Below are 65,004 nucleotides of genomic sequence, written 5' to 3'. Positions count from 1 at the left end.
GCGCAGCTCCACCAGGCCTCAAGGATTCCCTGTGGTCTGAGTGCCACGGACAAGGAGCGTCTCCAGTTTAAAACCTGCTCGCAAGGGATGGAGCCACTGTGAGAGCTGGGAGGAACCCGATTCTGTGGCCGTTTCAGATGCTGGGACGGTCAGAGAAGATGCTGGTGTTTCACGTAGCTGGAGAAATAAAGAGATGCTTGAAAACACGAACACGGAACCGTCTATAGTTCTTATTCCATTAAAAGTGTCAACCTTGACTCTATAAAGGTAGCCAATAAAATGAAAAGAATCTAATAGAACTAGAAATTTGAAAGTAAAATTTAAAACTTGACTGGGCCTGATGTGGAAAATTTCAGCACAACTGAAAGGAGGCTCAATGAATTGAAACAGAGCTTAGGGAATGATTTGAGGACCATTCAGTTAGAAACTATAAGAGAAGGGTCTTGAGAGGTGGAGGGCTGTTTGATTAGATTTCCTGAAAGAAAGCATGGGGAGAAGGAACAATATATGAAGTTAGAATGGCTTAAATTTTTCCAGAATCGTCTTAAAATTCCAATCCTTACATCCAGGAATCCCAGTGGATCCCAGGCAAGATGAATTAGGAAAATGGCATTTTCTCTTACAAGATTGTTAAAGAATCCAGAGACAAAGCCAGTTGCCTTCAAAGGAGATACCACAGTGACATCGAAGTCCAGAGACTGAAAAGCCATCAGTGGCTGAGAGGGTGTCATTACTAGCCTAGAAGCCTGCGCCCACAGACGCTGTCTTTCAGGAGTGAGGGGCGGGGTTCCCCTGGTGATCCAGGGGCCAAGACCACGCTTCCCAGTGTGGGGGCCGGCTGCAATCCCTGGTCAGGGAACTAGACCTCGTATGCCACAACGGAGAGATCCCACGTGCAGCCAGGGCGGTATTTTTTAAAGCCCAAAACTTGGTGGCTTATGTACACAGCTCGGTTGCCTTGTCATGTCCGAGTCTTTGCGACCACACGGACTGTATGTAATAGCCTGCTAGGCTCCTCTGTCCATGGGGTTCTCCAGGCAAGAGTACTGGAGCGCCATTTCCCCTCCAAGGGAACTTCTCGGCCCAGGGATTGAACCCACGGCCCCTGCATTGGCAGGTGGGTTCTTTACCACGAAGCAAGCAACACGTTCTCTCGCCATTTCTGTGGGTTAGGAACTGCTGGCGGCCTGAAAGTGCATGAGTCTGCGGCAGAGGCGGTCCTCAGGGCTGCAGTCTTCTGCGATGCTGAGTGACCGGGGAGGACTCGCTCCCGAGACGGCGTGTCTGCACGCTGTCAGCGGGCCTCCCTTTCTCGTCTGCTGTGGCAGTAAGCCTAATGAGGATGAGGGTGCTGACCTTTCGGGGAGTGGAGTAGAGCCCAAATGTCACGACTGCGGAAATGGGGGGGCGGAGCCGAGGCACTCTCAAGTATAATTGTTCACAAGGTGGGAAAAGACGCCAACTGTATTTATTTCACTAAGTCTGTAAGTTACAATAACGGAGAACCAGGTAAGGTAATAGCTAATGGTATACCTTTCCCAAAAAAAGGGAGGGGCAGGGAAATGAAGGAGAAAAGGGAAAAGAAATTCAAATCTAGAAGAAACAGTGTAAAACTCAGAAAACACATAAGATTGAAGAAATATATTACTGTTCATGGTATATGTGAATAGATTGGTGAGTTATCAGATTGGGTTTTAGAAATTCAGATAGGAGCTGTTTTAAGAGACACACCTGAAATATAATGATACCAAAACAATAAAAAGAGAAAAACCCAAGCAGTTGTATTAATCTAAAACAAAATAGATTTTAAGGCAAGAGATGTTAATAACATTGAAGAGAGTAACAATCTCAAAAAGTTTAATTTACCAGGAAGACACAGCAACCCTAAACTGTAAAATACAGCTCACAAAGATATGCAGACATCTGACCAAGGAGGACACACAGACAGCGGATAAGCGTGTGACAAAACGTTCAACATGATCAGCCATGAGGAAAATGCAAATTAAAACTACAGGGAGAATGGGTGCACCCCAACCAGAGTGGCTGATGTGGAAAGCTGGAAGCGCTGCAAGCTGGCGAGAATGGGAAACGGCCACTCCCTCGTTACTGGCCGGTGTGTGCAGTGATGCACCCACTCGAGAATAACTTGGTCATTCCTTTCGAAGCTAGAATCACCACATGTGATGGCTGATTTCACATGTCAGCTTGACTGGAGTGTGGTTCCCAGTCCTTGGGTTACAACACAGAGGTTGCTGTGAAGGCATGTTTTAGACGTGACTGACTTCTACATCAGTGACCTCTGAGTTAACCAGACTGTCCTCCATAACGTGGGTGGGCCTCGTCCAATCAGCCGAAGGCCTTCAGAGAAAAGACCGCAGTGCCCCCAAAGGAAGGGGGTCTGCCTGCAGGCTGCCTCTGCACTCAGGCTGCTACACCGGGTCTTCCTGGGTTCCAGCCTGCTGACGAGCTTTGCAGACTTCAGACTTGCTGGCTCCCACAACTGCGTGAGCAGTGCTTTACAATAAATGTCTGCTTCTCCCCCTCTCCTTCTCTCCCTCCCCAAATATATATTCCTACTGGCTCCCTTTCGTTTCTCTGGGGCACCCTGACTAATACATCATATGCACAGCGATGGCATTCCTGGGTGCTTTTCCCAGGGGAACAAAGGCTTGTTTTCACGCAGGAACATGTACGAGATGACTCACAGCGGCTTCACTGCTCATCGCTCCCAGCTAGACACGGCTCAGATGTCCTTCCTTCTGCGGGTGTCTGTTCGGACACTGGTCCAACCGCACCACAGGATGCAAGTCAGCAACAAGAAGGAAGGGACTGCTGGGAACGCAGCAACGTGGGTGAGCCTCGGGGAAGAGATGCTGGCCGGGGAGAACCAAAGTCAAGAGGACACGTGACGCGTGACCCACCCCTGTGCCAACCGGGGAACAACAGGGCGGAGCAGGGCGGCTGGGGCGCCGGGAGCTGGCGCAGGGCTCCCTCGGGGACAGCTCAGCTGGGTTTCCTAATTGTCACGGTGGTTACACAGGGCTCCACACGGGATAAAGCTGCAGAGAGCTGCACACGCACGCCCGTGCAGGTGGAACCAGTGAGATGAAGTGAGCCCCTCGGATGGCGCCGCTGTCGGTCTCCCGGCTTTGCTACTGTCGTTCAGCTGCCGGGTCGTGTCTGCCTCTTTGCGACCCCAGGAACGGGAGCACGCCAGGCCTCCCCGTCCCTCACTGTTTCCTGGAGTTTGCCCAAGTTCATGTCCACTGAGTCTGTGATGCCATCCAACCATCTCACCCTCTGCTGCCCTCCTCTCTCTCCTTTTGCTATCGTACCATATGTTTATATGCACATGTATGAAACACATATGTATGTTATACACGTATGTACAGCAAGACTTGTCAGAACTGTAAAGAAATGTCAGCAAACTCATCATCACAGTGAGAACATGTCTCTTGACTAGTGACAGTAGGTTTGGACGCTATTGGTAATGGTGATGTAGTGCACAAATCCAATGCACTCACTCGCCGGAGAACACACAATCTTCTCCAGCACACGAGGAACATTTCTATCTCTTTGTGACCACACGCTGGGCCCAAAACCCAGTCCAACAGATACCAGAAGGCTGCTTGCAAGCCAGCTACACGATGAAACCACGATGCAGGCACCTCAGACAGAAGCCCAGGAGCTTCCCCAGTGGTCCAGTGGCTGAGACTCCAGGCTCCCAATTCAGGAGGCCCGCGTTCAATCCCTGGTCAGGGAACTAGGTCCCACGTGCCGCAATGTAGACCCAGTGCAGCCAAATAAATAATTTTTTTTTAAAGCCCAGACTTCTGGGTTTTAAGACACACACACTTCCTCAGAAAAACAAACCCAAAACAAAGCAAAAGCAAAAACAACCAAAAGAAAAAAAAAGGGAAAAAGGAAAAACATGAAAAAAGAAATTAAAAAAACCCACCCATATCCAAGCAATTCGTGTGTCAGGTAAGAAATGGCAATGAAACTGGAAAAAAAAAAAAAGACAAAACAGCATGCAGCGAGAGCAGAGACCAGAGGGAAACGTGCACAGACAGTCAGACAGTCACATTAGGAGAGAAGAAACGTGCACAGTCAGACAGTCACATTAGGAGAGAAGAAACGTGCACAGTCAGACAGTCACATTGCTGCTGCTAAGTCATTCAGTCGTGTCCGACTCTGTGCGACCCCATAGACGGCAGCCCACCAGGCTCCGCCGTCCCTGGGATTCTCCAGGCAAGAACACTGGAGTGGGGTGCCAGTTCCTTCTCCAGTGCATGAAAGTGAAAAGTGAAAGTGAAGTCGCTCAGTCGTGTCCGACCCTCAGCGACCCCATGGACTGCAGCCTTCCAGGCTCCTCCGTCCATGGGATTTTCCAGGCAAGAACACTGGAGTGGGGTGCCACTGCCTTCTCCAACACTCACATTAGGAGAGAAGAAATGTGCACAGTCAGACACTCACATTAGGAGAGAAGAAAGGCGTGTAAAGCATGAATTAAGCATTGAACTTCAGGTTCTGGAAGAAGCAAGAGCCGATACAAAGAATACAGAAGAAACTATGACAGGTCAGTTTAAGACATTTTTGCTGAGTGCATATATGTGCCTGACAGGGCTTCCCAGGTAGCACTAGCGGTAAAGAGCCCGCCGGCCACTGCAGAGGCCTAACAGACACGCGTTTGACCCCCGGGTGGGGAAGATGCCCTGGAGGAGAGCATGGCAACCCACCACAGTATTCTTGCCTGGAGAATCCCATGGACAGAGGAGCCTGGTGGCTAATGGGGTCACAGAGTCGGGCATGACTGAAGCGACTTAGCACACACGTGCTTGGACCTGACCCCTCTCTCGATGCTGGGTAACAGCTGCTGCTGCTGAGTCGCTTCAGTCGTGTCCGACTCTGTGTGACCCCATAGACAGCAGCCCACCAGGCTCCCCCGTCCCTGGGATTCTCCAGGCAAGAACACTGCAATGGGTTGCCATTCTGAGTATAAATAATAATGATTAGAGGAGGAATTCGTGAAATAGAAAACAAACATCCAAGGACCTCCCTGGCAGTCTCGGGGTCAAGACTTGGTGCTTGCAGTGTGGGTTTGCCCCCTGGCTGGGGAACCGTGCTCTCACATGCATTATATGAAACATCAACAAAGGGGCAAAAACTTGACTGAGAAAACTCACAAAGTGCAGAAACATCTGGCTGGATTAGTGAAGAATAAAAGACATAAACCAAACAAAATGTTGTTAGGAATTAAAAAAAAAAACACAGAAATAACAACAAATGCCGCAGAAATAAAGCAGACAGTAACAGGAAATTTTAAACAAGATCACACGAATCCACTAGCCGTGGATAAACACCTCATGGCAGACCCAAAAGGCGCAAAGGATAGAGCAGAAAACGGACACGTCAGACTAGTCAAGAGCTTCCGTGATTTCACCGCAAAGAGCTCATGGCCAGAGTGTACATAAAAGCCGTGCAAATTAGCAAGGAAAAGACAACCATCCCCGGACAACTAAAGATTCAAACGGATGCTTCACGGCACTCAGGAAAGACTCGGCTTCTCTAGTAACTGATGAAACAGCACGAAAAGCTCAAAGAGGTTTCTTTCTCGCCAGCGTCTCAAAAACCTGAGAGTTGCAGGGGGGCTTCCCTGGAGAGACCTGGCGGCTGAATGCTTACGAATCCGCCCTGCAATGCTGGGGACGTAGGTTTGATCCCTGGTCTGGGAACAAAGACCCCTCCTGCCTTGGGGCAACTAAGCACATGGACAGCAGCTCCTGAAGCCCGCTCGCTTCAACCAGAGCCCATGAGCCACAATGGAAGACCCCCATGACCGTGACGGTCTCACATGCTGCAACTGAGATCCGACGCAGCCAAATAAACAGTGTTTTTTTAAAAAATCCAAGAGTTGCAGAATACCAACCAAAACAGTGGCGTGTGCCCTTGAGATCACCAGGTGGCGCCGCCTTGCTGTAAACCGGGCGTGTTGGCGGGTGACGTTGAACGCACGTGCGCTCTGGTCCCCGGCCCCTAAACTCTTCCCCAGGGAAAGGCTCGTGTGCAAGTGTGTGTAGCAGCAATCTTAGTGAAAGCAGCCTGACGCCAGGACCACGAACACACTCAGTATGAAATGTGAGGTTTGCAACACTCGTACCTGAAGACAGTGCTTCACGCGTTAGCGTTAGGAATCTCAAAACTCCAAAGGCAGTGGAAGAAGCTAATTCCAGAAGAGCATTCCAGCACATCAAAAAAAAAAAAAGCAGGAAAAACAGCACAATAGATTATTTAGAGATGCGTCGAGGGGCGGCAAGCTATAAACAAAAGCAAGGGAGTCACCAGTACAAAGGTCGGGGCAGGTCAGGCGGTCAGGGCTCTGTGACCGCCAGCCACCCCCGAACAGGACTCCTCCAGAGGCCCGGGGGCTGCACCTGCCATGTGCCTGCGTCGCCTTGCGAGGCACCCCTCCCCGGACAGGCAGCGGGTCCTCCCCACACAGCGCCGTTGCTCACTGTGCACACAGTCTGGGGCGCCTGGTCTTCAGAAGGGTCCCGGCAAACATCCGCTGAGTGACTTCTCGAGCACAGTGAGTGGCGAGGAGTTTCAGCCACAGGATGTGGTGGCTTCCCACGAGGAGATGGAGGCAGGGGCAGTGGAGGCCTTGACCTCTGGGACCCCCTCCCTGGGAGGTCTGGGTCCTGCGAGGGGGGCAGGTTGCAGGCCCTCCCCCATGGCCTCTCCTGGCACCTCACTGCAACCACATTCCTCTGCCTGGAGCCAGGGCCAAGCATGTGGAGAACATCTGGAGCCCCACCTCTGCCGGGGTTCCCGGAGGAGGCCGGAGCCGCCTCCCGCCCGGTGGGCCCATGCCAGGGCCTCCTTGTCGTCTGCCCCCCAGCCCGCCTTCCAGAGTCCAGTGGTCGTGGTCAAAGGACGTCTCTGGGCCAAGAGGCGGTCCCGCCCGGCCCCTGTGGGGGAGAATTCACTCCCGTTCCCATCTCGCCGTGGCTGTTCCATGCCCCACTTCCTCCCATCAGCTCTCTCCAGGCTGGTCTGGGCCCTTGGCATGAGCACGGGGGCCAGGCCTGCGTCCCCGCAGCCCCCTCCACTCGGGCCTCGAGGGCTGGGGGGGCCAGGGCAGGCTGGCACACCAGTGTCTGCCAGGCTCCCTCTGGGCCGCCTTTGTCTCTTCCTTTTCAGCCTGAACTGCCAGCCTCTCCCTCCTCTGAACCTTCCGGGGTGGAAGAAGAAAGGGCCTGGGGTGGGAGGGGTGGGGGGAGCTGGCGGGAATCCGGGGCCTGGAGCCCTGAGCCGGCCGCACCCAGTGACTCTCTGCTGGCCCCAGCCAGGAAGGTTTGGGGAGGCCAAGCGAGGCCCCGGGGCTCCCACCCTTCCCGCCGGGTCCTGAGCTGGAAACAAGGCTGCATTGCTGGGCCTGAGACACCAGACCCTCAGCCTGGGCAGCCGGCCCAGTGAGCCTGATTGTCCCGTCCGGTTCCAGCCGGCTGTGCCACTGCCCAGACCCTGTGCCCATCAAAGGCTGTCCTTCTGGGTCCTCTCCCCGCCCACCCCTGTTTCTGGCACTCCGGGGTGGTCTTGCCACATAGTTCTCTGCTGTGGGAATTCCCATTTTGCGCAAAGTGGGGGTGGCCCTTGGCCAGGGTAAGGGGTGATTCTTGGCCAGGGTGGCATGCAGGGTGGCATAGGGATTCAAAGCATAGCAACCAGACGTGTCGTGGGGCGCAGGGGCAGAGCTGGGGCTTCGGCCAGTTGAGCACCTGTCCACCCCAGTGTGCCCACCGGCCGGCCTGCAGCCCCTCTCCCCCTCCCCCCAGCGGGATGAGGCCTCCTGTGTAGAGGCCCCTCCTCCCAGTCCAGGCTTCTGGGCCCCTGGGCGAGGGCCCTGCGCTGGGTGGGATCAGTGGCGGGGCCCCGGGCCCCTGAGCAGGGCCCCCTGTCTCCGTGGGACTGTGGGCCCCCTGCTCTGCTCTCTGCCTGCACCCTTACCAGTCTCCTTGGAACCGTGTGAAGTAGGTCTGGCTTCCCTCTGCTTGGCCCTCAACTCTCAGCTCTCAGCACCTCCAGGGCAGGCAGGCCCAGCCTGGGTCGTGCTGGGGCTTGACTGGCACGGTGCCCTGCCATGAGCCCAGGACTGAGTGGGCACCGCAGGCAGGTTGGTCCTCCCCTAGAGGGACCCAGCCGAAAGCCCCCGTGGTTCCTGTAGCTGTTAGTGCCTCCTCCTTCAGGATCAGGCCAGGGGAGAGCCGGCTCTCCAGAAGCACGACCCTCCAAACAAGCGTGCCCAGGAGGACCCCAGGCCAAGGCCGGAGAGGGCAGGGCGTTCTCTGGGTCCTGCAGGAGTGCCCAGCGGCCTAGCGTGGCTGGCAGGCTCTTAGAGGTTGGGGTGGGGGTCCGGTCAGGAGGGATGACTCTAGGGCAGAGCAGACAGGAAGGGGAAAGGGGGCAGCGAGCAGGGTTCCTGGGCTGCGGCCGGGGCGCCGAGAGGGGCGGCGCGGGTGACTCAGCAACCGAGACTCACCTGCGCTCTGGGCGGGCTGGAGGTGGGCGGGCCGTCCCGCCGTGGGCGTGGCCTCCGCTGACCGCTCCCCGCCCCGGGTGCCAACCCCACGGTCCCCCGACCTCGCTCAGCCTCCCGGCTCCCCGCCGCCGCGCCGTGCACGCCAGGCCCGCCTGCGCATCCATGGCCGGGAAGGCGCTGTCGCTGCTGCCGCCGCTGCTGCTGGCCGCCGCCGGCCTCGCCGGCCTCCTGCTGCTGTGCGTCCCCACCCGCGACATCCGGGAGCCGCCCGCCCTCAAGGTGCACGCTCGAGCTCCCGGGCGGCCCGGCGCAGTCCGCGGAGGCTCGGACCGAGCCGGGCCCGGCTGCGCCCGCGTGCCAGCCGGGACTCCGGGCGCTCCTCAGCCGTCCCGGCGGGGTGGGGTCCGGGCCCCTCAGCCGCGCTCCGGCCCCGGCCCAGGGCGCTGCAGCGGCGCTTCCGGGGGACGCGGTGCCGGAGGCCGAAGCGCCAGGATCTCTGCTCGCTGCCCCCGCCGCGGAGCCGTCTCGGAGCGGCCAACGGGGAGTCTCTCCGCACCCCCAGGGCGCCCAGGACGTGGCCGGGCCCGCGCCCCCAGCACACTCGGCCTCCCTCGGGGTTTGGCCCAGATGGGGTGCGACGGGCGCTGGGCCAAGGGACCCCTCCCCACCCTCGCCGCCGGCTCTCTCGGTGCGGGGGCAGCCCTGGCCGGTCCTAAAAAAAAGTTGGAAGGACTGGGCCTGGTTCCCCACCCGCCCCCGCCAGCCTGGACCTCCGGGAGCCTGGGCTCCGTTAACCCTCTACTGCGCTGAGGGCCAGTCTGGTGCCCGGGGGGACAGCGGGTGCTTGGGCGCCAGGCGCCGGGAATGCAGATGCAGGATGAAGGTGCTGTTGCCAGGGGAGACCCCCGGCTGGGGCGGGGCGGGGCGGGCGATGGCGGTTCTGCTCCTGGAGTTCCAGGGACCCCAGCAGGCTCCCCTTGCTGGAATGCAGGCCCCCAGGGCAGGTGCGGGGAAAGTGGCTCTGGCAAGCTGGGTGCTGGCATCTTCCAACCTGCAGGAAAGGCCCCTGTGGCGTTCCAGCAGCTCTGCAGGACAGTGCCCCCCTGGCCCTGCCCTTGAGGCCCAGGGACGGGGCCTCTGCTCATTGGCCAGTGGTCAGCCTTGGTCCTGGCTTCCCTGGGGCTTCTATTTCACATCCTCAGCTGGGGCAGAGGTCAGAGAGGTGGGATGGAGGGTGGGAAGGAAGGGCCAATCTGAGGGGCTCTTCTTGCTGCAGCCTGAGGACCTCAGGCCCCCGGCCAGGGCTCCCAGGGTGGCCCCCGACCCCTGACTCTGACCACACCCCTCGGGAGGCTCCTGCAGTCAGCGGGGGCGCGGCCGATGGCCCTCCACCTCCACCCCATCTCTGCCCACCAAGCTGTGTCCCCGCGGTTGTCCTCAGCCTTCTCGGAGCCTCAGAACTTCATTCTGAAGCTTCCAGTCTAGACACAGGGTGGGCCAGATAGCTGAGAGAGCCACAGGGCATGGCTTCACGCCCCGCCCCACCCCTAAGGCTGACCCCCGCCCCACCCACAGTATGGCATCGTCCTGGACGCAGGCTCTTCCCACACGGCCATGTTCATCTACAAGTGGCCAGCGGACAAAGAGAACGACACAGGGATCGTGGGCCAGCACAGCTCCTGCGACGTGCGAGGTGAGAGTCCCCTGAGCGCTGGGTGCCCCCGACCTACATGCCCACTCACTGTGGGGCCTCGGGAGCCCTCCCTGGTCTCAGCTTCTGCAGACTCGAGCCAGCAGACCCCTCTGCTTGGCGCCAGGGGGCCACTCTGGGCAGGAGCTGCAGGAGCCCCCCCAGAGGGAGGCTGCGTCCCTGGGCCTCGGAAGGGCTGTGGACAGTTCCTAGAAAAGAAGCCCCAGGGAACATCTGGAAGGTTTGGGCCTTGCCTGGCCCAAGATTGGCTCTACATCCCAGGCAGAGCAGGAAGGGTCCCGAGGAGCTGGTGGGCACACCCAGGCAGGCCCCTGGGGAGGCTGGGCTGGGTGGGCACCCCCAGTGCTTTGTCCGAGCACCTGTGTGCATACCCGCTGGGCAGGTGGCGGCTCGCAGACCGTGGGTGGCCACAGGCAGCCCTTTTATCTCTGAGCCGGCGTCTCTGATCATTTAAGCTGGGAGATTTGGTCTAAGCAGCTGCCTGGCTTGGGAGCACAAACGCCCCCAGTCCTGCCGGCCTGTGGACCACCTAGAGGTGCCCACCAGGCCCCTCCTGCTGCTCCCTCCAGGTGGGGGCATCTCTAGCTATGCTGACAACCCCTCTGGAGCCGGGCAGAGCCTTGTGGAATGCCTGAACCAGGCACTTCGGGACGTGCCCGAGGAGAGACACGCGGGCACGCCACTCTACCTGGGAGCCACAGCGGGCATGCGCCTGCTCAAGTGAGTGTCCTGCCCTGTCCGCTGACCTCCTGGCCCTGGGGGCCACGGCAGCCTGAGCCCGGGGTGGGCCCTGCACACCCCCCGCTGCAGCCCAGGGCTGGGGCCCCTCAGCTGGCTGGGCAGGCGCTGAGCAGCCCAGGAGCAGGATCACAGCCACCTGGGGAGGACTCTGAAGCCCTCCCTGTTCACAGCCTGACCAGTCCAGAGGCTTCAGCCAGCGTGCTCGCTGCTGTGACGCAGACGCTGACCCAGTACCCCTTTGACTTCCGCGGTGCCCGCATCCTCTCAGGCCAGGATGAGGGCGTGTTTGGCTGGGTGACCGCCAACTACTTGCTGGAAAACTTCATCAAGGTGGGCCCGGCGGCCAGCCCGATGAGCCGGGGGTTTGGGCACCCACCCGCTGGCTGACCCCAACCTCTACTTCCCACAGTACGGCTGGGTGGGCCAGTGGTTCCGGCCAAGGAAGGGGACGCTGGGGGCCATGGACCTGGGGGGCGCCTCCACACAGATCACCTTCGAGACGGCCAGCCCCACAGAGGATCCGGCCAGTGAGGTTCAGCTCCGGCTCTACGGCCAGCGGTACCGAGTGTATACTCACAGCTTCCTCTGCTACGGTCGGGACCAGGTCCTGCGAAGGCTGCTAGCCAGTGCGCTCCAGGTATCCTCTACTGAGCTGCCCTGGAAGTAGGGCTCAGGGAAGATGGGGTCCAAGGGCCCAGAGCAGAGCCTGAAGGGTGGCCAGAGCGGGCTTCTCCAGGAACCGAAGTCGTGCTTGGATCAGCTGGAAGGACAGGTGGGCGAGAGTCCAGCATGAGCAAAGACTCGAGGCTGGGGGTGGACCTGGTGAGTAAGGAGGGCTGGGGCCAGCTCTCAGAGGACCTGGACTGCCTGGCCAAGCGCTTTGGGTTTTGTCCAGCAAGCGACGGGGAGCCATGGATAGCTCATGCATTCAGAAGAAACTCTGTCCTCTGAGGAGGCCCTCCCAGGGTCCTAGGGCGGGGGTGGCCGGTAACGCTCGGAGCGGGACTGACACGCACCCTTGTCATTCCCCAGACCCACGGCTCCCACCCCTGCTGGCCGCAGGGCTATTCCACTCACGTGATGCTCCGGGAAGTCTTCGAGTCGCCCTGCACCGCCGCCCAGCGGCCCCGGACCTTCAACAGGAGCACCAGGGTCAGCCTGGCGGGCAGCAGCGACCCCACCCTCTGCCGCGGCCTCGTCTCCCAGCTCTTTAACGCCTCCTCCTGCCGCTTCTCCAGATGCTCCTTCAGTGGGGTCTTCCAGCCCCCTGTGGCCGGGAAGTTTATCGTGAGTCCAGAGGACAGGAAAGGGGTGGGGGTGCCGTGCCCTGAGGTGCCTGGGGTCTGGTCACAGTGTGACTGTACCCACGTTTCAGGCCTTCTCTGCTTTCTTCTACACGATGGACTTCCTGAGAACGGTGATGGGGCTGCCTGTAGCAACTCTGCAGCAGCTAGAGGTGGCTGTGGTCACCGTCTGCAACCAGACGTGGAGTGAGGTGAGGCCTGCGCCCCCATTCCACCAGGGCTGTGTGGGGTGGGGCTGGGTTTCTGCCAGCCAGCGTCAGGCCTCCCGATCTTTCTTTTGCTCTGTGAGTAGAGGGGTGTGGGGATACACTGCCAATCAGACTTGAAAAGTGGCCAGGCTACAGCCAGGAGCCCAGCAGTCAGATGAGATGGGACTGAAGAAGCCTCTCTGAAGCCTGACCCTAGATCCAGGATCTGCAGGGTGGAGGGGACAGGCAGTGCAAAGGCCCCGGGGCAGCAGGGAGTGTGGAGTGAACAGGGCAGGGAAGAGCGTGGCTGGGAGAGTGTGGGAGAGAGCAGACGACCCGGGGAGAAGTCGAAGGACCCGGGGAGGCTCAGCAGGAAGAACAGGCAGGGCTTGGGGGAGTCAGGAGTGGAAAACAGCTGTGCTGGTCCCAGGTGGAGTAAGATGGAGGGGTCTGGACCCGCGGAGGAGGGGGTGATTCCTGAGAAACCCTGGCGTGTCTGTGAGGCTCCTCCTGCCCTCTCTGTGCCTAGTCCCGAGCAGACTTGGGGAGGTGCGGAAGTGGGCTCAGGAGGCAAGCCCAGGGCCCGGGGCCAAGCCGGGAGCTCCTGCTCCCCTGATCTCTCCAAGCCCACTGCAGCCCCCCTCCCTGGAGGCCACGCCGCTGTCCCCTGGCCGGCAACCTCACAGGCACCCGGCGGCTGCCATCCAGAGGTCACGCTGCTCCTCCCCAAGGGAGGGCCCCGCCCGCTTCTTTCTGGGACCTGCAGCCCCGCGCTGCGTTTCTGTGTCTGGTGGGGCAGAGACCTCCGGGTGGTCGCTGGCCCTAGAGTCTCCCACGTGCATTCCAGCTGCAGGCTCGGGCGCCGGACGACCGGGCCCGCCTGCCCGATTACTGTGCGGGGGCGATGTTCGTGCAGCAGCTGCTGACCCGCGGATACGGCTTCGACGAGCGCTCCTTCGGAGGCGTGACCTTCCAGAAGAAGGTGGGAACCCGGGAGCAGAGGGGCGGGGCCGCCCGGGCCTGGGTGCGGAGGGGCGGGGCCGCCCTGGCTGCGCAGAAGCTCAGGCCGCACCTGTGGCCCGCAGGCCGGGGACACTGCGGTCGGCTGGGCGCTTGGCTACATGCTGAACCTGACCAACCTGATCCCCGCTGACCCTCCTGGGCTGCGCAAAGGCACGGACTTCAGCTCCTGGGTCGTCCTCCTCCTGCTCTTCGCCGCCATGCTCCTGGCCGCGTTTGCCCTACTGCTGCACCAGGCGCGCGCCACCAAGTCGGCGCGCACCATCTAGGGGTCCCCAGCGCCAAGCCTCCCCGTCTCTATATCCCCGCATCCCTCCCCGACCCCGCCACCAACATCTCTGTCCCTAATGCAGCGCAGGATCAAGACTCAGTGCCCACGCCGACATCTGGCTGGGACGGGCAAAGGGAAGCGAACCCAGCCCCAACCCCCCAACACCAGCCTTGGTCTCACCTCCAGGCCTCCTGCTCCCCCTCTTACTGAGGGTGGGGGTCCTCAGCCTGTGAAAGCAGAGTCGGGTCTCCGGGAGTGGAGTTCTGAGGGCCCCCTCCCACCCCAGGACTGGGTATTGGGGGAGGGTCATGGTCACAGCCCAGGGCCTACTTGTACACATTTTTTAATATTGAATAAAAGGATTTTCGTAGAGCAGTGGAGAGAATGTCCACGGGGCAGGGCCTCTCTGTCGCCTCCCTCCCCACCCCAGCTGCGTTGGCTGCACAGGCTGTGCTCTGGTCCTAGGGGAGGACCCTGGCTCTTCCTACTTCCTTCCTCTCTGGGCTCAGGCTAGGGGAGCACAGACCCTGGTCCCTTGCTGCACCACCGTGGCCTGGAGTAGCTGTCAGCTGGCTGCTCTAAAACAGAGTCCCTGAGACTCCTGCCAGACTGGAGCCTGGGCCCTGGTCTCAGGTTGGCCGGGGTGGGGTGGGGATGGCAGACGAGGGAGTGAGTGGGCCCAGTGATGGCCTAAGTTGCAGGCAGTGCTCAAGGGGGCTTCCCCGGCGGCTCAGTGGTAAAGAATCCGCCTGCAATGCAGGAGGTGCAGGAGACATGGGTTCAGTCCCTTGGCTGGGAGGATTCCCTGGAGAAGGAAAAGGCAACCCACTCCAGTATTCGTGCCTGGGAAAACCCCATGAACATGACTGGGCACGCAGGCCTCGCCGGCGGTGCTCAAGACACTGAGGGAGGTGGGGGGAAGGAGGGGGCAAACCTCCCACAGGAGGCGGGTGGTGTGGGGGGGAGCCAGGGCCAGGAGGGACGCAGGGCCCCACTGCTCAGGAGGATGAGCCTCGCAGAGAGCCTGGCTCTGGCCAAGCCGCACAATCCACACAGACTCCACCTGCCGCTCGGGCAGCCCCTCCCCAGGCCCTGTCTCCCTGCATCTCTCCACCCCCCTCCCCCACGTTCTGGGAAGTGAGCTCTGACACTATTTCTGTCTAATCAGTGCCTCGTAGGGGACGGGGGCGGTCCTTGTTCTGCTTACACACACACTGCACACACCGCCCCCCCCCCACGCACACCCCACACACACCCCACACACACGTCTGCCAGATTCTGAGCATTTCACAAACCTGCGGGCCACCAGCCCCGTCTTCGGAGTTCCGAGACTCCAAGGGGCGAGAGGCGCACCGAAGGCGGAGGGGGCGGGGGAAAGCCGCCCTCATCTCTCAGGGACGGGAGCCGGGGAGGTTTCCAGGTGGGACGCGGAGGCTGCGCTCCCAGGAGGCAGTAGGTGGGGTTAGGGGGTGCACCCCAGTGCGTGCCGTCCTGGGGCATCCCGGAGCCACCTGGGCACCGTGGACAGCTCCCAGCTGGCTTTCAGCAGCAGTTCCAGGTCACTCTTGCCCCCTGGTGGCCTCACCGGGAGCGGCCGGGCTAGTCCTGCGCGCCTGTCTGTGCCTTTGCCGCGTGTCTGAATGCCCGGTCGGCCTCCGGGCACACCTGCGCGTCCCCGTGCGCCTGCCCTGCTCTGTGCGCCTAATGTGCCTCCAGACCCAGGCGGATCCTCCGCTCCAGGAGGGGGGCTGGGGGTGGGTGGCAGTTATCAGCCCGAGAGGGACCGGCTGGGGAAGGGCATCCCAGGGAACCCAGCCCCAACCAGTGCCCCGCCTGGAGAAGGTCCAGGTCGCAGAGGTCGCAGAGGCGGAGGCGCCCCGAGGGCTGGCGGCGGGGTCGAGCGGGGGCTCGGAATCGGAGGGGGGCGCAGCCTGACGGCGGTCCCGCCTCCGCAGGTGCGGCGCGCAGGCGCACTCCGACTCGGCGCCCGCGCCGCCCCCGCCGGCTCCTCTGCCGCAGCGCCGCCGCCGCCGCCTGTCTCCCTCGGCGCCCGCCTCCGGCCTCCGCCCCCTCGCCGCCGCCGCGTCCCCTGGCGCCCCGACCCCGCGCCCGGCCCCGGGCCGCGCGGTGCCATGCTGCCCCGGCCGCGGCGCTGAAGGATGGCGACGCCCGTGCCCCCGCCCTCCCCGCGGCACCTGCGGCTGCTGCGGCTGCTGCTGTCCGGCCTCGTCCTCGGCGCGGCCTTGCGCGGCGCGGCCGGCGGCCGCTCCGGTGAGCGACGCGCTGGGCCGCCGGCTGCGGGGCGCCCCGGGGTCGGGGGTCGCCGGGTGGGGCTTGGGCCGCGCGGCGCCGCGCTCACCCTCCCCGCCGCCGCCGCCGCCCTGGTCTGGGCCCGCGGGGCCTCGCAGGCCCCGGCGGCCCAGCCCGCGAGCCGCCGCGCCGGCCTCGCCTGGCCCTGCCCGGGTCAACAGTCCCTGGCGGGAAGGGCGCGGCGCCGCACCGCCGAGGAACTCCGCTGGACCGGGCTTCTCCGGGCTCCTTGGCGGCGAACGTGAAGCCCATCCGCGCCTTGTCTTTGTCTGGGTTCGTGAGCCGGTGGGTCGGTGTCGCAGGCGGGCTGTCTCGGAGCGGGCCGCGGCCTGGAGCCGGTCCCACGGGCGTTTCTCTGTGCGCGCGGCTCCGGTGCCTGCTGGCCTTCTTGCCGGTGGCCGTCCTGGAGTTGGAGCCGCAGTGCTGGCCTGTCCCTGCCGCTCCGGCGGTGGACATGCACCTTGCTTTGCTGCCGTGGTGGCGTCTGAAGTTTCCCGGGCGTCTGACAGCTCGTCTCAGGCTCCGGGGCTTGCTCGGGCCTCGCTGAGGGCAGGAGGAGCTCACAGTCTCTGCTTCCTCACTCACCCTCTGCCCTGCGGGGCCCCTCCGTTCCGTCTTCTGTGCCTGGCAGTGGGGGCACCCCCCCCCCCCCGGGGCAGATCATGCAGAGAGGGATGAGCCCAGGGTCCTGGGAGACCCTGCCACCTTCCCAGATGGCACTGAGGCTCCAGACTTCTGCAGGAACCCAGAATCCTGCTCGCACCCTCAGGTGGCAGGACCAGGGGGCTTTGTACCCAGGCCCCATTTTTCCTAGCAGCTCCACAGGAGAGGTGCTGCCTTTAGCCCACTTCACAGATGAGAAAACTGAGGCACAGAAGTGCTGTGACCAGTATGCAATGCGGCTGGGACGCTAACTTGCGCGGTGTGGTCTGCATGTAGCCTCAAGAGGCCAGAGCAGGGCAGGCTTCTTCCTGGGCACAGCACCCCTGGTCAGGGGCCTGGCCTGACCAGAGGAGGCTCCCAAGGAGGCCTGAGGGCCAGGGCATGGCTGGCCCGGGATGGTGGAGGCTGCCTGCTGGCGGCCTGGCTCCAGGGCGTACAGCATGGGGCCCCCGAAGAGACCGGGAGGCCGGGTGCTGCCCCAGCGGCTTGTCAGCTCTGTGCTCGCCCAGATGCGGGGCAGCGTGCCAGCCACTGTCCAGGTGTCGTTGTCCTGGGGCCTCGTTTGTGCTCTGATTAGAGCGGGGACCTTCCCAGGGTCAATGGGGAGCACCCGCATCTTCCCGGGGCAGGGGACAGGGAGTGAAGGGAGACCCCTGGAGCCCAGAACCGAGAGCCGGCTCTGGACCGCAGGCCCCTTGCCCTGGTCAGTGTACCCCGAGTTCTCAGCACCAGGGGCTGGGACTGCCTGGCTCCCCGGGAGCCCAGCTGTGGGTGGGGTCTAGACAGACCTGCTGGCCCAGGCTTAATGTTTAACTAGCCCCAGCCTTGGGTCCACCGCGCTGACACTGGTGCCTGCCGACCCAACTTGTGCAGGAGGTGGGATCCCTGGGAGGGGAGCCCCAGCCCACTTGCCCACCTGCTGTAGAAGCTGCTGGAACTTCCTCCAAGGGATACCTACAGCCAACGGGCTGTGAGTATCGTTACCAGGGAAACCAAGTCAGGCCAGCTGAAGTCTGGAGGACAGCCTGGGATGTCACCCTCCTGTGGGTGGGGGGGGCTGGGCCAAGGGGACCAGTCCTGGTCGTCCAAGATACCCCCAGCCCCACCTCCCCAGGCATGATTGACGGTCCTGTTGGGTCTCTCTGTGGCTCCCCAGGCTCTGCTGCTGAGTGACTGGGGCCAGTGTCCCAGGCCTTGAGACTCCCCAGCGTGGCGGTGCCTCACCTTTCTGCATCCAGAGAGGAGACTGAGGCTGAGAGGGCCACCGCCCTCCAGTGCCCAGCATCAGGGTGGGAGCCACGGCTGTGTGTGCAGGACGCTGAGGTCTGGGCCCCCAATTAGAAGCGGCCTCCCTGCTGCAGTCCCAGGCCCCCCCGTCCCTGGCAGCGGCGGCTACAGGAGTGCCCCACCTGGTTTCTGTTTGCGAGGCCAGTGAGCCCGGCAGACCCCATCCCAGGTTTCCCCACCCCAGCAGCCCCTCTCTGTGACAGGACGGGCTAGAAGGTAGATGTGGGGGGGAGCGACTGGATCTGGGCCGTCTCCCAGCCGGGCTTTCTAGGGCTGTAGGATGTCGTGATGGGCTTTGAGTGGTGGCTCTGAGTGGCAGCCCTGAGGGGATGAGACAGACCAGGGCCCCACCCTCTGTGGCTCCCAGGCTGGGTGAGAGGCTTGCTCTGGGTCAGCTTGAGGCCAGAAGCAGGGCTTGGAGGGCTGCCCGATCCTGCCCAGGAGAGCTCTACGCTCTCAGGACAAGGGACAGTTTCCGTGCAGAAAGCTGGCCTGGGCCTGGGCACTGGACTCTGGGGAATGGGTGGGGCGAGGGAGTTCCCATAAGTGTCAGGCCTGTTTGTCTTCCTGGTTCTGATCCCTGACGCAGGGGAGGCAGGGCCTGCCCAGAACAATGGCCGGAGCCTGGCTTGGCCAGCTCTGGGGTGGGGGCGGGGTGGCCAAGACGGCACCACTTCTGGGCAGGGGCTGAGTCAGACCCTCCGAGACCCTTTTCTTCCTCTGCTTCCTTCCCAGATGCAGCTGCCTGTCCTGGGAGCCTGGACTGTGCCCTGAAGAGGAGGGCACGGTGCCCCCCGGGTGCACATGTCTGTGGGCCCTGCCTCCAGCCCTTCCAGGAGGATCGGCAGGGGCTCTGTGTGCCCAGGATGCGCCAGCCTCTGGGTATGGCCCCCTGCCCCCCGGTACATTTGCTCCCTTCCTCGGCGCTCGGGGGTCCTGCACCTTGTGGGATGCCAGGACTCGCCAGTCTCCCTCCAAGTGGACTGGTGGCCCTTTCCAGATGGCACCAGTGTGGAGTTGGGCAGTGGGCTGGGGCCTGGGGCAGTCACCCTTCCCAGGGCCACCGGTACCCAGCATGAAGTGCCAGGGTGACCCCAGGAGAGACAAGGTCAGCGTTCCCCAGGCCTGAGTCTCCGCAGAGTCAGGCAGCCACCTCTCCACCCGCCGAGATGCCTCTGCTCTTTGCCCAGTGCCCCTTCTCTCTCCATCACGCACTCGTCCTGTCTGCTTGAGTGCCCTGGTGCTGCCCTGACCCAGCATCTGTTGGGATGGTGCCAGCCAGAGTGACTCCAGGTGTAATGGGGCATTACAGAGGGTATTGTGGGGGCTGAAGAGTTGGACAGGGTTGGGGGGGCTTCCTGGAGGAGCACGTCCCTGGCAACGAGTTGGGGGGTGGGCACTGAAGCCACGTGGTCTGCTCTGCGGGTGCTGAGTGTCAGAGTCTACTTGGCACCTCTGTCTGGGACGGCGAGGCCCATCCATAGCCCTGCCCCTGCAGCTGCCCTCCCTTCCTCCTGGTGCCCAGGCAGGGGTGGGGTTAGGACGGGGCTTCTCTGCACCCCCTGGGGAGTCCTGCCCCCTTGGCCGAGGCCCATGTGGCCCGGGTGATGCACTGTCCCTGCGTTCCTCCCGCCACTTTGTGGGAGGCGGGTGGGGAGAGGGCCGGCGCCCCTGTCCTGGCCTCTGCGTGTTACCCTAGCACTTGCCCCCTGCCTGCTTGCCTGGGAACTGCCGCACACACAGTTGCTTCAGTTCTCACCATGGCAACTAGGATGGCCAGGGCCCGCGGGCTGGCACCTGGTCCTCTGGCTCCGGGGGCCTAGGAGGAGCCTGTGGGGAGGAGACCCAGGCCTGGGGACTGGCTGGTGGATGGGCCTTCCCGCTGTCTCTGGGAAGGCCACCTGTAGCTGGTGTTGCCAGGGAGGGCCCAGGGCCTCTCCAGCTGATGGCCCCTCTCCCTCGCCAGGAGAGGGCTTGCACCAGCCCAGACTGGAAGAGGAGATCGACTTCCTGGCCCAGGAGCTAGCCCGGCAGGAGGCGGGGCGCCCTGGGCTCAAGGCCCCATCCCAGCTTGAGGGACAACAGCGGCCCCCGGAGGCGGGTGAGACCCTGACCCGCGCATCTGTCTGGCTCCCCACACCCTTGATCCCAGCCCGGTTTTGCTGTGCTAACTTGCCATCTCCCTGCAGCGGCCACCCTTGGGCTTTCAGAGCGAGGCCAGGGACTCGGCCTGGGCCTCCCCTCCACGCGGGGAGCCCCGGCGCCCACACCCCGCCCCTCCCTGGGCCCCGCCGTGTCGTCTGGGCCTGTGCACATGTCCCCACTGGAGCCGCGGGGCGGGCACGGTGACGGCCTCACCCTCGGTAGGTCCGGCCGGGCGGGGTGGCGGGATCCTGCCCCGAAGGCTGCCCTGACCGCACCCCCTCCCTGCAGTGCTGATCCTGGCATGCTGCGTGGCTGGCGCAGCCGCGCTGGCGGTGGCGGCTCTCTTCTGGTGGCGGTGAGCGCGGGGCGGGGTGGGGCCGGACAGGTGGGAGGGGCTAAAGGGGTGGGGCTGGTCTAAAGGGGCGGGGCTGGGGAGGGTGGTGACCCCGAAGGTCTCTTCGTTCCCCGCAGGCTGCAGCGAGACATCCGCCTGACCCAGAAGGCCGACTACACGGCCCCGCAGGCGCCCAGCTCCCCAGCTCCGCCGGGGATCTCGGTGCGTGGCCCCGCCCCTCGCCTCCCCGCCCCTTCCCGCCCCTCCCCGCCCCTCCTTCTTGGGCCTGACCCTCCCGCCCCACCCCCCCACCCCCCGCAGCCCGGGGACCAGCGGCTGGCGCACAGTGCGGAGATGTACCACTACCAACATCAGAGGCAGCAGATGCGATGCCTGGAGCGGTAAGACGCCCCGCCCAGCGCTGCCCACCCACCCACTCCAGGGCCTGCTGCCGCCTCCTCAGCCCTGCCCACCTCCACCCCGGCCTGCCGCCGCCCCTGCCCTCTACCCTGGGCCACGGGCACCTGCAGGGTGAGGGAACACCCAGCGATCCTGCCCCCCACCCAGGCATAAAGAGCCGCCCAAGGAGTTGGACTCCGCCTCCTCCGACGAGGAGAACGAAGACGGCGACTTCACGGTGTACGAGTGCCCGGGCCTGGCCCCAGTGAGTGCGGGGCTGGGGGGTGGGGGTGCGGGGCTGGGGGGTGGGGGGTGCGGGCCGGGGAAGGGGTGCAGGGGGAGGTGGAGGGGGATCCCTCCCTTGCTCTGGGCCCACCTAACGCCAACGTTCGCAGACGGGAGAGATGGAGGTTCGGAACCCATTGTTTGACCATGCCTCGCTGTCCGCGCCCCCGCTGCAGTGACCTGAAGGCTGACGCCCACCCTCTCGCCCACCCTCTCGAGGACGTGATCCACACTGGTGGGGAGGAACAGGGGGCCCGGCCTTTCCCATGAAAGCGAGGGTGTCCTGATGCGCGCCTGCTGTGGCTGGGGCCTCAGCGGCTAGGAAGCCCTCTCGGGGCAGACTCCTGCCTGACTGTGCCCCCTTGTTGCACCTGTCCCAAGTGTGGAACCCCCCCAATCAAGGGGAGGAGGAGAACCCTAGAGACCAGGCATGGATTGGTAAGACTGGAGACAAGCCAATTAAAGCACATTTCAAAGCTTTGGCTGAGTGTGTTAGAGACTGACCTCCCCCCAGCAGGGGGCCGTGGTGGGTGGACCCTGGAGTGGGTCCCCGGGCCTCTGCGGCACCCCAGCCTGGGAAGACCCTGTCTTCCTGCTGCTTGCTGGGGAAGAGGGCCGCGGAAGGGAGAGTATGGGTGCATGGCCAGGCCAGTTTAGAGTTAGCGCTTTTCCCTCAAACACCCCATCCTGTGTACGATGAAAAGGGCTGGGAGTGGGCACTGCAGATGCTGGCCAGTGGGCACTGAGGCCTTCGTTTCTGCCCTGCCTCCGCTGGGAGGGATGGGCTGCACACCTTGTCTCTGGGCTTATTGCGGGACCACGTGGACTCCCGGGCCCCTGTATGCCAGGCATAGGAACCTAGGCTACACACAGGCGTGTAGACCAGGGTGGACGCTGAGGCGACAGAGGTGGTGGGGTCCCTGAATGTTAGGAGGTACCTCTCAGTCGACCCCAGCCCCCTGCCGAGAAGCAGGAAAGCCAGTGGAGGGGAAGGTGACCTTCAGCTGAAGCCCCAGAGTGGGGTCCAAGGTTTGTGCTCAGAAGTGACGAGCAGACTGGGCTGGGAGGAGGGGCTTCTGGGGTCCAGGGAGCAGTGGGGGCCTAGTGCAGACAGGATGGGGTTCAGGCTGGGGAGGAAGGGTGGGTGGGGTTCAGAAGCCCCTTAGTGAGTCCTCAGGGCGGGGTCCCGAGGTTGCTGGACCTCTGGCTCCTGGTGCGGCCGCCCTGCAGGGGGTGGGCATGGCCCGCTTGGGGCAGTCTGGTCCCTCAGGTGGGGCTGGGCAGTGGAAGCCGGGTTGGCCCTTCTTAGACCTAGAGGCTCTCCTAAAGCAGTGTGTCTCTGGGGCTATGGCCGGCTATGGCCTTGGGCGGGCCCCCAGCGGGAAGCCACGGTGTCCCTCTGGTGCGCTGGTGTGGGAGATGGAAGGGGGTGGGGACAGGGAGCTGGCAATGAGCGCAAGGTGGCATGTGGGCAAGGCATGGAGGACCCCTGTCCCCTGCTACTTAGTCTGTGTCATGAGGGGGAACAGCCACAAAGAAAACTGCGGGGCAGAGAGGTTAAGGCCTCCCTTAAGGGTAAAGGCCAGTCACCGGCTGAACCCTGCAGACCCAGGACTGAAGGTTGCCCTGGAGCCCTGGGCTCGGTCTGTGGATTCCTGCAGCCCCTGCAGCCTCGTGGTGCTCTGACCTGGGCAGAGGGTGGCCACCCACATGCCCCGCTGGACCACTGACTCCCTCCGGACAGCAGTGTCTAGGCGGGGCTGAGGAAACACCCAGCTGCAGCCCAAGGGGCGCCTTGGGGCCAGAGGGCCAGAGCACACCTGTCTACTCCCAGGGCTGGCTCAGCCCAGCCAAGAGGGGCCACGGGCTCGGAGCGCCCCCTGGTGGCAGAGCTCGGCCGCGGGCGGGGACGAGGGCAGCAGGGGGAGCCTGCGCCGCTTTTCTCCAGGGAGAGTGTGAGGCCAGGGCTTTTGGGAGCCCCTTGGGGAAGAGGGGTGCACAGAGGCTGGCAGTTGGCCAAGGGGGCCCCAGGTCGGGTGCAGCTGCAGGGGCAGCAGTCACAGCAGGTGGCTGCCTTCAGCCTCACTGCGGACCACCCAAGGCCACCAGCCCCTCCAGCCCTCCTGCCCTTCCCGGCCACATCCCATCCAGGGGGAGCTCCAGGACCTGCCGGGCCCCTCCAGGGCCCTGCGCACCACAGCCTGCCCCGGCTTAGCCCCGGGTGCCACTGGAGCGGCAGAGGTGTGTGTGCAGGACAGGGGCTCCAGACCCGCCCACCTCCAGGCTGTCGAGGGCTTGGTTCGAGCAGCGATTGCAGGAGTTTGGCTGCTCTGCTTGAGCTTGCCGGGGCCAGTGGCGGGAGCGGGCACTGGGCTCCGTGGGGCCAAGAGCCCGGTGAGTGGGCTGAGGGGCCCGGTCCCAGCCCCTGGTCCCTCTTCCCTGACTAGCGGCTGACCCTGGTTTCACTGAAAAGGCCTCTGGAAGGGGGAGCCTCTTCCCTTGGGCCCTGGAGACCAGTTAGGGGCCCTCCAGGCAGGTCCCCCCGGTAGGCTGGCCCTGGAGCAGCGCCACATGCGGCTGGGCTGCGGGGTTGACCACATGTTCCAGGTCCAAGGTGCTCATGGGCGGCTGAGCCGGTGGTGAGTGCTTGCCTGCACCCCGTTGACTCTGGGGCCTGGCACCGAGCTGGCAGGAGGCCCCGCTTTCTCTTTGACTCAGGCTCACCCGGCTCTTTATTTTTTCCTCTGAGAATCTCTCATTCTGACCCATTTCTGGGCCAAATCCTGAGCCCCGTTTCCCAGCAAGCAGGTTCTCACAAGTGGGGCCCCAGCTGCCCCCCGAGCGGGTAGGCGTGCAGGAGGCCCCGGGGAGCATCCCAGTCGAGGGTGGGGGCGGCTCCTGCGAGTCCACCCAGGAAGGGAGTGGGCTGCGGGTGTGGCTGGGGCCTCTGGCAGAGCCCCCACCACCTGGCAGTGCAAACAGGAAGGGCAGAGGCCCTGGCAGCTAGGAGCCAGGTCACCAGCGGTCTGTGGGGGTGTCGGCTCCTTCCTGCCCTCCCCTGCTGCCCTCAGGGCGCCTGCCACAGGCGGAGGGGGTAGGGTCCTCGGGGGTGCCGGCCACCCTCTGCTCTGGCCAGCCCGATGCCACATCCACCCCTCGGGCCTCCAGATGGTTTCTGACAGTTCCCACAGCCCTCTCCCCACGCCCCCCACCCCCCAGTGTTGCACAAGAGCCTCGCCACCACCGTTGAGAGCCTTTGCTGGGGGTGAGGAGCCTCAGAGGGGCCAGACTGCCCCCTTCTCCCAGACCGGCCTCTGTCTCCCCCATGGGTGTGCTGATGGCTCCTCAGTTCCCGTCCTGGACACAGTCTGGTCCTCACCGGGAGACGAGAGCGGGGACAGGCCCGTAGTCCGAGGAGCCCAAGAGTGGACAGGGGGATGGGCGGCCCCCAGGACATCACGAGTGGCAGGCCTGGTGAAGGTTCCAGGCTGGAGTCCCTTCCACGGCACCCAACCTGCATCCTCCAAGAACCAGGCCAACCTGAGGCCCTCAGGACGCTAGCGCCAGGGCTGGGCCTTGCTGGCCACATCCGGCTGGGGCGAAGGAAGCTGGTGACCAAGAGCAGAGCGGGCTGGAGCCAGGGCAAAAGGGGAAGGAACTGGACCTCCACGCCTGGGCCCCAGGACTGGCGGACGGCGGGTGGGGAGAGGGCCTCTGGACTTCGGCCTTCCTTTTCCTGGAACAGGTGCCCACGTCAGGGACACAGCGACTCCTTCCCTTTCCAGCCTGGAAACCCCCTCCGTACTCCCCCACCCTGGGCTGTGGAGCCTGGAGGAAGAAACCCGGAGCCCCCAAGGGCAGCGTCCCAGCCCAGGTTCCTGCGTCTCTTCCTGGCCTGGCCAGACCCAAAGCCACCCAGGTTGGGGCTCCTGCAGACCGATGCCCTTGGTGGGGAAGGAAGGCGTGGCAGCCCCACAGCCCACCGGAGCCAGGCCCAGCCTGGTGCTGTCCACTGAGGGCGTGCGCTGGGGCCCTGTGTGGGCCCTGTGACAGAGCCCCTCCCAGGGAATCCAGGTTCTGGGACACAGGTGTCCTCAAGGCAGCAGGGCTAGGCGGCATGAAGAGGCCTGGCTAGAAGCAACGCGCTCGGGAGGAACCTCAGCCTCCCAGGTGGAGCTGAGCGCAGCGTGTCTGTAGCCAGAGGGTCTAGGGGCCCACCTCGGAGCTGAGAGGGGGGAGCGGGGGAAGTGGGTGATGACACAGCGCCGGGGGAGGCGGCGGCCCGCGCTCGGCAGCCCCGGGGAAGCACGCCTGCTCTCCGTGGCACCCCTGGCAGGGCAGTGGGCGGCCACTGAGTCCTCGATGTCAGGGTTGCCCTTTCCGGGTGGGGGCCATCTCTACTTGTGATGGCCTCCCTGTCTCTGAGGCCAGGCAGGCCCTCTCCTCCTGGGCCAGCTGGCGGGTCATCTCCAGGCCTTTCCAGAGGCCGGCAGGGGTTGGGGACATGGTCCTGGACCCCGGCTGGGTGCCCTTCCGGGAGCCGTCACCACCCCCCCCAGCAGGCAGGGGCCTCTCGGGGGAGGCGGTGTTTGGATGCTGGTGGTGTCAAAGGTCACTGGGGGCGGGACGGGAGCGGGAAGATACTCTGGTGGCCTTCCTCCGGAGCAGACGAAAGGAGAGTGTTTCTAGGCGGCGCCCAGCGCGGGGGAGCAGCTGTGGTTTCAGGGCGTTCCCGCGGAGTGGCAGCTGTGATTTGAGGAGCCGTGAATGCAGAATGCTGGTGAGTCTCTGGCCTTGGGGGAGGCCTGGGCTGGGAGCCCGGGGCCCATGATGAGCTGGAGGACACAGCCTCTCTTCCCGTGTCCCCTGCAGGGCTCAGCCCCACTCCGAGCCTCCGGGCTCTGGGGGCCCTGTCCGTGGCGGCCCTTCTCTCTGCTGTCTGGCTCTGGTGGCGGCTCGGGGCAGCCCCCGGGGGAGCCCCGGCCCCACAGCCCACGATCACCATCCTCGTCTGGCACTGGCCATTTGCCAGCCATCCTCCAGAGCTGCCTGGGGACACCTGCGCCAGGTATGGGGTTGCCCGCTGCCGCCTGACCGCCAACCGCAGCCTGCTGGCCAGCGCCGACGCCGTGGTCTTCCACCACCGAGAGCTGCAGGCCCAGCGGGCCCGCCTGCCCCTGTCTGAGCGGCCGCGGGGCCAGCCCTGGGTGTGGGCCTCCATGGAGTCGCCCAGCCACACCCGCGGCCTCGGCCGCCTCCGAGGGGTCTTCAACTGGGTGCTGAGCTACCGGCGTGACTCGGACATCTTCGTGCCCTACGGCCGCCTGGAGCCCCGTGAGGGGCCTGCACCTCCTCTGCCGGCCAAGCGTGGGATGGCCGCGTGGGTGGTCAGCAACTTCCAGAAGCGGCAGCGGCGTGTGCAGCTGTACCGGCAGCTGGCGCCGCACCTGCGGGTGGACGTGTTCGGCCGCGCAACTGGGCAGCCCCTGTGTGCTGGTTGCCTGCTGCGCGCTGTGGCCAGCTACCGCTTCTACCTGGCCTTTGAGAACTCCGAGCACCGGGACTACATCACCGAGAAGTTCTGGCGCAACGCGCTGCTGGCCGGCACTGTGCCCGTGGCCTTGGGCCCCCCGAGGGCTGCCTACGAGGCTGTCGCCCCGCCTGACGCCTTCGTGCATGTAGACGACTTTGGCTCGGCCCGCGAGCTGGCCGCCTTCCTCACCGGCATGAACGAGAGCTGCTATCGGCGCTACTTCGCGTGGCGAGACCAGTTCCGCGTGCGGCTGTTCAGCGACTGGCGGGAGCGCTTCTGTGCCATCTGTGCCCGGTTCCCCCAGCTGCCCCGTGGCCAGGTCTACCAGGACCTTGAGGGCTGGTTCCAGGCCTGAGCTCTGCCCGTGGAGGGGGGGAAGGGGAGGGTGGCTGGGGAGCTGGACACGTGGGTAGAGGGCTGGGTGTTGAAATCAAACCACCGGCATCCGACCCGACCCCCATAGGCAACGGCCGGGCAGATGTGGAGGCTGGGGTGGGGGACTGGGAAGCAGGGCTCGTCTGGGCAGCCTGCCTGGAGAAGGAGGCTGCTGGACATTGGAGTCACTCTGTGGAGGCAGAGGCGAGAGCAGGGAGGGAGGGACGGAATACAGGGTGCTCAGGTCCGTCAGGTGGACGGCCACACAGGCCCTCCGTCCCCACCTCGATCATATCTGAGAGGAGCGGGGGCTGAGAGAGGCTGGAGGCAGGGCCCTCGGGGCTGCAGACATGCCTCCTGAGGTCTGTGGGGGCAAAAGCCGGGCCCCTGACTCAGAGCTGGGGTCTCTTTGTCCCGGATGTGCAGTCTGGAGCCCGGCGTGCCACCCAGCCTGTTGTGCCCTGGGGAGGGGACACCAACCAATAAAGACACGAGCAGAGCACGCGTGGACTCTGCCTCCCCTGCGCCCCTGCCACCCAGGCCTCCTGTCCTGGCTGGATCCTGCCCCCTGCCCCCCAGGCTGGTCCTCCCGGCCTCCATCGCTGCACTGAAAGGCTCTGCAGCAGAGAGCCCGTCCTGACGGCCCCCACCCCGAAAGGCCCAGGGGCGGGGAGCAGAGGCCCAGCTCAGAAACGCGGCTGGGGGATGTGTACAAGGCGCCCTGGGACTTCATTCTCAGGCTGTGGGCATCCAGGGTGTGACGAGGCCTGGTTAGATGTGGGCACCCTGTCACTGGTGGCAGCGTGGGCATGGGGGAGCACCAGGTTCCTGCTGCACCAGGGGGTCCTGGTGTGCAGGGGAGGGGGGTGGGGGCTGGCGCTGAGCCTCTGGGTGGCGCTGCCAGGGCCCCAGGTGGGTGGGAGGCAGGTGGAAGCAGGAAGCTGCTGCCCTCCCCCTTGGCAGTGGCTTCCTGTCCTGACCTAGCCCCACGTTCTGATAGAGAAGGAAGTGTTCTCAGGCTGCGGGTGGAGGGAGGGGAGGAGGGGGGCAGGAGAGGGGGATGGATCCCCACCCCCTCCTGCCTGGCGCTCAGGTTAGAGCCTTCTCTGTGTAGCGCAGACTCAATACCACTTGGTTTGCCCCTCCCATTCACAAATTGGGAAACTGAGGTTAGGAGGAGCCCAGAGAAGCGCAAGGCATGACGCTTCTTGCATCAGGGGCGGGCCTGCCCTCTGCTGGCCTCCCTGGGAATGGGCCTCCCCACCAGGCTCAGCCCCCGCCAGGAGCTGCCCCAAGCCTGTGGGTGCACTGGCCCCAGAGACCCCATACAGAGGCCACAGTCACCTGCACCCACAGGGAGAGAAAGCAGCCCCTCACAGAGGGCGCAGCCTCAGCCTCCCCAGACACCAGCCTGCCTCGCCTGCACAGGGCGGTTCTCTGGGTCCCTTCTCCCCCTGGCTGAGCCCAGGGAGCTGCAGCCCCCACGGAGCCCAGCCAGGGCCGCCCTGCCACGTGGTCACCAAGTGGCTCATTCACAAGGAGCACAGGGAAGTCTTACAGGGGAAGGACAGCGGCCCTGCTGCCCTTCTCGCCCCCCAAGGTGCAGGTGAGGTTGCCCCCAGTCTGGCAGGAAAGCCAACTTTTTGAGCCTTTAGAGACATGCCCACCTGCACAGATAGGACCCGCATCCGAGGCTGCGCGCCCCCTCCCCAGGTATGGGTGACTCTCCCCCTCCAGCCCCCGAGTGCCCCGCGCGCTGGGATCTGGCTCTCAGGTTCAGATGAAATTCCTTGCATCGTCAGGCAGCCAGAGGTGGGGACCTGGTGAGGGGCGAGCAGCCCCCAGCATCCCCCGGGGGCCACGGGCCAGGGCCAGGGTCGACCTCGGAGCGCCTCTAAGGGAGGACTATTTCAGGGGGCCCGGGTGCTGCGCCTCGGCTCGGCGCCCCTGGGAGAAGAGCGCCCTGGGCGGGGGTCTCGGTGTACGTCTGGCCCTTGTGCGCACCACCTCAACGCCTAGCGGGAGGCGGGCAACCAGAAAGCCTCTCGTGGCGGGTCACAGCTCCGGGAACCGCCCAAACGCCGGTGGGCAGGCGACCCGGGTCGGGCGGCGTGCGGCGGGCACCCGCCGGCCCCTTTAAGCGGGGGCGGCGCGGGCGGGGGGCGGAGCCAGCGCCGAGCCGGTCCCGGAGGCTCGAGACCCCGCCCCGCGCGGGCGATGCCGAGCGGCGCGGCGGGCGGCCGGCGGCGCGGCGCGCAGAGGAGCGGGCGGCGGGGCGCGGCGGGCGGCGGGCGGCGGGCGGCGGGGCGCGCAGAGGAGCGGGCCGCGGCGCGGAGGCGGCGGAGCGCGGCCCCGCCATGGGCTTCCTGCACCAGCTGCAGCTGCTGCTCTGGAAGAACGTGACGCTGAAGCGCCGGAGCCCGGTGAGCGACCCCCCCTCGCCGCGGGCCGGCGGGAGCCGGAGGCTGCGCGCACCGGGGCCGGCGGCGCGCTCCCCGCGCGCACGTGCGGCGGCCCGGCCGGGCGCGCGCGGACCCCAGGCGGGCGGGGCGGCGGGTGGTCGCCCCTTCCACGCCTGCCCTCGCCCCGGCCTCCGGAGAGGGGGCTCGGCTGGACCCGGCCCGCCGCCCGCGTCCGCTGACAGTCGTGGAGCTCGGCTGAGTCACGGGGCGGGCGCCCTCCGCAACGCGCTCTCCCGGGCCAGCCTCAGGGCTGGAAGGTGGCCCGGGCCCCTGGGGGAGCGGGAGGCCCTGCTTCCCCCGGCAGAGGACCGGCTGGAGGTCTGGGTCCGGCTCAGAGGCGCTGCGGTCTCTGGGCCCAGCCCTGGCGCCCCTGCAGGGACCCTATCCCTCCTCCGGGCGCAGCCCTCTGTCCTTGGACAGGCGCCTCTCCTCGCGCACATCCACCGGCCCTCGCTCACGGGCTCGCGCCGCGTCCGCGCTGTGCCTGCCTCGGCCACCCAGGCCCTGCTGCACCCTTTTGTCCTTCGGGGCCCTCCTCCCTGAAGCGCTCCACTCTCCGCTCCCCAAACCCGGCCTCCCCCCCCCCCCCCACTGGGTCCTGTGACTACCATGCTCCCCAGCTCTCTGCCCTGTGCTTGAGGGTGCAGGGCACAGCAGCTGTCAGGGGCTGAAGCGCCAGTGAGGAGAGGGGCTGGGGTGGTATGGGTGTCATCACTGCCACTGCTCCAGCCTTGGGAAGGGCAGGGGCATCTGCTGGCCTGCCCAGCTGGCACCAGCCACATCGCAGCGAGGCCTGGGCAGCTCGGGTTCTTGACAGGACACGGGATTTTCCAGGATGGGGCTCAGGGCAGGTTGGGGTCTGGAGATGGAACCTGAGGTGGAGGCATCCTCTCGCCCCTCTGGAGTTGGGGGGCTCCTGTCCCACCTGGCCCCAGGGCCCCTTGAGCCGACCTGCTCCTGCCTGGGCCCCTCCCTGAGAGGGGTTTCAAAGTGCACAGTGGGAAACCCAGACCTGCAGATGGGCAGGGTAGCCGTCATCACCCTGGCCTGGCAGGATTCCCCTGGGCACCTGGCCCTGGCAGGGAGCCAGGCTTGTGTTCGCTCGCTGCCCGTGGCGCCCGGGGCTGGCTGGCGCTGGGCTCGGGGATCAGACCTGCAGCCTCTGGTGCTGCCTCCTGCGCTGCAGGGTTTGGGTCACCGGGGCCAGCAGGGCGGGGCCCTGGGGAGGGATTGAGACTGGACATGGGCATGCGTCGGTGTCAGCCCTCGAGTTCCTGGCAGGGAGGATGGGAGCTGGGAGCAAGGCTCCCGTGAGGGCCCCAGCATCTCCTGGGGACCCCAAGGCTCAGGGAAGTGGGCACCTGGCAAGCAGGGGGGAGCAGCCCCCGCATGTCAGGTTGGGCCTCCCCAGAGCCTTCCTTGCCCTGCCCCATGGTGCCCCCAGGGATGGCTGAGCTTGTGGAGGTCCTTGGCTGTGGCCACAGCACAGCAGGAATTCTTCCTCCAGGGTGGCTGAGGCCTCGCTGGGCTCACGCCGGGGGCTGGGGCAGGCTAGGTGGCGGGCACACTCCTCCACTTTTCTGGGAGGGTCTTGGGCGTCACAGTCGGCTCCCTGGACTTGGCCAGCAGAGGGTCTGCCTGCGTGCTGCACACCTCGGTGAGGGTGCATATGTGCCCTGGGGGAAGCCTGGTCTGGGGGGTCGGAACCAAGGATCTCTGTGCCCGGCTTGCTCCCTCTTCCCAAGCTTTGCGCCTCGGTTTCTCCATTTGTCGGTGTGGACCTCGGTCTGGATACCGGTCTGTCCTGGGGCTTCTGGCTGCTCCTGGTGGGGGGACCAGGTCCCTGGAGTCGGGGGCAGCGCCTCCGTCCTCAGGCCTCACCTGTTCTCTTCTGGACTCAGTGGGAGGGGCCTGGAGGGGACACACGGGGCCCTGGCCCGTCTCCAGGGACAGGGGTCTGACCGCCTTGTAGGCCGCTGGGTGGGGCACCCAGGTGGGGCTGACCCTGCACTGCCTGCCGTAACCAGATGCCCCTCTGGCCACCCGCCCGCCAAGCAGGCCTCCCTCCTCCCAGCAGCTCCTGTGTGGCCGTTGCTATAGCAATGAGGAGGCAGCGGGCCTGTTGCTGCAGTTACTCGCGGAGGTGCCCGGAGGCAGGGCGGGGGTGGGTGGGGCCGGCTCAGCGGCCGTGACCCCTGCCACTCGGTGTGCACACGGCAGGCACCTGTCCTGGTCCACATGCCTCCTGGTCTGGCCCCGGGCTGGCTGTTGGCTCAGGGTGGGGGTGGAGGCTGGCACGGGCTGGGGCGGGCGTGGGGCGCAGACACATGGCAGGGTGTTCCACACCACAGAGCCCTATTGTCAGCCCAGTAAACACAGCAGCATCTGGCCCCGCCCTGGGGGACCAGGGCTTGGGCCCTGGGCCAGAGAGAGCGCTGCTGGGTCAGCACTCTGAAGTCAGTTTGGGATGGGGGTGAGGCTGAAGGAACCTTGGTGCCTCTGCAGAAGCTTAGTAGGGGTAGGGGTCAGGACGTGCCCTCGGGTGGGCCAGGGGCCCCCAAAGAGCAGCCAGCCCAAGGTCCACCTCCCCCTTCCATTGTGCCCTCCCTGAGCCAGGAGGGGTGCAGGCGGGAATGGAGGGAAGTCTGGACCCCGAGCACTTCTTTACCGCTCCAGGCAGGTCCCAGCAGGGCTCACCTCGGTGCTCAGCCTGTAGCCGAGTTGCGCTGGGAACCCTGATCAGAGGCCCCAGGCAGGCAGGGCTGCGCCCACCCGAGCCACCTGGGGGGTGGGGTGGGCCAGGGCAGGAGGCACCTGCGTCTCAGGGTCGAGGGTGGCTGTCAGACCCCTGACCAGGTCTTCCCGGAGGCTCAGGGCCCAGGGGTACAGCCAGGCCCTCCCCCCACCCAGGCCTCACCTTCTTAGGCCTTTGCGGGGGTGGGGGGGGGGTGGAGATTGATGCCACTACAGCTGCAGGGAGGAGGGCTGACTCCGGGGACGGTCGGAGTCACAGCCCAGAGCAGACACTCCTGGATCCTCTGAGATCTTGCCCAGGCAGCCCTGCAGGCAGGCAAGGAGCTGGGCGGTGCGTGGGTCAGCATGGACCGCCCGCTGCCTGATTCGCCCTTGCCAGACTCCAGCGAGGTGCACCTGGACTGGGTGTGGGGACCCGGCTCGCTTGAACCAGAGAACGCTGACCCTCTCCCCTCAAAGAGGCTCCGGAAGGGAGGGGCTGCGATTTCCGTGGGCTCGGGGGGCCTGGGTGGACCTGTGGCCCATGGCAGGGCACGCAGGGTTCGGTGGGGCTGGGCTGGCCCTGGGAGGGGTGGGTGTCTGTCTGTGAGGGAGAGGAGGGTTTGGGTGTGTCCTGTCCAGCCCTGGGCAGGTGGCCTCACTCCGCCCGCCCTTTCCAGTGGGTCTTGGCCTTCGAGATCTTCATCCCGCTCGTCCTGTTTTTCATCCTGCTGGGGCTTCGGCAGAAGAAGCCCACCATCTCTGTGAAGGAAGGTGAGGGGCTCCTGGGGGCCCGGCTGGGAGGGGCGGGCAGGCGGCCCTCACGGCGTCGCGCACACTCGTCGGCGTGCACACAGCTGCTCCCGGCACAGGGGTGCCTGTCCCCCGGCGCGGTCCCACGCCCCGCGCCTGGCTGGGCTGGGGTGCCCGCGGCGCTGGGCCTCACTGTCTCCTCTGTTCTGTTCTGCCCCTCCTCCCCGCCCTGCATGGTTTCTGTCCTCCTCCCGGGCCTGCACACAGTCTGTAAGTGCGCGGTCCCCCCCCCGCCCCCCGGCTGGCCCGGGCATCCTCGGGAGCCCTGCGGGGCATCCTCGGGGGCCCTGCGGGGCATCCTCGGGGGCCCTGCGGGGCCTCCTGGTGAAGCTTGTGCCCTCCCCCGCCCCTCGCTTGCACTAACGGCGTCTCCTGGCCAGCTGGGTCCTGCAGGGCCCCTGCCTGCTGTCAGGAACAGCTGGCTTGGTGGGGTGGGGGTGGGGTGGTGGGAGGTCAAGGCTGGAGCCCCTGGACCTCAGTGGCTCCCCAGTCAGGCTCCCCGGTGTCATCCAGGGTGGGGTCGCCTGGCCCTGCTGTGCAGGGCTGCAGCACCTGGCCGCTGTCCACTCAGACCTAGTGGGCTCCTGCGTTCACTCTACTAACCAGCTGGCCAGAGAGGTCAGAGGTCACTGCCCAGTAGGGGCCCCCTGTGCTCCTGAACCCTGGGGGCAGTGCTGCCTCGTGTTCTTAGAGAAGCAGTCAGCGCTGGCCTTGTCTGGTGGAGGGAAGAGGGACGCTCTGGCAGTTGTGGGGAAGGGATGGTGAGATGCCCTTTGACCTCTGACCTGCCGGGGTCATCTGCACTAGAACAGTCAGCCGTCTGTTTCCCGTCTGCTGCCTGCAGCTGCTTTTCTTCCTGACTTTCTCTAAATCTCTCTTCTCGGCCTCTGTCTCTTCCCCTCCCCACCGACCGCGCCCCTCCCCGGCCCTGGGCCCTCTCGCCTGCCCCTCAGCCTTCTACACGGCGGCGCCCCTCACCTCCGCCGGCATCCTGCCGGTCATGCAGTCGCTGTGCCCCGACGGCCAGCGGGACGAGTTCGGCTTCCTTCAGTATGCCAACTCCACGTGAGTGCCCCGCCCCCGGCTGCCCCGCCCCCGGGCCTGGGCCCCGCCCCGCCCGGCTGCCCCGCCCCGCCCGGCTGCCCCGCCCTGGGCCTGGCGGCCTGCTGGTGACGGCCAGTGGTGCTTCAGGGTCACACAGCTGCTGGAGCGCCTCAACCGCGTGGTGGAGGAGGGCAACCTGTTTGACCCGGCGAGACCCAGCCTGGGCTCGGAGCTGGAGGCGCTGCGCCAGCACCTGGAGGCCCTCAGCGCCAGCCCGGACCCCTGGGACAGCCGCGCAGCCCGACCTGCAGGTGTGCCTGGGGGCGGAGCGGTGCCCGAGCCCGCGGTCAGCGGTCAGCGGGGTTTGAAGCCGGGCTCGGGCGCTTCCTGCCGCGGGCTCCACGCCCACACCCCCGCCCGGCGCTCACCAGGAGCCTGCTGCCCGTCACTGTGGCCAGCCACAGTGGGAGCTGCTGGGAGCTCAGCTCTGAGGCCCTTTGTGGCTCTCTGGCCCCGGGCAGGGCCGGCCTTCAGCCCTGTCCTTCTGCCTGTCCAGTGTCCTCCTTCTCTCTGGACTCGGTGGCCAGGGACCCGCGGGAGCTGTGGCGCTTCCTGACACAGAACCTGTCACTGCCCGATGGCGCGGCCCGGGCTCTGCTGGCTGCCCAGGTGGATCTGCCCGAGGTGAGGGCCGGGAGCCTCAGTGGGCACCTGCGTCTGCTCCTGGGAGCCCCCCGCCCTGGCCCTCCGCTGGCTCCCCTGGGGGTGCAGGGCTGGAGCCCCAGCAGCTGATCCATGACCCCCTCACGCTCAGGTCTATCGCCTGCTTTTTGGCCCTTCGCCTGGCTTGGACGGGGGTTCAGGGCCCCCCAGGAATCAGCAGCCCCTGTTCCAGATGGAGGTGAGGGGCACACGCTGCCTGCTTCTGGGTGGGTGAAGAGAGGCCTCCCATTGAGGGTGAGGGGGTCCCCAGGAGTTGGTGGTTGTCCCAGGGAGGCAGGGTGGGAATGCGTCTCTCTCCCGCCCCCTGCCCCCACTTGCTGTTGCAGGACCTGGGTGATCTCGGACCCGGCCCGCTGGGTGGGGCAGGGTGAGGCCCTGGGCCATGTGGGCCAGGCCTTTGGTATCCTCTTGGCTGAGGCTCCTTTCAGCCATTCCTCTGCACCCTGTCCCCAGGAGCTGCTGCTGGCCCCTGCCCTCCTGGAGCAGCTCACGTGCATGCCAGGCTCCAGGGAGCTGGGCCGGGTGCTCACTGTACCCCGGGGTCAGCAGACAGCGCTGCAGGGATACCGGGATGCGGTCTGCAGAGGGCAGGCTGCAGCACGTGCTCACCGTTTCGCGGGGCTGGCTGCTGAGCTCCGGAACCAACTAGATGCAGCCAAGATCGCCCAGCAGGTGAGGCCTGCCCGCCAGGCGGCCTGCAGCTCTGGCACCTGGGCGGGGGGTGGGGGTGTGCCAGGACTCCTCGGCGTCGCCGGGAGCGCCTGGGCCCGGGGCTCTGCCTGGCTGTCCTTGGGTCCCCTGCCTGGGCCTTCGATCCAGCCTGTCTCCCCGCCCCTAGTCAGCGCTCCTTGACCCCCAGGCTGCTCCCCTGCTTGCCTCCTGTGTCTCCTGCGGGTGTCCTCCCCGTTCCACGCTGACCTCAGCCTCCCGTGCAGAGCAGCCCCCAGACCCTGGGCCTGCGTCTGCCCACTCGCCCCGTTTCCCCTCAGCTGGGCCTGGACGCCCCCAGTGGCTCTGCTGCCCCACAGCAACCACCACCCCCACCGCGGCTGCAGGCGCTCCTGGAGGACCTGCTGGACGCCCAGAAGGTCCTGCGGGACGTGGACGTCCTCTCAGCCCTTGCCCTGCTGCTGCCTCAGGGCGCCTGCGCAGGCCGGGCTCCTGGGCCCGCAGCCAGTGGCCCTGGTGGGGTGGCCAACAGCACCGGGGCTGGGGCGGGCCCCAGCTCCAACAGCACGGCTGAGGAGGGGGCCCCGTCCGCTGCAGCCCCGGCCCCCTCGGACGCGCTGCAGGGCCAGTGCTCCGCTTTCGTGCAGCTCTGGGCCGGCCTGCAGCCCATCCTTTGTGGCAACAACCGGTAGGTGGGTGGCAGGGGCAGGGTGAGGAGGCCGGGGGTTGCTGGGCCTGCCCCCAGGCCTGGCTCTGATGCCCCCTCCCTGGTCCCGGTCCATGGACCCCTACTCCATGCCGACCGTTTGATGCCTGCACCCGCTTGGAAGCCCCGCGCGCACCCCTCCCTGCCGACGCCCCGTCCCACCTCGAGTCTCACCTGCTTGCCCCAGCACCATCGAGCCCGAGGCGCTGCGAAGGGGCAACATGAGCTCCCTGGGCTTCACGAGCAAGGAGCAGCGGAACCTGGGCCTCCTCGTGCACCTCATGACCAGCAACCCCAAGATCCTGTACGCGCCCGCGGGCTCTGAGGCAGACCGTGTCATCCTCAAGGTGTGCGCCTCAGGCTGCCCGTGTCCTCTGGGGCAGGAACTGAGGGAGCTGGGCAGAGGGTTCTGCAGGCTGGGGACGCCAGTGGTGGAGGGGGGCGGTGGCGGTTGGTAGAATTGGCACGAGAGGGGTGCAGCCCTGGCTTTTGAGAACTCCGGGGCTTGGCTCTCTGGGTGAGGGGACCTGGGAGCAAGTCCTAGGTGCAGGGGCACTTTGAAGGCTGCCTTGAGGATGCCCTGCCTGGCTGGTGTGGCAAAGGGTCCTGGCTGGCTGAGCACAGCCAGGGCTGGGCAGCACTGGTGAGGACAGAGGGGGGGCTGCAGGCAGAAACCCTCCAGAGCGTTGTCCGGGTGAGATTTGGGCAGGGCAGCTGCGTGGTTTGGGACCAGCTGAGAGCACGGTGTCCGTGGCCCTCCCAGGTTGCAGTCTGGAAGAAGTAGAAACCGGGGCTGGAGATGGCCCAGGAAGGGGAGGGGCTGTGGAGGGGGTCCCTAGGATGAGCATGGGGGGAGATGAGGGCCAAGTGTCAGGGCCACTGGGGACATATGTGGAGGGGTCCCACAAAGGGGCGGGGAAGACACCGCTGGTGGCAGGGAGTGGGGAGGCTGTGCTTTCCTGGGAGCCGGGCAGAGGGGGTCTCAGGGGAGGCGCTGAGCAGAGGCCTGGGAGGGAAGGCCTTGGAGCTTCCAGGGGCCATCTGGCCAGACCTAGATTGGTGGTTGGTGGGGACTGGCCAGTGGGTGGCCTCCAGCCAGGGAGCGAGGTCAGGAGTGAGAACCCCCCTTGCTGGCCGGGGTCCTTCCATGAGCCCCATGCTCTGCCCTCACGCTCTGCAGGCCAATGAGACCTTCGCCCTTGTCGGCAACGTGACTCACTATGCCCAGGTGTGGCTCAACATCTCAGCGGAGATCCGCGGCTACCTGGAGCAGGGAAGGCTGCAACAGCACCTGCGCTGGCTGCAGCAGGTGCTGGGGGGCTGGGCTGGGGTGGGTGTGGCAGGGGCCCACCTTGGCTAGCCCAGGCCACCCTCTGAACCGGTCTCCCCCTCCCCCAGTACGTGGCCGAGCTGCGGCAGCACCCGGAGGCCCTGAGCCTGTCTCCTGAGGAGCTGCCACCCGCCCTGCGCCAGGACAACTTCTCACTGCCCAACGGCTCGGTCCTCTTGCAGCAGCTGGACACCATCGACAATGCGGCCTGCGGCTGGATCCAGTTCATGTCCAAGGTGGGTGGGTAGGCCCCATGGGGTCCTGCGGGTGCCCAGGCCACCTCTCAGGACACTCCTCTCCTAGGTGAGTGTGGACATCTTCAAGGGTTTTCCAGATGAGGAGAGCATTGTCAACTACACCCTTAACCAGGCCTACCAGGATAATGTCACCGTATTCGCTAGTGAGCCAGCCCCCTGGGCAGGTCCCCAGCCCGGGTCCCCCGCCTCTCCCCTGCCCTAGACCTAGCCCACCGGCCGCGCCCCCACCCCTCGGCCCCGCCCTCCCTCTCCCTTCCTCGGCCCCGCCCCTCATCTCCCCTTCCTCTGCCCCGCCCCTCCTCCTGTCCCAGGTGTGATCTTCCAGACCCGCAAGGACGGTTCCTTGCCGCCCCACGTGCACTACAAGATCCGCCAGAATTCAAGCTTCACGGAGAAAACCAACGAGATCCGCCGGGCCTACTGGCGGCCGGGGCCCAACACCGGCGGCCGCTTCTACTTTCTATATGGCTTCGTTTGGATCCAGGGTGAGGGCCGACCCTGGGGCCGCGGCGGGGTGGGGGTGGGGGGCGGGGGGCGGGGCGCGGCCTCCGTGGACCACCATCCTCTTGCTCCTCCCACCCGCAGACATGATGGAGCGCGCCATCATCGACACCTTCGTGGGCCACGACGTGGTGGAGCCCGGCAACTACGTGCAGATGTTCCCTTACCCCTGCTACACGCGGGACGAGTGAGTGCAGACGGAGCGCTGGGCGAGCGCTGGGCGCCGGGTCCGCGGCCTCCGCCTCACGCCCCTCCCTCCCCCCAGCTTTCTGTTTGTCATCGAGCACATGATGCCGCTCTGCATGGTGATCTCCTGGGTCTACTCTGTGGCCATGACCATTCAGCACATCGTGGCGGAGAAGGAGCACCGGCTGAAGGAGGTGGGGGGGGGGAAGAGGGGAGGGAGGAGGGGGAAGAGGGGAGGGGTGGAGGCGGAGGAGGGGGCGATGGAGACAGGTGAGAGGTGGAGAGGAGTGCCCTGCCGCCCCACAGGTGATGAAGACCATGGGCCTGAACAACGCGGTGCACTGGGTGGCCTGGTTCATCACGGGCTGCGTGCAGCTCTCCATCTCGGTGACGGCGCTGACCGCCATACTCAAGTACGGCCAGGTCCTTGCCCACAGCCACGTGCTCATCATCTGGCTCTTCCTGGCTGTCTACGCTGTGGCCACCATCATGTTCTGGTGAGTGCTGTGTGGCAGCAGCAGGCTGGAGGGCGGGCTTGCCTCGAGCAGGGAGCCAGGCCTTGGGTGTGGCTGACGGCCCGTGGCCCTGCCTGCCCCCAGCTTCTTGGTGTCCATGCTGTACTCCAAGGCCAAGCTGGCCTCTCGGGCTGGAGGGCGGGCTTGCCTCGAGCAGGGACCCAGGCCTCGGGTGTGGCTGACGGCCCGTGGCCCTGCCTGCCCCCAGCTTCTTGGTGTCCGTGCTGTACTCCAAGGCCAAGCTGGCCTCGGCCTGCGGCGGCATCATCTACTTCCTGAGCTACGTGCCGTACATGTACGTGGCTATCCGCGAGGAGGTGGCCCACGACAAGATCACCGCCTTTGAGAAGTGCATCGCGGTGAGGGTCGTGCGGGCGGCCCAGGCCTGGGGGTGTCCGGCCTCCCTTCCTGCACTGACACTGCTGTCTCCTCAGTCCCTGATGTCCACGACAGCCTTCGGCCTGGGCTCCAAGTACTTCGCTCTGTACGAGGTAGCGGGCGTGGGCATTCAGTGGCACACGTTCAGCCAGTCTCCCGTGGAAGGGGATGACTTCAACCTGCTCTTGGCTGTCACCATGCTGATGGTGGACGCGGTTGTCTATGGGGTGCTCACGTGGTACATTGAGGCTGTGCACCCAGGTACCGAGCCCTTTGGAGGGGAGGGGAACAGGAGAAGGGGGCTGTCTCTAGGGGGACACATGGCCTGGGGGGGTCGGTGACCCCAGGCCCTGAGTCAGCCTCCCCTCTCCCCATAGGCATGTACGGGCTGCCCAGGCCCTGGTACTTCCCACTGCAGAAATCCTACTGGCTGGGCAGCGGGCGGACGGAGGCATGGGAGTGGAACTGGCCGTGGGCTCGCGCCCCCCGCCTCAGCGTCATGGAGGAGGATCAAGCCTGCGCCATGGAGAGCCGGCGCTCGGGTGAGTGGACACCAGGGTGGGGACTGGGGCAGTTGCTGACTTTGAGGGGCTGAAGACATCCTTGGTGCTGACTTTGGCCCCGGTGCAGAGGAGACCCGGGGCATGGAGGAGGAACCCACCCACCTGCCGCTGGTGGTCTGCGTGGACAAGCTCACCAAAGTCTATAAGAACGACAAGAAGCTGGCTTTGAACAAGCTGAGCCTCAACCTCTATGAGAACCAGGTCGTGTCCTTCCTGGGCCACAACGGGGCTGGCAAGACCACCACCATGTGCGTGTCGGGGGTGGGTGGCAGGGAGGGCTCCCTTCAGGAGGTGGGGCCGTGACCTTACCTGTCTACCAGGTCTATCCTCACCGGCCTTTTCCCACCTACGTCGGGCTCGGCCACCATCTACGGGCACGACATCCGCACAGAGATGGACGAGATCCGCAAGAACCTGGGCATGTGTCCCCAGCACAATGTGCTCTTCGACCGGCTCACGGTGGAGGAGCACCTCTGGTTCTACTCGAGGCTCAAGAGCATGGCCCAGGAGGAGATCCGCAAGGAGATGGACAAGTGGGTGGGGGTTGGGCGGGACCCGAGACTGCCGGCAGCAGCACCACCCCACCCCCGCAGCTCACCTCCCATCTGCCCTCAGGATGATCGAGGACCTGGAGCTCTCCAACAAACGGCACTCACTGGTGCAGACGCTGTCCGGCGGCATGAAGCGCAAGCTCTCGGTGGCCATCGCCTTCGTGGGCGGCTCCCGGGCCATCATCCTAGATGAGCCCACGGCCGGCGTGGACCCCTATGCGCGCCGCGCCATCTGGGACCTGATCCTGAAGTACAAGCCGGGTGAGCGGCTGCTGAGGGTGGGGAGAGCAGCCCCCTGCCCAGCCCCACCTGGCCGCCCCTCTGACCCCCGTCTCCCCCAGGCCGCACGATCCTCCTGTCCACCCACCACATGGACGAGGCTGACCTGCTTGGGGACCGCATTGCCATCATCTCCCACGGGAAGCTCAAGTGCTGCGGCTCGCCTCTCTTCCTCAAGGGCGCCTACGGGGACGGCTACCGCCTCACGTTGGTCAAGCGGCCTGCTGAGCCAGGGGGCCCCCAAGGTCTGTGCGGAAGCCACCTGCCCCAGACTCCTCCTCAAGACCAGTGAGGTTGAGGGGCTGGGCTCTCACCGTTGCCCAGTGGGCCCAGGATGCTAGCTGGGCCTGGCCCACCCTCTCCCCCAGCCCCTGAGTGAAGCCCTCCCTACCCTCCCAGAGCCAGGGCTGACAGCCAGCCCCCCAGGTCCGGCCCAGCTGAGCAGCTGTTCCGAGTCCCAGGTTTCCCAGTTCATCCGCAAACATGTGGCCTCCTGCCTGCTGGTCTCCGACACCAGCACCGAGCTCTCCTACATCCTGCCCAGCGAGGCAGCCAAGAAGGGGGCCTTTGAGCGCCTCTTTCAGGTGTGTGAGTCTGGGCTGGGCTGATGGAGGAGGTGGGGTTGAGGTCTGTAAGAAGTGGGGGAGGCGGAGGAGGTGTGTTCAGCAGAAGAGGCGGGCCTGGGCTCAGGGGTGGGGCCAGCAGGGGGCGGGACTGGTGGAGGAAGCAGGACTGGGCTCGGGGGGCAGGGTCACTGGATGGGCGGAGCCACTGGAGGGGGCGGGGGTGGGACGGGCCAGTAGAGGAGGAAGGTCTGGTGGAGGAGGCAGGACTGGGCTCGGGGGCGGGGCCAGCGGAGGGGGCGGGCCTGCTGGAGGAGGCAGGACTGGTCTCTGGGACTGGGGCAGAACTGGGGCGGGGCCAGTAGAGGAGGCGGGGCTGCCCAAGAGGTGGGCACCGCCTGCCCTGCAGCCACCCCCTGTGAGGTGGGCCTCACGCAGCTCTTCCACAGCACCTGGAGCACAGTCTGGATGCACTGCACCTGAGCAGCTTTGGGCTGATGGACACGACACTGGAGGAAGTGTTCCTTAAGGTGTCGGAGGAGGACCAGTCGCTGGAGAACAGTGAGGCAGGTGAGACTCCAGAGCTGCTGATCAGCTCTGCCCCCATCCCCTGGTTCCGCCAGCTCTGAGCGTGAGCCTAGGGTTGTCACTCTTACCCTGTCTCTGGGGGCCAAGGGTTTTAGGTGGGAACAGGGAGCCAGGAGGCCCCAGGGTCAGGCTGGGCCTGGTGCCTGGGGTGGGTGGGTGAGTGTGAAGGCCTGCAGGTGAAGGCTGCCCTGAGCCCCCACGCGTCTCCCCTGGCCCCTCTGCAGATGTGAAAGAGTCCAGGAAAGATGTGTTACCAGGGGCTGCGGACCCGGTATCCGGGGAAGGTCCTGCCAGCAACCTGGCACGGTGTGCGGAGCTGGCCCAGTCACAGGCGTCGCTGCAGTCTGTATCCTCGGTGGGCTCTGCCCGTGGTGATGAGGGGGCCGGATACACCGATGTCTACAGCGACTACCGCCCTCTCTGTGACAACTTGCAGGACCCTGACAATGTCAGCTTGCAAGGTGGGGGCTGTGGGATACAGCTAGGAAGGTCCCTGGAGGGTGGAGCGGGGCCCATGCTCAGCTCCTGCCTCCTGTGCAGAGGCAGAGGCGGAGACCCTCACGCGGGTTGGCCAGGGCAGCCGCAAGCTGGAGGGCTGGTGGCTGAAGGTGCGCCAGTTCCACGGGCTCCTGGTGAAGCGCTTCCACTGTGCCCGGCGCAACTCCAAGGCACTGTCCTCTCAGATCCTGCTCCCCGCCTTCTTCGTCTGCGTGGCTATGACCGTGGCGCTGTCTGTCCCAGAGATCGGTAAGGCTGCCTGGCCAGGCACCCGGACATCCACCTGCTTGGGAGCCATGTGGGGGGTGCCCTGGGCATGGTAGCTGAGGCTGGTGGGCACACTCTGGGGTTCCTTTGGGGTGCAGACTCCAAGCTTGGGACCCCTGTGGGTACTAGGAAGAGGGGACCTGGGCCGTGAGGGGCTGGCAGGCTGTAGGAACTTGCTCAGGCTTCTCCGTGTTTCCCGCCAGGCGACCTGCCCCCGCTGGTCCTGTCCCCCTCTCAGTACCACAACTACACGCAGCCCCGTGGCAACTTCATTCCCTATGCCAACGAGGAACGCCGGGAATACCGGTGAGCCGGCAGCGGGTCCGCCGTGGGGGGCGGGGGCTAGTGCAGGGGCTGGGGGAGCTGACCTGACCCCCACCTGGACTTGCTCTTTACTTTCTCAGCTTGCGACTGTCCCCCGATGCCGGGCCCCAGCAGCTGGTGGGCACCTTCAGGCTGCCATCGGGTGTGGGAGCCACCTGTGTGCTCAAGTCTCCGGCCAACGGCTCGCTGGGGCCCACGCTGAACCTGAGCAGCGGTGAGTCGCGCCTGCTGGCCGCACGGTTCTTCGACAGCATGTGCTTGGAGTCCTTCACCCAGGGGCTGCCGCTGTCCAACTTCGTGCCGCCCCCACCCTCGCCCGCCCCGTCCGACTCCCCTGTGACCCTGGATGAGGACCTGCTGCCCACCTCCGGGTCAGGTACTGGCTAGTGGAGCCGCCTGGGGCTCGGGAAAGTGGGGGCCAGGCTGACTGTGCGCTCTGCCTGCAGAGAACTGGACCTCGGCGCCCTCCCTTCCACACCTGGTGCGGGAGCCCGTCCGCTGTACCTGTTCTGGGCAGGGCACTGGCTTCTCCTGCCCGGGCAGTGTGGGTGGGCACCCACCCCAGATGCGGGTGGTCACGGGTGACATTCTGACTGACATCACGGGCCACAATGTCTCCGAGTACCTGCTCTTCACCTCTGACCGCTTCCGGCTGCACCGGTGAGCAGAGGGGAGGGGTGCGCCGGCCATGGATGGGGAGCGGACCCCCATTGCCCGCCCGGCCTCACGGGTGGTCGGCTTGCCACCCAGGTACGGGGCCATCACCTTTGGCAACGTCCAGAAGTCCATCCCAGCCTCGTTTGGGGCCCAGGCCCCGGCTATGGTGCGGAGGATTGCAGTACGCAGGGCTGCCCAGGTGAGCCCCGCTCAGCCCTGGGCCCGGCCGCGTCCCGCCCTCGCCCAAGGTCTGCAGGGACAACAGGCTCTGGGGGTCTCTCTGTGTTCCCCCGCAGGTTTTCTACAACAACAAGGGCTACCACAGCATGCCCACCTACCTCAACAGCCTCAACAACGCCATCCTGCGTGCCAACCTGCCCAAGAGCAAGGGCAACCCTGCGGCCTATGGTGGGTGAGCGGGGCAGGGTGGGGTGGGCCTGCAGGGGCAGAGCAGGTCCTGAGGCTGCCCCTGTGCTGCAGGCATCACTGTCACCAACCACCCGATGAACAAGACGAGTGCCAGCCTCTCTCTGGATTACCTGTAGGTGTGGGCGGGGGTCGGGGCGGGGCGCTGCTGCGGGACCGCGTGCCGGCCAGGGCTGAGGGCCTCCTTGCCCGCAGGCTGCAGGGCACCGACGTAGTCATCGCCATCTTCATCATCGTGGCCATGTCCTTCGTGCCGGCCAGCTTCGTGGTCTTTCTGGTGGCCGAGAAGTCCACCAAGGCCAAGCACCTGCAGTTTGTCAGCGGCTGCAACCCCGTCATCTACTGGCTGGCCAACTACGTGTGGGACATGGTGTGCCCCCAGACCCCCGGCCCTCCCCCGTGCCCCCGCCCCTCGCTGGGCCCCCCGTCCTGCCCTCGGGACCCTTGCCCCTGTCCCCAGGCCGCTCCACCTCTGGCCCCTCACCTGCCACACCTGCTCCGATAGCTCAACTACCTGGTCCCGGCCACCTGCTGCGTCCTCATCCTGTTCGTGTTCGACCTGCCGGCCTACACTTCCCCCACCAACTTCCCGGCTGTGCTCTCCCTGTTCCTGCTCTACGGGTAAGGTGGCGATGGCGGGGGCGCGGGGCGGGGTGGGGTGCAGGGGGCGGGCGGCTCAGTGACGCCGCCTGGCTGCTGCCCGCAGGTGGTCCATCACACCCATCATGTACCCGGCCTCCTTCTGGTTCGAGGTCCCCAGCTCGGCCTATGTGTTTCTCATTGTCATCAACCTCTTCATCGGCATCACTGCCACCGTGGCCACCTTCCTGCTGCAGCTCTTTGAGCATGACAAGGTGGGCCGGGGTGGCGGGGTGGGGGATGGCAGGGCAGGGCTGAGGCTGGACACCTGAGGTGCCGTGACACCTCCCCCCGCCCCCCCCGGCCGTGACCCTCCAGGACCTGAAGGTTGTCAACAGTTACCTGAAGAGCTGCTTCCTCATCTTCCCCAACTACAACCTGGGCCACGGGCTGATGGAGATGGCGTACAACGAGTACCTCAACGAGTACTACGCCAAGATCGGTGAGGTTGCGGGGCGGATGGCGCGGCCCCTGGGTCGGGGGGCCTAGGCGGGCTCCAGGCCTCGGGGTGAGCGGGTGCTCCCGAGGCCCCGGCCCTGAGCCAGCTGCCCCACAGGCCAGGTTGACAAGATGAAGTCTCCTTTTGAGTGGGACATCGTCACCAGGGGCCTGGTGGCCATGACCGTCGAGGGCTTTGTGGGCTTCCTCCTGACCATCATGTGTCAGTACAACTTTCTGCGGCAGCCGCAGTGAGTGCCACGGCCCTGCGGGTGGGGACGGGGCTGGGCGCTGCCCTCTGGCGTGGCCCCGGCGCTCGGGCACCAGGCGGCGTCAGCCACGCGCTAACCCCACCCCGCCCCCCAGGCGCATGCCCGTGTCCACGAAGCCCGTGGAGGACGACGTGGACGTGGCCAGCGAGCGGCAGCGAGTGCTCAGGGGAGATGCAGACAACGACATGGTCAAAATCGAGAACCTGACCAAGGTGGGCCCCGGGCGGCTGGGGGCGGGGCCGGGGCGGGGCCGGGGCGGCTGGGGGCGGGGCGGGGGCGGATGGGGGCGGGGGCAGGGGCGGATGGGGGCGGGGGCAGGGGCGGATGGGGGCGGGGCAGGGGGCGGGCATGGGGGGCTCCTGGCCGGGGGGCGGGGCCCAGGGTAAGCAGGGAGGGGGGCCTGGCTGGGGAGGCGGGGCCTGGCTGGGGAGGCGGGGCCTGGCGGCGGGGGGGCGGGGGGCGGGGCCTGGGGCAGGCGGGGGCGGGGCCTGGGGCAGGCGGGGGGCCTGGCCGGGGGCGGGGCGGGGCCTGGCCGGGGGAGGGGCCTGGGTAGGCTGGGGGCAGGGCCGGGGGGCGGGCGGCGGGGGGCGGGGGGCGGGGGGCGGGGGGCGGGCGGCGGGGGGCGGGCGGCGGGGGGCGGGCGGCGGGGGGGGGGGGGGTGCCCAGTGGGAGCTCACAGGGCCTGCTAAGCAGCCGCCCTCTCACCTCCGACAGGTGTACAAATCGCGGAAGATTGGTCGCATCCTGGCCGTGGACCGCCTGTGCCTGGGCGTGCGTCCTGGCGAGTGCTTCGGCCTCCTGGGCGTCAACGGCGCGGGGAAGACCAGCACCTTCAAGATGCTGACAGGAGACGAGAGCACGACGGGGGGCGAGGCCTTCGTCAACGGGCACAGGTGCGGGCAGGCGGGCGGGCGCCTGGGCGGGCAGGCCGGCGGCCGCGGCCCCGGTGCTGATGGCACTGTGTCCCCAGCGTGCTCAAGGAGCTCCTCCAGGTGCAGCAGAGCCTGGGCTACTGCCCGCAATTCGACGCCCTGTTCGACGAGCTCACGGCCCGCGAGCACCTGCAGCTGTACACAAGGCTCCGGGGCATCCCCTGGAAGGACGAGGCGCGGGTGAGGGTCGCCCGGCGGGGGAGGCGGCCGGCGTGGTGGTGTGGAGGGGGGCCCCCTGACGTTCCCGTCACTCCCAGGTGGTGAAGTGGGCCCTGGAGAAGCTGGAGCTGACCAAGTATGCCGACAAGCCTGCCGGCACCTACAGTGGAGGGAACAAGCGGAAGCTGTCAACAGCCATCGCCCTCATCGGGTACCCAGCCTTCATCTTTCTGGTGAGCCCAGGGGTGGCACTGGGGGGAGGATGGGGGATGGCGAGGATGGGGGGGGATGGAGGATGACGTGGGTTGGGGAGGATGGGGATGGGATGGGGAAGATGGGTGATGGGGGAGGACGGGGATGGGGTGGGGTGGGGGTCAGGTACCCCAACCTTCATCTTCCTGGTGACTGGCCGTAAGGGTGGGATGAGGGTCAGTACCCCATCTTTGTGTTCTTGGTGAGCCTGGTGGGAAGCAGCTGCTGGGGCCAGCCGGGGTAGACGGGGTATAACAGCTGAGCCTGGCACTACCCCCAGGACGAGCCTACCACAGGCATGGACCCCAAGGCTCGGCGCTTCCTCTGGAACCTCATCTTGGACCTCATCAAGACGGGGCGCTCGGTGGTGCTGACTTCACACAGGTCTGCCCCTGCCCCCACCTGCCCCGCGCCCCCCCACAAGCCCCTCCACTCCGTGCCAGCCTGTGGGTCTCGCCCGCAGCATGGAGGAGTGTGAGGCGCTGTGCACGCGGCTGGCCATCATGGTGAACGGACGTCTGCGCTGTCTGGGCAGTATCCAGCATCTGAAGAACCGGTAAGCCCCGGCAGCGGAGGGCCTGGGGGGAAGGGGCACAGGGGGGCAAGGGAGGGGGCAGGGGGCCTGGGTGGGGAGGGGCACAAGGGGCGGGGTCCCATGGGGGCGGCCGAGGTCACAGGGGGCGGGGTGTCCACGGGGACAGGCCGAGACTGGGCCCCTCTGCTGGCTGGGTGTGGCCATGAGCCTGTCCTGCAGGTTTGGGGATGGTTACATGATCACGGTGAGGACCAAGAGCAGCCAGAACGTGAAGGACGTGGTGCGGTTCTTCAACAGGAACTTCCCGGAGGCCATCCTCAAGGTGGGCAAGGCCTGGGAGGTGGGGGGGGAAGGGGGCACCGCCCGAGCAGCCTCTGACCTCTGCGCCCCCCAGGAGCGGCACCACACGAAGGTGCAGTACCAGCTCAAGTCCGCGCACATCTCGCTGGCGCAGGTGTTCAGCAAAATGGAGCAGGTGGTGGGCGTGCTGGGCGTCGAGGACTACTCGGTCAGCCAGACCACCCTGGACAACGTGAGTGCCCCGGGCTGGGGCCGCCCTCCCCCCTGGGCCGGCCCCCCGCCCACGCCCCTGCTCCCGCCCACCAGGTGTTCGTGAACTTCGCCAAGAAGCAGAGCGACAACCTGGAGCAGCAGGAAACGGAGCCCCCCTCGGGCCTGCAGTCCCCGCTGGGCCGCCTGCTCAGCCTGTTCCGGCCGCGGCCTCCCCCCACTGAGCTGCGGGCGCTAGTGGCCGACGAGCCCGAGGACCTGGACACGGAGGATGAGGGCCTCATCAGCTTCGAGGAGGAGCGGGTGAGCCAGGGGCTCGGGTCAGGGCCGCGGGCTGGCCAGGGGGCCGGGCTCGGGGCGGGGCGGGGGCCTGGCTCGGGAGGGGGGCGGGGTGGGGCGGGGCCTTGGGCCCCACTGTTCTGAGCCGGGCTCACCTGATACTCGGGAGTAGTGTGGATCTTGGAGGCCCCGGCGCAGTCAGGGGAGACAGACCACAGCGACCTCCTAGCACCTTGGAAACGGAGGGCGTTTTGGAGCCAGGCAGAGCTGAGGTGGGCGGAGCAGAGCCTGGGAACAGCAGCCACAGCCACCGGCCTGGCAGGGGCACACCACCCGGGAGCCCTGCACGCACCGAGCGGGAGCTCGGGGCGGACAGAGGCAGGAGGGCCAGCGAGAGGGCCGGCCTGGGCCGGGGGCGGACTCACACAGCCCAGCCAGCCTGTTGCTGTCCACCAGGCGCAGCTCTCCTTCAACACGGACACGCTCTGCTGACCGCCGGAGCTGGGTCGAGGTTTCGCAGTGGGAACAGAAGTCAGGCGGTGGCTGAGGTCCCACGTGTGCCCCCACCCTTCCCCGCGCCCACCTGCCAGGCCCTGGAATGGGCGGTGGGACCAAGGGCTTCATCCTCCTCCAGCCCTGCCCCCTCGGCCGCCGCACCGCCCTCCCCTCGTTGTGCCAAAGGCTGGCCCAGCCCCGGGCTGCGTACACCCTCACCCTGCTCTGCCTTAAAGCCTTGCGGTCTGGCTGGCCCCTGGCCTCTGCCCTTGCCTAGCTCTGCCCACCACTCCCAGGGCCACGGGGTGCCCCGGGCTGCCAGGACCGCCCAAACTCTCCTGGCGGGACCTGGCCTCCCCATGGGCTGAGCTCTTACACCCAGTTTGGATGGTGGCTGCTGCCGGCTTTGGGCTGAGGTGAGGGGTGGGTTCGGCCCCACCCAAAGCGCCTATTTATTTTGCTTTAGGATAAGGCTCCCTCACCCTGGCTTCCCGCAGGGAGGCTGCCAGGGGTGGTGGGCCGGGAAGCAGGAACGGAGACGCTGGCCCCACCGGCCAGGTGAGGGGCCTGACCCCCCTCCCTACCCCTCCTGCTGGCATTGCCCTCCCCCCAGCTTGGCCCCCTGCCCTCCCACCTGGGAGCCAGACCTGTACATAGCGCACAGATGTTTGTTTTAAATAAACAGAAAAGTCCATGCAAGCCCGTGTGCGTGGGGTGGGGTGTGGGGTGAAGGGGACCCACTGGATGCCAGGACACAGCGCCTGCCCGCAGGCACTGGCCTCTAGTTGGGGGAAGGAGATGGGGTCAACCTGGAGGAGGGGCCGGGCTCCTCTCCCCTCACTGGCCCTTCTAAACAGAGCTGTTAAAGTGCTGCTGGAAAGGGCCCGCAGGCAGGAGCTCAAGAGAGAAGAGTTTCCACCAGAGATGAGGCCCCGCAGGGGCCCTGAAGGGGAAGGGTGGGCAGCTCCATGGGCCCCTCTGGCGGCTGCTCTGCGGACGTGGCAGGGGCAGCGGGGATGGTTAGACAGTCCCAGTGCCGCAGGGAGGCTGTGGTCCTGTTAAGGCTGGCACACAACGTGGTAGGCGGTTCAGACGACGCAGGTGGAGAAAGCACGGGCGGCGAGTCTGTGCTTCCCGTGTCCAAGGCCACTGCAGGCGCACGCGCAGGCTCAGAGCCACAGGCACGAGCGCAGGGTGCTTTCGTTTGCTGGGTTTCTCTCTACCACTTGGCTTGCTTTGCTAGGGCCACCCTAACAGAGAACCGCCACTAGGCAGCTTACACACCAGACACCTGCTCTCACCCTCGGGGGCCAGAAGTTCAAGGTCAAGGTGCTGGCAGGTTGGATCCTCCTGAGGTCATGGGGTGGCGAGAGCTCCCTGCTCTCCCAGCCGCTGGGGGTCTTCTGGTCGCCTCTGGTGTCCTTGGCTTGTAGGACATCGCCTGGCTCTCTGCCTCCAGCTCCACACAGGGCTCTCCGTCTGTGTGTGTGAAGGTGTCCATATCTGCCCTTGTTATGGGGACACAGTCATACGGGCTGGCGCCCATTGCCATGACCTCATCTTGATCACCCCCCTTTCCAAATACAGCCACATTTTGAGAGTGGGGGCTGGGGGGAGGGCTGGAACATGTGAATTCAGAGGGGGCAGCCATAACACCAGGGAACCTCAGGCCAGTGGGGCCCGCCCTCCAACCTCCTTGGCTGCACCAGGCTCCCACCCCCCGGGGACTGCAGGCCGTTGATTCATCCTTCGTGTACTTACGGGGATGTCCCAGAGGCGCTGCCGTTTACCGGGAGTGTGTTTCCCCACATCCTTGCCAAGAATATGGTTGTCACATTTCTGTCCGTTGAACCACAAACCATTATCTATCTTGTTCTGATTTGTTCTTGAAATAAGTGTGCACTGAGACCCTCGTGTGTTCTGTTGGGTGTTTTATTTCCTTTATTCTGAGCCACCTGTTCATTGCACCATTTTCCTAACGGACGTGTGAGGGTGTTTCCACACACAGGCCATCTGGGGAGCAGGTCCAGGTGTGGAGGGCCCGGGCCCCCCTCCAGGATGGGCTGTGATAAGGAAGCAGGAACCCAGCTGGGCGACCCCCTACCAGTGGTTGCAGAGCCGCCCGTGGTGGTGGCAGGTGGGTCGGAGGCCCAGGCCCCGAGGCCACAGTACGGCCAGGTCAGCCAGGCTCGTGGCGGGGCCTGTGCCCGGGGCCCTGACCAGTGCTGAGTGTGGGGAGGGGCTGTCAGGCTGGGCCCGAGCGGGGCGGGGCCCTGGGCCTGGAGGAAGGCGCGTGCAGACCCCACGGTGGCCACCAGGCGGCGCGGCACCTCCACAGCCCGCCCCGAGGCCCCCGAGGCCCGGCCCGGGCGGGAGACGCTGCGAGCGGCCGCTACTGGGCAGGTGCGCGCGCACCTGGGGGGCTGCCAACCCCCAGCCTCTTCTGTCCCTTCCTTCCAGTCCGAGAGGAGGGCGGTTCCCATGGGTCAGAAACTTGTGGCTTCTAACACCAAGAGCTCTTCTTTTCAAAGGTTAAGGACCGGGAGAAACACACCGCGACCGCACAGGGGAGAGGCAGGGGCGTGGGGTGGGCGGGCGCGCCCCGGGGACAGCTCACAGGTAGGAAGGGGGCGTCCCTTCCAAGTGGCTTCCCACTCTTGTGACGCCCTGGTCGGCAGGTGAGGAAACTGAGGCTGTGGCCAGGCTATTCCCAACTCCCCCGCTCCCTAGCCTGGGCGTCCACTGGGGGGAGGGCAGCGGGGTTTTCGGTGCGGGCGACCCTGACCCAGAGCTGCCCCCGCCGTCCACTGCCTCCTCCTCCATCACTCTGTCCCCTTCACTCCCCCGGCACCCCTGGGGGCTTCGGTCCGGTCTGAGCTCCCTTGTGCCCGCCCCGCAGGAGTCTGGCAGCCTTCCCAGCCGAGGTGACTCCACAGGGCGGGCCGGGGCTGGGGAGGGCGGGGCGCTTGGAGAACCTTAAAGGGCGCTCCCAGCCCGCCCAGGCCCTGCTGCCGCGGCTCCCACCATGGCTGAGGCCGGCAAGCTCCAGCTGTTCGTCAAGGTGCCAGGCTGCCGGGGCTGGGGGAGGTCCCGGGGAGGGATGCTCTGTGGGGCTCTACTTTCTGGGGCAGGCTGAGGGGGGGGGTCTGCGGCTGTGTCCCCTGAGGTGGTGGGCTCAGGCTGTCTCATGCAGGCTGTGTAACTGGGTGGGGGGGACAGGGGGTGCATTAGAAGGGAGAGCACACCATCCCCAGAAGGGCTGAGGTGGCCCCATTCTCCTGCAAAAAAAGCCCCTTAGGGGTCGCACCAGGCAGGTAGCCCGAGGCCGGGGCTCAGGGGCTGTGCCAGGCAGCCCCCTCAGTGCCCAGATCTGCGATCCCTGCGAAGGGACTGCCAGGTCCTGGCCTCCTCCCACCCTTGGAGCCCAGGGCAGCAAGGTGCCCAGTTGGACGGGATGAATCACTCAGAAAACAGCTCCATTGGCCCGACCCACCCTTATGACCAGCCTGCAGGGCCTGGTGCCCAGGGGCCTGGCCTCTGCCCAGGCTCTGAAGATAAGGGTCAAGGGGCCAGGCCCCACAGGCAGGGTCCCACCCCTGCACCCCTCATCCTGGCACCCTGCCCAGCCTCCAGGCCCTTGGCAGCTCCGCAGACCCCTCCTCCCAGGGACCAAGTCAAGGGCCTTCACCGGCCACTTGTCGAGGTTGTGCCTGAGAGCGCAGAAGCCCTGGGCTTGCTCTGGCCTCTGGGCAGCAGGAGCCCACAGGGGTCCTGGGTGTGCCCCCTGCCCTGGCAGCCCCGTGTCCCCCACTCCAGGCCAGCGAGGACGGCGAGAGCGTGGGCCACTGCCCCTCCTGCCAGAGGCTCTTCATGATCCTGCTTCTCAAGGGCGTGCCCTTCACACTCACCACTGTGGACACCCGCAGGTAAGCCCTGCCCTGGGACCCTGGCCTCTCGCTCCTCTGCCAGCCACCTCCCGCCCTGCCTCGTGCTCACAGGTCCCCGGAGGTGCTGAAGGACTTCGCCCCAGGCTCCCAGCTGCCCATCCTGCTCTGCGACGGCGACGCCAAAACCGACACGCTGCAGATCGAGGAGTTTCTGGAGGAGACGTTGGGGCCCCCAGAGTGAGGGCCGGGCGCAGAGGGGCCCGCGGACAGGCCACCCCCGGGCAGAGCCCAGGAAGGGCAGAGCGGGCCGGGAAGGGGCCGCGGGCTCTGACTCGCACCCCTCCCCGTCCAGATTCCCCAGCTTGGCGCCCAGATACAGGGAGTCTGCCGCAGCGGGCAACGACGTCTTTCACAGGTTCTCCGCCTTCATCAAGAACCCGGTGCCCGCACAGGACGACGGTGAGGGTCTGGAGGCGCGGCGAGGGTGGGGGGAGAGGCGCCCTGGCCGGTCCTCACCGGGCCCCTCCCCCTCAGCTCTGTACCAGCAGCTGCTGCGCGCCCTCGCCAAGCTGGACAACTACCTGCGCGCGCCCCTGGAGCACGAGCTGGGGCGCGAGCCGCAGCTGCGCGAGTCCCGCCGCCGCTTTCTGGACGGCGATCAGCTCACGCTGGCCGACTGCGGCCTGCTGCCCAAGCTGCACGTCGTGAACGTGAGCGCCGGGGCGGGGCGGGCCGGGGCGGGGCGGGGCGGGGCAGACCCGCCAGGAGACCCTGTCGGCGCCCCTCGCCCACAGACGGTGTGCGCGCACTTCCGCCAAGCTCCCATCCCCGCTGAGCTGCGCGGCGTCCGCCGCTACCTGGACTGCGCCCTGCAAGAGAAGGAGTTCAAGTACACGTGTCCCCACAGCGCCGAGATCCTGGCGGCGTACCGGCCCGTCGTGCGCCCCCGCTAGCGCCCCCGCCACCTGCCCACTCGTCTGCAGCCCCATAAAGGCACCTCTGCCTCAGTGAGCGCGAAGGGGCATCGGAGCGACCAGAGGCCCTCAGTTTCTGCCACTCCCAAACGCCCACCGTGGGCCGCTCAACTCCAGACAACAGCCCACAAGGATAGGCAGGGAAGCCGGTGGGCGGGGTGCGGCCCATCTCCCTACTGCTCCGGGGTGGCGGGACTGGACTGGGCTCCCAAACCAGTCAGGCCAGGGTGGGGCGGCAGGATGGCTGGGGAGGGTGGGGAACGAAGCCCCGTGTGGGCAACTCCGGGCCAGAGGGCGGGCCCCACATTCCTCAGCTCTGCCCAAGCGCGGGCAGGCCACCCCCCACCTCCTTGGCCATCGTGTGGGGTCTGCACCACTGAGGCGTGTGCCCCAGCAGCAGGAACAAGGTTTCTAGCCTCTCAGAGCCCCACCCTTGCACAGCTGGCTGGGCTCCTGGGCGTGCCCCTGGGCGTGCCAAGCAGGGACAGGTGGGCAGGGATAGAGAGGTGAGCAGTCTCACCAGGAAGCACAGAGCCTGACACGGCCCCATGCCCGGCCCGTGGGCCCGGGAGCCAGCGTCTGGCCATGACCTCGTGACTTTCGCCAAATGAAGATGTTTATTTGATGGGGAAGGGGCTGGAGGAGTGGCCTTGTTCGTGCCTGGCAGCAGGCTGGGCAGGTGCTGGCGGGAGGTCCAGGGGGCCGCCCCTGCCCTCGCCTCACAGGCACTGTCCTGACTCTGTGGTGCCTTCAGGGATCATCAAAGTCTACACCACTTGCCGGCTTCTTACTGGGAGAGAAGAGGGGATGACGCTGTGGGGTGTGGAGGGGTGGGCGGGGTCCACGCTGGACAATGGGCACAGGAGGGACGGGGGGTGGGGGGGTCACCTCTTGAAGCCGGGGTTGATGAGAGACTCCCCTGGACACCGCCTCTTGACCCCAGGTCCAGGGCCACCTCTCTGAGGATCTGGGTCTGGGGAAACAGGAGGAGGGCGGGGGGTCCTGAGTCCAGCAAGACCCCAGGCCCACGACCCCCTCCCACGAGGACAGAGCCCCTCTCTGGACTTTGAGGCTTGTTCTTGAGTCCCAGCAGAGTCAGCAGGGTGCCAAACCGAGTCACAAGTGACAGGCCTTACCTGGTAAGAAGAGATGAGGCCCCGCCTGCCAGGCGCTCTTCCTGGGGCTGGTGGCTGTCTCCTCTGCTGCAGCAGCTGGGGGGTGGAAAGCAGGGATGCAGGCCCGGCCTGGGGGACCCTGGTGAGCCTAGGTGGGGGGTTCCCACCCCCACCTACCTGCCAGCCGCCGCTCCAAGCTGCACACACGCTCTGCCAGGCCCAGCATCAGTGTCTGCAACCTGGAGGCTGCCTCTGGGCCTGGCACCTTGGACAGGTCAAGTTCCAGCGCCGAGGGCCCCCCTGAAAGGGTCAGGGATGCTCTGTCTTCCTGCAGGGTGAGAGTCACAGCTTGCTGCTCGCAGGCTGCCCTGGGGAAGGAGGGGGGCTGAGTACCGTGGCCACATCCACTGCTCCCCACCCACCCTGCCTCTCTGCTCAGAGGCTCACCTGAATCGGAGGGCGATGTCTTCAGCTGCACTGAGGCCAAAACGGGCTTGCTACAGGGCACAAGGGCTGGTCATCAGGGGCCTGAGACCCTACGGCCTCTGGGGACACCCTCAATCTGCGCGACCACAGCCTCCCGGGACAGCTGCAGGGCCGTGGGAGGGGTGTCCAGGTACTTCTGGGAAATTCCAGGCCGCCCCCTGAGAGCCCACAGGCGGTCCGCGCTGCAGGTGTGTGGTGCAGGGGGGGCCTCCCGGCCACCCAGGAGCCCCGTTACCCACCAGGGCCGCCAGGCGGTCCGGCGTGAAGCAGGTGCTCCAGAGCTCCGCGGCGTCCGTCACACTGCGGGGCAGGGGCAGTCAGGCCGGGCCGCCCGCGACCCCTCGCAGCCCCGCGGGACCCACTACTCACCAGAGGTTGAAGCCGCCGCGTTCCCCGGGCCCGCCGCCCTCCCCCTCGCAGTAGCACACGAAGCGCGGGGGTCCGGGGCCCGGCGGCAGCGTGCAGAGAGGCGGCGGCACCATGGCACCCCGGCGGGCGGAGGGATCCGGCGGGCCGGGCTTCGGGGCTGGGGCGCCTGCGGGCCGGGCTTCGGGGCTGGGGCGCCTGCGGGCCGGGCTTCGGGGCTGGGGCGCCTGCGGGCCGGGCTTCGGGGCTGGGGCGCCTGCGGGCCCGGGGCGCCGGCCGATCTGGGGCGCCGCGGGACCTGGAGCGCCTGCGCGAGCAAAAAGCTTCCGGAGCGGGGCGGGCTGGGGCGGGGCTTAGCCGGGGCGGAGCCTGCGCCGTGGGGCGGGGCTTGGCCCGGGGCGGAGCCTGCGCCGTGGGGAAGGGCGACGTGCACGGCTCTGGCTCCCGGGTTGCTCTCACCGAACCTGGTCACCGTCTGGGGCTCTTTGGACCTTACCTTCTGCGCGCCCCCTGTCCCCGCTGAGTCCGGGGCTCCCCCCTTGGCGCAAGCCCTGGGGGGCGTAAGCCCCGCCGGCCACCACTTTGGCCTCAGATCTCTTTGACCCCCCTCTCTGGTCCCTGCGGCCTCCCCCTGGCCTCCGCACCCCGCTTCCTGTGTCAACTGGAACAAGTCAAAGACAAAGCACAATAAAGTATGGTGACTCGCGCCAGCTTTCCGGCCTTCCGCCCCTCGTTTGTTCGCTCCGCCATGTTTAGCCAGCGCCCCTTGCTTCCTGGTGTTGTCCCGGCCCGGAGCTCACCTTGATCAGTAGCCAGGTCTCTGATCTCCTGGAGCTGGGGAGCGCTCACTGGATGGACAATGAAGCATGAAGTCCTCAGGTCGCGCCCAGTGCCCTCTGAGCTGTGACCTGGAAGAAGAGAGGGATGGAGCACGCCAGGAAAGGGGGCACCAGGCAGAGGGGGCGGCCTCTGCAGAAGCCCTGCTGTGGACACAGGACAGCTCTGCCCCAGGCTTTGCGAGGCCAGGGTGACAGGACCGAGGCATATGGGGGGTGGCTGGCAGGTGGGTTTGTGAGCTGTGATGATGGGTTTCAAACGTGCCTGCAGCCAAGCCTGCCGCAACCGGCCGCTGCCTCCTGCTTCGCAGCCCTCACCCGCCCCCGACCCCCCCCCCCCCCCCCCCCAGCGCCAGGCTTCGCCTCGGGACCTCTGCGTGCGCTGTTGTCTGCCTGGCACCCCCTCCCCAGACTCACGCACTCCCTTCAGGTCTTTACGCAGAGGCCCCTTACCGGTGAGGCCTTCTCTTGTTTTATACCTGATTTCAACACCCTGCCCCGCATCTCCTGTCCTCTCCTCTCTGTATTTACTCGCTTTTCAGCTTGTCACTATACAAGGTATCTTCTGATGTACCTGCAGTGACAGCAGCCTCTAAGACGGCCCCCAACCGAGTGCCCTCCTAGTTTTGCACCTTTGGGGACCCCTCCCCTGAGCCTGCGCTGGATGGAGCCCCTCGAGGATAGCCGATAGAATGTGCCGGAAGCGATGGGCTGCCACTTCTTTCTTCCTCTGGAATTGCTCACACAGCACAAGGAGCCCAGTGGCAAAGGACCAAAGCCCAGCGCGGGGAAGCCCAGACCCCGACCCTCTCCCGGCGGAGCCTTCCGCTGGGAACACAGCCCCCCCCAGGGGCACACAGCCAGCTTCTGGACCCTCAGAAACAGGCAGATAACACACGCTATTTCCAGCTGCTGAGTGCTGGGGTTAATCTTTCTGCAGTAGGTTACTAATACGGTTGTTTATTCTCTTTCTTGCCCATTTTACCATGAGGTTCACAAGGGCAGGACTTTCTGTCTGTGTCATTCGCCATTGTATTCTCAGTGTTTAAACGGTGGCTGGCACACTCTTGTTGTTCTGTTGCTAAGTCACGTCAGACTCTTTGTGACCCCCATGGACCACAGCACGCCTTCACTATCTCCATCACTGTCTCCCGGAGTTTGCTCAAACTCATGTCCATCGAGTTGGTGGTGCCATTCAACCATCCCATCCTGTCATCCCCTTCTCCTCCTGCCCTGAGTCTTTCCCAGCATCAGGGTCTTTTCTAATGGGTGGAACATAGAGATATTTAATAAATATACAAATGAATGAATGCAGAGTGGAGAGCTGTTGGCGGGTTTAAGCAGGGGTGGGATGGAGGTGTCCATTCTGATTTTTGTGTATAAAGCCCATGTTGAATATCATGAGGCGGGGGGATCAAGGGTTGCAGTGGTGAAGGCAAGGGGGGCAGGGAGAACAGTAGAGGGCTGCGGAGTTCCTACAGCAGAGCTGATGCAGGTGGGGCCAGGGGCTCAGAGTGGAGTTGGAGAGAGGTAGCAGGAAGGAGGGGATGGATCATGGATGACCCCTGCATTTCAGAAGTGTAGAAAAGCCCTTCCCAAGATGATTGGGGCAGGGCAGGCTTGGAGGAGACCTGGGGCCTCTCCTTTTCATGGAATTCCTGACATGACTGTATGTCTGATGGAGGTGAGTGAAAGCTGCTGTGCTTGCAAGACTCTAGTCTAGACGATCAGGCCGGGAGGTGTGAGTGTGGCACCACCACCCCTTGTTGCCCAGTCGCTAAGCCGTGTCCACCTCTATGCGACCCCATGGACTGCGGCATAGCACGCTCCCCTGTCCTCTACCATCTCCTGGAGTTTGCTCAGCCTCATGTCCATTGAATGGAGCCAGTGATGTTATCTAAGCATTGAATCCTCTGCTGCCCCTTTCTCCTTTTGCCTTCCATTTTTCCTAGCATCAGGGTCTTTTCCAGTGAGTTGGCTCTTCACATCAGGTGACCAACATACTGAAGCTTCAGCTTCAATAGACCTTCCAAAGAATATTCAGGGTTGATTTCCCTCAGGACTGACTGGTTTGCTCTCCTTGCAGTCCAAGGGTCCCTCAACAGTCCTCTCCAACACCACAGTTCGGAAGCATCAATTCTTTGGCACTCAGCCTTCTTTATTGCTCAACTCTCACATCCATACATGACTATTGGAAAAACCCTAGCTTTGACTAGATGGACCTTTGTTGGCAAGCTCGTACATTTGCTTTTTAATACACTGTCGAGGTTTCCCATACTGTCTCTTCCAAGGAGCAAGCATGTTTTAATTTCATGGCTGCAGTCACCGTCCGCAGTGATTTTGGAGACCAAGAAAAAAAAATCTAGCACTATTTTCTATTTTTTTCCCCCAACTATTTGCCATGAAATGATGGGACCGTGATCAATGCAAAGAATTAGAGGGAAAAAAATAGAATGGAAGACTAAAGATCTGTTCAAGAAAACTAGAGATACCAAGGGACACTTCATGCAAAGATGGGTGGGCACAATAAAGGACAAAAATGGTATGGACCTAACAGAAGCAGAAGATATTACAAAGAGGTGGGGAGAATATATAGACGAACTATACAAAAAGATCTTCGTGACCCAGATAACCATGATAGTGTGATCACTCACCTAGAGCCAGACATCCTGGAATGTGAACTCAAGTGGGCCTTAGAAAGCATCACTACAAACAAAGCTAGTGGAGGTGATGGAATCCAGTTTAGCTATTTCAAATCCTGAAAGATGATGCTGTGAAAGTGCTGCACTCAATATGACAGCAAATTTGGAAAGCTGAGCAGTGGCCACAGGACTGGAAAAGGTCAGTTTTAATTCCAATCCTAAAGAAAGGCAATACCAAAGAATCTTCAAAGTGAAAGTGAAGTGAAGTTGCTCAGTCGTGTCCGACTGTTTGTGACCCCACGGACTGTAGCCTACCAGTCTCTTCCGTCCATGGTATTTTCCAGGCAAGAGTACTAGAGTGGGTTGCCATTTCCTTCTCGAGGAGATCTTACCAACCCAGGGATTGAACCAAGGTCTCCCACATTGTAGGCAGACACTTTACCATCTGAGCCACCAGGGAAGTCCAAAGAATGTTCAAAGTACCACACAATTGCACTCATCTCACACACTAGCAAAGTAATGCTCAAAATTCTCCAAGCCAGGCTTCAACAGTATGTGAACCGCGAACTTCCAGATGTTCAAGCTGGATTTCGAAAGGCAGAGGAACCAGAGATCAAATTGCCAACATCCGCTGGATCATAGAAAAATCAGTTCAGTTCAGTCGCTCAGTCGTATCCAACTCTTTGCCACCCCATGAATCGCAGCACGCCAGGCCTCCCTGTCCATCACCAACTACCAGAGTTCACTCAGATTCACATCCATCGAATCGGTGATGCCATCCAGCCATCTCATCCTGGGTTGTCCCCTTCTCCTCCTGCCCCCAATCCCTCCCAGCATCAGTCTTTTCCAGTGAGTCAACTCTTCGCATGAGGTGGCCAAAGTACTGGAGCTTCAGTTTTAGCATCATTCCTTCCAAAGAAATCCGAGGGCTGGTCTCCCTCAGGATGGACTGGTTGGATCTCCTTGCAGTCCAAGGGACTCTCAGGAGTCTTCTCCAACACCACAGTTCAAAAGCATCAATTCTTCGGCACTCAGCCTTCTTCACAGTCCAACTCTCACAACCATACATGACCACAAGAAAAACCATAGCCTTGACTAGACGGACCTTAGTCGGCAAAGTAATGTCTCTGCTTTTGAATATACTATCTAGGTTGGTCATAACTTTTCTTCCAAGGGGTAAGTGTCTTTTAATTTCACGGCTGCAGTCACCATCTGCAGTGACTTTGGAGCCCCCTAAAATAAAGTCTGACACTGTTTCCACTGTTTCCCCATCTATTTCCCATGAAGTGATGGGACCAGATGCCATGATCTTCGTTTTCTGAATGTTGAGCTTTAAGCCAACTTTTTCACTCTCCTCTTTCACTTTCATCAAGAGGCTGTTTAGTTCCTCTTCACTTTCTGCCATAAGGGTGGTGTCATCTGCATATCTGAGGTTATTGATACTTCTCCCGGCAATCTTGATTCCAGCTTGTGCTTCTTCCAGTCCAGTGTTTCTCATGATGTACTCTGCATATAAGTTAAATAAGCAGGGTGAAAATATACAGCCTTGACATACTCCTTTTCCTATTTGGAACCAGTCTGTTGTTTCATGTCCAGTTCTAACTGTTGCTTCCTGACCTGCATACAGATTTCTCAAGAGGCAGGTTAGGTGGTCTGGTATTCCCATCTCTTTCAGAATTTTCCACAGTTTATTGTGATCCACACAGTTAAAGGCTTTGGCATAGTCAACAAAGCAGAAATAGATGTTTTTCTGGAACTCTTTTGCTTTTTCCATGATCCAATGGATGTTGGCAATTTGATCTCTGGTTCCTCTGCCTTTTCTAAATCCAGCTTGAACATCAGGAAGTTCACGGTTCATATATTGCTGAAGCCTGGCTTGGAGAATTTTGAGCATTACTTTACTAGCGTGTGAGATGAGTGCAGTTGTGCGGTAGTTTGAGCATTCTTTGGCATTGCCTTTCTGTGGGATTGGAATGAAACCTGACCTTTTCCAGTCCTGGGGCCACTGCTGAGTTTTCCAAATTTGCTGGCATATTGAGTGTGGCAGTTTCACAGCATCATCTTTCAGGATTTGAAACAGCTCAACTGAAATTCCATCACCTCCACTAGCTTTGTTCTTAGTGATGCTTTCTAAGGCCCACTTGACTTCACATTCCAACAAGTGTTTCTTGACTTCCTACTTTTGCATTCCAGTCCCCTATAATGAAAAGGACATCTTTTTTGGGTGTTAGTTCTAAAAGGTCTTGTAGGTCTTCATAGAACTGTTCAACTTCAGCTTCTTCAGCGTTACTGGTTGGGGCATAGACTTGGATAACTGTGATATTGAATGGTTTGCCTTGGAGACAAACAGAGATCATTCTGTCATTTTTGAGATTGCATCCAAGTACTGCATTTCAGACTCTTTTGTTGACCATGATGGCTACTCCATTTCTTCTGAGGGATTCCTGCCCGCAGTAGTAGATATAAGGGTCATCTGAGGTAAATTCACCCATTCCAGTCCATTTTAGTTCGCTGATTCCTAGAATGTCGACGTTCACCCTTGCTATCTCTTGTTTGACCACTTCCAATTTGCCTTGATTCATGGACCTGACATTCCAGGTTCCTATGCAATATTGCTCTTTATAGCATCGGACCTTGCTTCTATCACCAGTCACACCCACAGCTGGGTATTGTTTTTGCTTTGGCTCCATCCCTTCATTCTTTCTGGAGTTATTTCTCCTCTGATCTCCAGTAGCATATTGGGCACCTACTGACCTGGGGAGTTCCTCTTTCAGTATCCTATCTTTTTGCCTTTTCATACTGTTCATGGGGTTCTCAAGCAAGAATACTAAAGTGGTTTGCCATCCCTTCTCCAGTGGACCACATTTTGTCAGACCTCTCCACCATGACCCGCCCATCTTGGGTGGCCCCGCAGGCATGGCTTAGTTTCATTGAGTTAGACAAGGCTGTGGTCCTAGTGTGATTAGATTGACTAGATTTCTGTGAGTATGGTTTCAGTGTGTCTGCCCTCTGATGCCTTCTTGCAACACCTACCATCTTACTTGGGTTTCTCTTACCTTGGGCGTGGGGTATCTCTTCACGGCGGCTCCAGCAAAGTGCAGCCGCTGCTCCTTACCTTGGATGAAGGGTATCTCCTCACTGCCGCCCTTCCCTGACCTTCAACGTGGGATGGCTCCTCTAGGCCCTCCTACACCCGCACAGCCACTGCTCCTTGGACGTGGGGTTGCTCCTCCTGGCCGCCGCCCTGGCCTCAGATGCAGGATAGCTCCTCTCGGTAGCTTCCTGCGCCGTTGCAGCCTGGCACTCTAGGCCACTTGCCCCTGACCTCGGACGTGGGGTAGCTCCTCTCGGCCGCGCTTAGTGCGCCGGGCGCAGCCGCCTGCCAGAAAACCATCTACTTCTGCTTTATTGACCACACCAAAACCTTTGACTGTGTAGATCGCAACAGACTGTGGACAATTCTTAAAGAGCTGGGCATACCAGACCACCTGACCTGCCTCCTGAGAAATCTGTATGCAGGTCAAGAAGCATAGTTAGAACTGGACATGGAACAACAGACTGGTTCCAAATGGGAAAAGGAGTACGTCAAGGCTGTATATTGTCACCCTGCTTATTTAACTTCTATGCAGAGTACATCATGAGAAATGCTGGGCTGGATGAAGCACAAGCTGGAGTCAAGACTGCCGGAAGAAATATCAATAACCTCAGATATGCAGATGACACCACCCTTATGGCAGAAAGTGAAGAGGAACTAAAAAGCCTCTTGATGAAAGTGAAAGAGGAGAGTGAAAAAGTTGGCTTAAAGCTCAGCATTCAGAAAATGAAGATCATGGCATCTGGTCCCATCACTCCATAGCAAATAGATGGGGAAACAGTGGAAACAGTGACAGGCTTTATTTTCTTGGGCTTCAAAATCACTGCAGATGGTGAGTGCAGCCATGAAATTAAAAGACGCTTGCTCCTTGGAAGAAAAACTATGACCAACATAGACAGCATATTAAAAAGCAGAGACATGACTTTGCCGACAAAGTTCCATCTAGTCAAAGCTACGGTTTTTCCAGTGGTCATGTATGGATGTGAGAGTTGGACCATAAAGAAAGCTGAGTGCCAAAGAATTGATGCTTTTGAACTGTGGTGTTGGAGAAGGCTCTTGAGAGTCCCTTGAACTGCAGGGAGATCCAATCAGTCCATCCTAAAGGAGATCAGTCCCGAGTGTTCATTGGAAGGACGGATGCTGAAGCTGAAGCTCCAATACTTTGGCCACCTGATGTGAAGAACTGACTGTTTGGAAAAGACTCTGATGCTGGGCAAGATTGAAGGCAAGAGGAGAAGGGGATGACAGAGGATGAGATGGTTGGATCTCATCACCGACTCAATGAACATAAGTTTGAGCAAGCTGCAGGAGTTGGTGATGGGCAGGGAGGCCTGGTGTGCTGCAGTCCATGGGGCCGCAAAGAGTCGACATGACTGAGTGACTGAACTGAACTGATGGAACCGGATGCCATGACTATAGTTTTTTGAATGTTGAGTTTTAAGCCAGGTTTTCCACTCTCTTCTTTCACCTTCATCGAGAGGGTCTCTAATTCCTCTTTGCTTTCTACCACTAAGATGGTGTCATCTGCATATCTGATGTTATTGATGTTTCTCCTAGCAATCTTGATTCCAGCTTGAGTTTCAATTAGCTTGGCATTTCTCATGATGTACTCTCAATATAAGGTAAATAAGACAATATACAGCCTTGATGTCCTCCTTTCCTAATTTTGAATCAGTCTATTATTCCTCGCCCATTCTAACTGTTGCTTCTTGACCTGCATACAGGTTTCTCAGGAGGCAGGGAAGGTGGTCTGGTATCCCCATCTCTTTCAGAATTTTCCAGTTTGTTGTGATCCACACAATCAAAGGCTTTAGCATAGTCAATGAAGCAATAGTAGATGTTTTTCTGGGATTCTCTTGCCTTTTCTATGATCCAAAGGATGTTGGCAATCTGATCTCTGGTTCCTCTGCCTTTTCTAAAACCAGCTTGTTCTTGATTCACATACGTTTGAAGTCTAGCTTGAAGGATTTTGAGCATTACTCTGCTAGCATGTGAAATGAGTGCAATTGTGAGGTAGCTTGAGCATTCTTTGGCATTGCATTTCTTTGGGATTCGAATGAAAACTGACCTTTTCCAGTCCTGTGGCCATTGCTGAGTTTTCCAAATTTGCTGGCATATTGAGTGCAGCACTTTCACAGCATCATCTTTTAGGATTTGAAACAGCTCAGCTGGACTTCCCGCACCTCCACTAGCTTTGTTCGTAGCAATGCTTCCTGAGGCCCACTTGATTTCACACTCCAAATGGCTGACTCTAGGTGAGGGATCGCACATTGTGGTTATCTGGGTCATTAAGACCTTTTTTTGTACAGTTCTGTGTATTCTTGCCACTTCTTAATATGGAAGCTCCTGACTCCCTTTTAAATATGGTTTCTATTTATGAATCTTTACATTTCCTCCTGTGGAGATGTTTCTCTGAAAGCATTGCTGATCAACTGGCAGGTTTTTGTTTTTGTTTTCCGGAGACAGCAACTTTCCCCCTTGACGCCAGGGAGGACCCTTCCTGGATATCGTGTCCCTCGGGACAGGGAGCGTGTACATATGGAGATCTCTTCAGGTCAAATTCAGGTAACAGAACGGGCCGGGCGGGGTGCTCAGAAATCTCCTGTCGGAAGTCTGTGTCTTAGAACAGTGGATGCAGAAGGGCACACTTGAGCCGGAGAGAATTAAACAAGCACTCTGGGGAGACATGGCTGATGCAAGAATTAAGGTGTGGGGGAGTGATTCTGGATTATACATAATTTGACTTAAACTTTACGCTAATTAGAGCAGCCTGTCTTATGGCCTGTCAAACATGCACTGTGTATCTGCTTTAACACAATGAGGAGGAAGGGGAAAATGCATTACCTGATTGCTTAGAATGTCCACTCTGAGTACAGGGATAATTGCCACCTCCTGCCCCTTCCTCCCCAGCGACAGTGCTATACTCCTTGGAAGATGAGAGTCCCTTCCCAG

At 63.6% G+C, this 65,004-nt stretch overlaps 6 protein-coding genes across 8 annotated transcripts; 5 read left to right on the top strand and 1 right to left on the bottom strand.

Annotated features, from left to right (window-relative positions):
• Window positions 1–8,428: 8,428 nt before the first annotated feature.
• ENTPD2 (ectonucleoside triphosphate diphosphohydrolase 2) lies at window positions 8,429–14,149 on the top strand. The gene is made up of 9 exons (XM_052649263.1): window positions 8,429–8,821; window positions 10,118–10,235; window positions 10,823–10,973; window positions 11,165–11,324; window positions 11,404–11,631; window positions 12,027–12,281; window positions 12,370–12,489; window positions 13,334–13,468; window positions 13,572–14,149. Exons 1-9 carry the CDS (start codon window positions 8,429–8,431, stop codon window positions 13,773–13,775), a joined length of 1,764 nt encoding a protein of 587 aa, XP_052505223.1. The 3' UTR covers window positions 13,776–14,149.
• A 1,776-nt stretch (window positions 14,150–15,925) lies between these two features.
• On the top strand, window positions 15,926–21,680 carry NPDC1 (neural proliferation, differentiation and control 1). The gene is made up of 9 exons (XM_052649176.1): window positions 15,926–16,048; window positions 18,773–18,919; window positions 20,004–20,138; window positions 20,227–20,400; window positions 20,471–20,537; window positions 20,654–20,738; window positions 20,838–20,917; window positions 21,084–21,180; window positions 21,311–21,680. Exons 1-9 carry the CDS (start codon window positions 15,937–15,939, stop codon window positions 21,377–21,379), a joined length of 966 nt encoding a protein of 321 aa, XP_052505136.1. The 5' UTR covers window positions 15,926–15,936; the 3' UTR covers window positions 21,380–21,680.
• Window positions 21,681–25,967: 4,287 nt separating this feature from the next.
• On the top strand, window positions 25,968–27,088 carry FUT7 (fucosyltransferase 7). Its single transcript, XM_052649802.1, has 2 exons — window positions 25,968–25,980; window positions 26,073–27,088. The coding sequence occupies exons 1-2, from the start codon at window positions 25,968–25,970 to the stop codon at window positions 27,086–27,088; spliced, it is 1,029 nt and encodes a 342-aa protein (XP_052505762.1).
• Window positions 27,089–29,465: 2,377 nt separating this feature from the next.
• On the top strand, window positions 29,466–49,296 carry ABCA2 (ATP binding cassette subfamily A member 2). Its single transcript, XM_052649842.1, has 49 exons — window positions 29,466–29,531; window positions 32,984–33,077; window positions 33,324–33,326; window positions 34,070–34,181; window positions 34,308–34,471; window positions 34,717–34,844; window positions 34,975–35,061; window positions 35,337–35,555; window positions 35,873–36,240; window positions 36,446–36,605; window positions 37,439–37,567; window positions 37,657–37,824; window positions 37,892–37,988; window positions 38,157–38,330; window positions 38,431–38,533; window positions 38,612–38,726; window positions 38,839–39,029; window positions 39,256–39,406; window positions 39,482–39,686; window positions 39,803–39,967; window positions 40,056–40,236; window positions 40,309–40,521; window positions 40,604–40,800; window positions 40,881–41,063; window positions 41,218–41,402; window positions 41,831–41,951; window positions 42,194–42,430; window positions 42,510–42,716; window positions 42,938–43,040; window positions 43,139–43,434; window positions 43,505–43,718; window positions 43,809–43,914; window positions 44,012–44,123; window positions 44,196–44,256; window positions 44,337–44,511; window positions 44,647–44,762; window positions 44,848–44,995; window positions 45,099–45,222; window positions 45,337–45,469; window positions 45,585–45,702; window positions 46,205–46,383; window positions 46,461–46,602; window positions 46,680–46,814; window positions 47,114–47,217; window positions 47,297–47,389; window positions 47,588–47,690; window positions 47,763–47,900; window positions 47,975–48,181; window positions 48,614–49,296. The coding sequence occupies exons 1-49, from the start codon at window positions 29,466–29,468 to the stop codon at window positions 48,647–48,649; spliced, it is 7,266 nt and encodes a 2,421-aa protein (XP_052505802.1). The 3' UTR covers window positions 48,650–49,296.
• Window positions 49,297–51,677: 2,381 nt separating this feature from the next.
• CLIC3 (chloride intracellular channel 3) lies at window positions 51,678–53,492 on the top strand. Its single transcript, XM_052649404.1, has 6 exons — window positions 51,678–51,713; window positions 52,469–52,578; window positions 52,651–52,776; window positions 52,892–52,998; window positions 53,074–53,249; window positions 53,334–53,492. Exons 1-6 carry the CDS (start codon window positions 51,678–51,680, stop codon window positions 53,490–53,492), a joined length of 714 nt encoding a protein of 237 aa, XP_052505364.1.
• A 625-nt stretch (window positions 53,493–54,117) lies between these two features.
• Window positions 54,118–55,682, bottom strand: PAXX (PAXX non-homologous end joining factor). Of its 3 annotated transcripts, none has more exons than XM_052649133.1 (7): window positions 55,484–55,682; window positions 55,354–55,414; window positions 55,076–55,125; window positions 54,806–54,996; window positions 54,650–54,724; window positions 54,402–54,486; window positions 54,118–54,299 (listed from the first exon to the last, which is right to left on the bottom strand). In XM_052649133.1, exons 1-7 carry the CDS (start codon window positions 55,594–55,596, stop codon window positions 54,281–54,283), a joined length of 594 nt encoding a protein of 197 aa, XP_052505093.1. In that variant the 5' UTR covers window positions 55,597–55,682; the 3' UTR covers window positions 54,118–54,280. The 3 variants fall into 3 exon arrangements, with proteins under 3 accessions (XP_052505093.1, XP_052505092.1, XP_052505094.1); XM_052649132.1 differs by having other exon boundaries at window positions 54,118–54,303; window positions 55,484–55,678; XM_052649134.1 differs by lacking the exon at window positions 55,076–55,125 and having other exon boundaries at window positions 54,118–54,303; window positions 54,806–54,956.
• Window positions 55,683–65,004: the final 9,322 nt, after the last annotated feature.

Source organism: Budorcas taxicolor, chromosome 11 (genome assembly GCF_023091745.1).
Source record: "Budorcas taxicolor isolate Tak-1 chromosome 11, Takin1.1, whole genome shotgun sequence".
In the NCBI taxonomy this organism is placed as follows: domain Eukaryota; kingdom Metazoa; phylum Chordata; class Mammalia; order Artiodactyla; family Bovidae; genus Budorcas; species Budorcas taxicolor.
The sequence above is the reverse complement of the archived record's forward strand: the minus strand, read 5'-3'. Positions and strand labels throughout refer to the sequence as shown.

Coding starts and splice junctions, on each gene's coding strand:
- PAXX (XM_052649132.1), bottom strand. CDS start 55,596: ATGGTGCCGCCGCCTCTCTGCACGCTGCCGCCGGGCCCCGGACCCCCG. Junction 54,725..54,805: donor CTTGGAGCGGCGGCTGGCAG/GTAGGTGGGGGT, acceptor TCCACCCCCCAG/CTGCTGCAGCAGAGGAGACA. Junction 54,304..54,401: donor ATCAACCCCGGCTTCAAGAG/GTGACCCCCCCA, acceptor CTTCTCTCCCAG/TAAGAAGCCGGCAAGTGGTG.
- ENTPD2 (XM_052649263.1), top strand. CDS start 8,429: ATGACTCTAGGGCAGAGCAGACAGGAAGGGGAAAGGGGGCAGCGAGCA. Junction 10,236..10,822: donor CAGCTCCTGCGACGTGCGAG/GTGAGAGTCCCC, acceptor TGCTCCCTCCAG/GTGGGGGCATCTCTAGCTAT. Junction 12,490..13,333: donor GCAACCAGACGTGGAGTGAG/GTGAGGCCTGCG, acceptor CGTGCATTCCAG/CTGCAGGCTCGGGCGCCGGA.
- CLIC3 (XM_052649404.1), top strand. CDS start 51,678: ATGGCTGAGGCCGGCAAGCTCCAGCTGTTCGTCAAG. Junction 51,714..52,468: donor AGCTCCAGCTGTTCGTCAAG/GTGCCAGGCTGC, acceptor CCCCCACTCCAG/GCCAGCGAGGACGGCGAGAG. Junction 52,777..52,891: donor GAGACGTTGGGGCCCCCAGA/GTGAGGGCCGGG, acceptor CTCCCCGTCCAG/ATTCCCCAGCTTGGCGCCCA.
- NPDC1 (XM_052649176.1), top strand. CDS start 15,937: ATGGCGACGCCCGTGCCCCCGCCCTCCCCGCGGCACCTGCGGCTGCTG. Junction 20,139..20,226: donor ACAGCGGCCCCCGGAGGCGG/GTGAGACCCTGA, acceptor ATCTCCCTGCAG/CGGCCACCCTTGGGCTTTCA. Junction 20,538..20,653: donor GCGGCTCTCTTCTGGTGGCG/GTGAGCGCGGGG, acceptor CGTTCCCCGCAG/GCTGCAGCGAGACATCCGCC.
- ABCA2 (XM_052649842.1), top strand. CDS start 29,466: ATGGGCTTCCTGCACCAGCTGCAGCTGCTGCTCTGGAAGAACGTGACG. Junction 37,989..38,156: donor TAATGTCACCGTATTCGCTA/GTGAGCCAGCCC, acceptor CTCCTGTCCCAG/GTGTGATCTTCCAGACCCGC. Junction 40,522..40,603: donor ATCCGCAAGGAGATGGACAA/GTGGGTGGGGGT, acceptor ATCTGCCCTCAG/GATGATCGAGGACCTGGAGC.